The sequence below is a fragment of the Rhamphochromis longiceps genome, linkage group LG5, assembly GCF_057381845.1.
Source record: "Rhamphochromis longiceps isolate RC_006_pf linkage group LG5, R_longiceps_female_GT1.1, whole genome shotgun sequence".
NCBI classification, from domain to species: domain Eukaryota; kingdom Metazoa; phylum Chordata; class Actinopteri; order Cichliformes; family Cichlidae; genus Rhamphochromis; species Rhamphochromis longiceps.
In genome coordinates, this window is record NC_140561.1 from 23919761 (window position 1) to 23979642 (window position 59882).

At 39.4% G+C, this 59882-nt stretch overlaps 1 protein-coding gene across 3 annotated transcripts; it reads left to right on the forward strand.

The window, feature by feature from the left end:
* Positions 1–425: 425 nt before the first annotated feature.
* On the forward strand, positions 426–24864 carry slc6a11b (solute carrier family 6 member 11b). Of its 3 annotated transcripts, none has more exons than XM_085406758.1 (15): positions 426–740; positions 983–1481; positions 2068–2202; positions 2429–2569; positions 2737–2818; positions 5016–5148; positions 8844–8978; positions 14954–15057; positions 16204–16328; positions 17604–17716; positions 18506–18643; positions 20518–20620; positions 21292–21392; positions 21769–21939; positions 22511–24864. In XM_085406758.1, exons 2-15 carry the CDS (start codon positions 1271–1273, stop codon positions 22652–22654), a joined length of 1836 nt encoding a protein of 611 aa, XP_085262884.1. In that variant the 5' UTR covers positions 426–740; positions 983–1270; the 3' UTR covers positions 22655–24864. The 3 variants fall into 3 exon arrangements, with proteins under 3 accessions (XP_085262884.1, XP_085262883.1, XP_085262885.1); XM_085406757.1 differs by having other exon boundaries at positions 1254–1481; XM_085406759.1 differs by having other exon boundaries at positions 1257–1481.
* Positions 24865–59882: the final 35018 nt, after the last annotated feature.

The following is a 59882-nucleotide window of genomic DNA, read 5'->3' on the forward strand; positions in this document are numbered from 1 at the left end:
AACTGTTATTAACCGTTCCCTTAAAACCAAGTTTAAATAGAAACTTTCTGTCGTGCAGTGGCTCACAACCCAGAATATTAAAAATCTGCTGATATTTGGCAGAACGCGAACACTTGTTAATCTTTGAGGGAAGCTTTTTTTCACTTATTCATGAAGGTAGACCACCAATTATCCACACAGTTCGTGCCCCAGATCGTCCCTGATCCCATTTATGGATTTACATGCGTGTGTTATCAGTGTGTTAAAGTAGTCACACGACAAACAGTATTGGAAGTGCGGTTATTTTTCAACTATAAACCGCATAAACCTAAACTTACATCTCCCCAACTTTTTTCTCGTGCTTGTCCAGTCTCCCCTTATGGCCACCCTGCTCCCTGTGCCGTGGTAACGCTGATGTGAGAGCTAGACTGGTTACCAAATGGCTTTTATCCAAGTAGAGGCGCTTGAGAGTAGACCGCTCGGAGAGTGGGAGCGCAGTCGCAGGTTACCCATCGCCTGGTGCAAGATCAGCCGTTGCTCTGCCACGTCTGCGATCTTCCTTTATATAGACGCGAGACTTAACAAAATCACATCACTCAACGCGGACCCAGATTTGTTTTTCTTTTTCCTCTTTTGCCCCCTCTCGCCTCTTTTCACCCCCCTGATCAGGCTTAACCATCCCGCGCTCTGTAAAGGCAATTGTTAGTGCGCATCATCGCGGGAGCCAAAAAGGAGGTTAGACATTGTTCCATAGGAGACTGGTAAGTAGAGCCACTCCGACTTTATTTTCAGAAAGTTTCATACTTGAGCCAGAATGTTTTAACTACCACGTTTGTCGTCTTCTTGTTCGACTTTTTTTTTTTTAACTTACTGTGCTGCTATCCAGTAACTTCATTTTGAGTCATTGTGACGTTTATATGCGTTATTTTTTCTTTGCTGAAGAGGACGATAGCTTTAACACTCAGCATTTTTTTATGTTTATTTATTGGGTTTTTTTTCCTAGATTTGCAGGTGGTCAAAGTGCCTTTGACCGCAATAATTAACTGGACAGCTTTCACTTGGTTGGAACCTTCGCGTATTATTCAAGTCTGCGCTGGGAGATGGGCGTGGTTTTGCACAAACTGGACACTCATTCAGATGTTCCATTAAAGATGGAGGAAAAAAGAGCTGAATTCGTTTAAAGTTGTCGTTCTGTTGTCACCTTTCTTTTCTTGTCGTTTTTGTTTTGTTTTGTTTTTTTCATTTCTTTCTGCTTGTGTTTTTTTCTGTCTCAGCAGGCTGCTGGAGCGTCATGACAGCTGAGAAGAGCGGGCCTGTTATAAACGGAAAACCAGAGGATGGCAGAGACCCGGAAGGGTCAAGCTCCAGCCTAGACAGTGGGGGATACAATGAGAGGGGCCAGTGGAACAACAAGATTGAATTCGTCCTGTCTGTGGCTGGAGAAATCATTGGGTTGGGCAACGTCTGGAGGTTTCCTTACCTCTGCTACAAGAATGGAGGAGGCAAGAAAGTTTCCTTTATTTAGGGGTAGTGGGATGGAAATAGAGTTGCTCTTTAAAAATATAATATAAAATTTATATATTGAAAAATAGAGATAAAAGCAACTGCCTTACACGAAGGCAGACTAAAAGAAAAAAAGATTGAGACTATGTTTTAATTTTTTCAAGTTACATAACCAATTCCTGCATAAAAGACCTACAAGTTATTTTTTGAATTCTATTTATTCTGTTGCATCATAGGAAAAGTTAGAACTTTCACTTTATGAAAATTAAACAGGCAAGTGGTTTGAGTAATTTATTATATCATCTATTATGCAGAATATTGTCAATAACAGGCAGGTTACCTCATTAGGCACCATTAGACTGCACAGTATGGCTTTGCCTCATGATCTAAAAATGTCATCCTGCAGTGTGAGTGTGACACGGTAATGAGTGCTTTCATGTGAATTTGGTTGTTTTGCCCTTTACTCTTTTTTTTCATAGATGCATTTGATGCAGGAATTTTGATCTGCTTTTCTTCCAGACGTGTTACTCTCTTGTATAGATCGCATATATTGATGTACTGTGTGTGTTTTTATTTGTCTACAAGGTGCATTCTTTGTTCCATATGTCATCTTCTTCATCTGCTGTGGTATCCCCGTGTTTTTCTTGGAGACCGCTTTGGGTCAGTTTACCAGTGAGGGAGGCATCACCTGCTGGAGGAAAGTCTGCCCACTGTTTGAGGGTGAGAAAACACACACTTGATATGTTTCTTCTAGTATGCGCTTGACTTTAACAACTGATGAGAAAGCCGATGGAAGACACATTAGTTTGGCTGATAAATGTTGCCTGTTTTATGAGTGCCTTATAACCACTGGAGCAGTGAAGGTTGCAGTCATTTATAAATCTTGCTATTACCTGCATTTTCTTTCCAATTTCCTTCTTTTATCAGCCTCACGTTTCTTTTTCAGGCATTGGCTATGCAACACAGGTGATTGAAGCTCATCTAAACATATACTACGTAGTGATCCTCGCCTGGGCCATTTTCTACCTCTTCAACTGCTTCACCACTGAGCTGCCGTGGGCTGGCTGTGGGCACTACTGGAATACAGGTAGGAGGAAATAACAGTGGAGCAAATTCTTAGAAAAACAAATACGCCTGCGAACCTGTGCAGAGGAAAGAAAACAGAAATTACCTTCTAGGTTTGATGTGCAAAGCCAACTCTACACATACACCTGCATGGTGGTTTCAACATGATAACCTATTGTGTATTTACAGAATACTGTGTTGACTATTATGGAGAAAATGCCACCAACATCACAAACCCTAATGCATCTTCTCCAGTCATTGAGTTCTGGGAGTGAGTACACTTCTATTTCTATATTTTCACATCTGCTTGCAAGTGCAAAACCTCATTATTTTAACTGAATCACCATTTGCCTTCTAACACCATCCTTTGTCAGTTCAGGCAATCTTCAACGCAACACTCTTCCCCTCCATTCTTAATGTTGCCATATGCTTCAAGCTCCAGACTCTTTTGCTGCCCCCACTAACCTTACGCCCGAAAATTAGTCAGCCCTTTTCATATTTGTGTGTCAGCAGGCCCTGGTTGGCCAGCTGTCTCCCAGCTAGAGCCATGTGTGTGGCAACAGATCAGGCCTTGTCAGTGTGTAATGCTGACCACACTTCCTGTCTCACTGCCAGTAGCTGTGTTTACACTGCTGGGTCAAATCAAACGGGCAACCTACTTAAGAATATTTTTAAAACAGCATATTTTGATCAAAACTGTTAGATTTAGATTGTGGTTAGGTTCAAATTGAGAGAGACGACCAACTTAACTGTCATAGAAAATGTCAGATCTGAGCCAGGAACATAAACCGAACCCAGGAGTAAGACATGGCCAAATAGCCAACCACCATGTTGTTGGCAAAAATTGAATCTGACCAGGCTTTGTTCAGCGTATGCCAAGAGGGACTGCTTTGTACTGTATGTACAGAATAAACAAACCTCAGGCCTCTAAAAACTGTATTTTATTTTCTTTAAAAAATGTTCTGATAAAAAAATGCTGTTATTGGTCCCTATCGTTTAAAATGCAAAGCTGAGATTACAGAAGAAGAGTTTGAAAGGACTCCTAAACTGACACGTTTTTAGTGCTTCCTAATAATTTTGAATAGAAAAAAATGCATAGCGGTACAGAATTATTCAAGGATACCTGGAGTGCTTAGCTTTGGTTTGAACTATACCGAACCTTTCAAAACTACTAGCCTCCAAAAATACTGAGTGTCACACTAACAAGAGCACGTCAGCATGAATCACCCTTGACCGATTTAAACAATTTCAACAAATCTGAGACCCCACACAACTTTATTTACACACATTAGTGTCCACATCTTGCCCTTTTGGGTGACCAAGGAGGGACAGTGGGGCTGTGTTGGACCTAGCCTGTGGCCGGCCACCAAGAACATGTCACCATGATCAATGGCTGGTCAGAGCCCCAGGGTTGAACTCGGTGGCAAAGATTTGGCAGCACCATGTAGTTCTGTGGCTTCGGCTCCCGCTTCTCATCCTTTATCAATGCTGTTGCCTGGCTGTGTTTTAACAAACAGGAAACACACTGTTGATTCCCCACCACTGATGTCATTACTGCTGATAACATGCTCTGCATCTTGCACCCACACCGTTTAGCATATTGCAATAAGTTTTAACATAAACATTATAAGGGCCATGCAATATGTACTGCTAACACTGATCTACGAGAAAATGGTGATGCTTGTATAGAATTTACCAGTTAGAGTAGCTGTAGTGTACCTGTGGTGTCAAACTGAGTACCCACAATGGTTAGGCAGTTGAGGGCAGACTAGCAGCAAGGCTAGAATTATACTGACAGTTAAGTCAATATAATTCTAGCCTTGCTTTAAAATTTCTTCATGAAAACTTCTACTTCAGAGTTGGTGGTACATACAGTGTTAGGCCAACACAGTGCCACCCACTTTGCTGATGTATGATGTATTTCCCCCAATGCTCACAGCTTTTATACTGGTTTGCTATGTTAGTTTTCCAGCAGATCCATCAGAGGGGCATCTGTACATACAAGGCCTGTGATATTCAAAAAGAGAGGACAGCAGTTTGTAAAGCAGTATTTCCCGTGTTGTCCTAACATTTTCAAGAGTCCACTGTAAATATTTATTTAATTTTTTTTTTCTTAGCAGAAATGTAGATTAAGTAGAGAAAAATCCACTGCATTGTTGCAACTATTCAAAATTTACCCAAACAATCTGAAACTGAGCATGACAGTGAAGGTAAACTTGCTACATGTAGTTGAGTTTGGAGATGCATTAGCTGAAATTTGGCATAGCCACAGCAGCAATCACTGCTGTTTTTGCTCGCTTAGTTTTAAAGGCAGAATCGGTCTCGGGGAGGTTGCAGAGGCGTTGTTTTTTTCTCCGATGCTGCTCCGTCTTCCCTGCGAAGTTTTTAGACTCCTGCTCGTGTCACCCAAGAATTTGAACTCAGTCAAATTCCAAGTCTGTAACTGTGTGTTTTCTTGGTCAAATCAGACGCAGAGTACTCAAGATATCAGATGGTATCGAGCACATGGGAGGGATGCGCTGGGAGCTGGCCATGTGTCTGGCTCTGGCTTGGTTCATCTGCTACTTCTGCATCTGGAAGGGACCCAAGTCAACTGGCAAGGTGAGAACAAGGGATAAATGTTTAGTGTTCTATGTGTGCCTTAATGTGTTGGTGTGTGAATGTCTGTATTTGATAGTGCGTCTCACTATTTGAAACTGTAAATATGAAGGATTTATAGTAATACTGTGTGTAGTAATGTGTTTGGATGCTACTCTGCTTTTATACTACCTCTAGTGTTTGTAAGTTGGGGCAGTTTTAATTTTAAACAGCCCCACTGAAGCAGCCACAAGATAAAACACTTTCCCTTCTGGTCCTAAGAGAAAGCTCTCCCACAGGAAGCCAAATGAATTCCCTCCATTAAATGCGAGACAAAGAGGTGTCTACACCACCTACTTCTACCTTTCCTCCAATCACACTTGCCTTGAGTTTTCTCTGGCAGCCATGGGGAGGACAGTAAGGACTTGGCTATGGGTGCTCAGCAGCCCTTGAAAACCTTCTCATAGATTCAGTGAGCCAGAATGAGTAGAGAGATAAAGTGAGAAATAGAGAGGGAAAAAGAGAGTCAAGAGAAAAGAGGAGAGGTGTGTGAGGAAAAATTAATGGGTTCACATTCTACATGACTGGGGAAAAAACAACTAGGGGGACGATGCCTATATCTCCATGAAGTGTCTTTTGTTTGGCTGTGAAGTAAGAGGGGAGAATGCTTCTTCATGGCTGGGCTTTAGCAGCCCGTCCAAGATTGATTCCTGCATTCACTGGAGGAAAGGAGAGCATTCATGAGGAGCATGCAGAGTATATCCTCAGCCTCCGCCTCCGCTGCCTCTCTCTCTCTTCTGCTATGCAAAATTAACCACAGCTCACTCGTCGCAAGAGAGGGTCGCTTTTTTTTCCACAGACCATTGAGTTCCGACTCTGCTAAGCTGTTTGCTTTTGTTGGCCCTGTTTGCCGGCCATTCTCACATTTAAGCCCTCCTGTTAGATTTACGGCAAGGCAGGGGCAAGTTTGACCAGTAAATTTGTGGTGGCTTAAATGTTTGGTGAGCATCAAAAGTTCATGGAGAGATTGAATATTGTCCTTTTCATCTCCAGAGAGATGGAGAGAAAGAGGGAGAGAAGGTTCAGGATGTGTAATCGTTTTATTTTACAAATTAAAGGAGTGATCCGCTGGGAAGGAGGCACATTTTCCCACACTTTCCTTGTGGGCCACGCTAGGATTAGCAGAGCTTAAAGTGGTCAGCCTCATTAAGCTTCATGGATGCTGCTGCTGTTCGAACAGACACTTGGTTAGGATTTCATGTATTTAAGCTTTGATTCTGGTTTCAGTTTCACAGTGACTGAGTCACAGTTGCATTCGGCCACACAGAAATGAAATGAACTTCTTTGAAGTTTGATTCAGAACTTTGCTGTACCAGAACCACACACACACACAAGTTGGTTTTTAGGCCGGTATCTGTGAATTCTACATTTTGCCTCTGTAGTATGTGCGCACCCACTTATGGGCTATGAATAAAGTTGCGAGTGTGTGTCCGCTGGTGCACGTACTCATGCACTTCTGCGCGTGCGTCCAAGAGAAGCACATTTTCCCACACTGCCAGCATCACTCCCGTGGGCTTCTCCTGTTTAAGAGATGGGGCCAGAGGAGCCTTCTTTTCTTTTCACTCTCCTGGCCTGTCTCTCTTCTGTCCTGTTCTCTCCTCAATTGGACTTTGACTGAGTGCCAAAAAGCCAGGGGATGTATGTTGCCCGCCTCTGCCTTCCAAGAGACCAAAGTCTTTGTTCAGTGAGTTTCTAAGAGTCTTGAGATGTCTAGCACAGTTCTGCAAAACCCGAATAGTTCAATAATATAAGAGTGTAGGTTTGAACATTAGCAGAAGCTAGCTAGCTACTGTTTGCAAGATGCTACCACATGAATGTATTCTTGCACTAAATAAAACTGCAGTTTCTTGTAGAACCCCTCCCCCCCCAAAAAAAAACACCTTAGATAAGCTGTGAAGCTTTAACGTTCCCAAAAACCTTCAATTTATGTGTCACAATGATTTTTTTGTTTTGTTTTGTAAAGTTTGCCCAATTAATCACTATCTAAATGGCAAATTTGTATGACAGGTTGTTTCAAATGTGTAGACACTTTGTCACAGTTACGATGAACTTGTGTTGCCCCCACATAATTCAATAATATTGATTTACTGCATTACATAATTATTTTATATAATAAAAAGAACTGACCTGAAAGTTAGCACTCTTCAGGTGCTGACGTGCATACTACTTACAGTGTTGGGAATGTTACTTTTAAAATGTATTCCACTACAGATTACAGAATACATCCCCCAAAATGTAATTTGTAATGCATTCTGTTAAGTTACTCAATGTGAGTAACGTATTCTGAATACTTTGAATTACTTAATATATTGCCATGCTTTTCCCAACTACATGAATGTACTATTGCTGTGTGATTTATTACTATTACTGAAGACTACTCGCCACTGAGCTAATATTGTTAGCTGAGGTTAGTTCATAGACTGCTTTCAGAACTGCACGTGATTATTTGCCGCTAGCAAGTTGTTAATGCTATCCATCAAGTCTAACAGCCTGCAGTCTATGAACTAACCTCAGCTGACGCCAGCTAACAATGTTAGCTCGGTGGTGAGTAGCCTTTAGTAATGGTAATAAATCACACAGCAATAGTACATCGAAGATACTGAAGTGGCACATAACCCAGGTTGCTACCACAACTGAAACAAGGTGGTTGCAGTAGGCTAACGTTAGTTTTTTAAAAAGAAATTACTTTTGGAGTCTTTTGACACTGAGAGCAGCTTGGTTGCTGGCAAACAGAGTTTGCATTGCACGATCTGATTTCGCCCATCCCTTTCTTCTTTAAATATGAAGTGGTGTTGGAAAGAAAGAAAACAAAACGTGCATTTTATACAAAATACTATATTATAGAAGCATAGCAGCATGACGGCTCACTGGTTGTTCGGTTAAACGTGTACTTGTGGCCACAGATTCTCATTGACCTCACACTGAGTGCGCTATTATGTAATTAAACAGCGGTCTAATATTTTCCACACAAGTCCTTTGTGCTTAGGACACATTGTCCTATATTCTGTTGTCTTCACCTTGATATACAACCATGAATCCTTTAGAGGGAGAGATGGGAAATTTGCAGGTTAAATACAGTGCCAAATCTAGAGAGGGTGTTTGGCATATGACTTGAGGAAAGTGGGACGTGTTAGTGTGTATGACGCAGTGTCTGAACCAGCTCTGTGGCTTCACTCCATATATGTTCATTGAGCCTTATGAGATTTTATGGCTTTTTAAAGTCAAATTTGTGAGCGTTAAAAATTGGTTGTAGCACTCACATTGCAGCACATTGTTGCTTTATGTTTGCATGCACCAAGAAAAAACAAATTGCTCTTTTATCCCAAAGATTATTTTCCTCACTTACTTTGCCACAGTTTTTCCTGTCTAGGTATTGTTGTTTAGATTGCTGTCATGTCCTCTCACCTTTAGGTCTGAGCAGTGATGTGTTATTGTTGCATAGAATACTGTCTCCCAATCTCAGTTTCTGATGCACTTCTAAAACAATGAGTCATTGAGTAGTAGCCATGTTTGTCACAGGCCAGCATTATTCAGAATGTCATTTGCAGACTTTTTGTTTTAACTGTCCTCATTTCATGTTATGTAATAATCAAATTCATTATGTTTGGACAGTAACACTGTACTCATATGCTTGCATATGCCTATGTTTATACCCACAGGTTGTGTATGTGACAGCTACCTTTCCTTATTTCATGCTGTTGATCCTGCTGATCAGGGGAGTGACGCTGCCCGGAGCATTCGATGGTATCAAGTTCTACCTCTACCCAGACATTTCACGACTCTCTGACCCTCAGGTAGGCTGTCTTTCACTAGCGACTCTGCAAAAATCTAAATTTGGAAAGCAGAAGCTGTTGTTGTTTTTAATAACTGTGCCATCTAGAGGTGTTACTGCTTAAGTTTTATACTGGTTTTTTTGTAATCTTTGCTTGCTTTTCTGGATCCAATCCAGTGACAGAGTGACATCATTTTATCACTGTCCCAAGTTTATTCTATAATTGTGTCCTTGGCAAGGCAGTATGACATTCAGATCAATGGAATCAGTCTGATTGCACTGAGTTGTTTTAGGCAGGTTAGTTATAACAGCCTGAGGACACTAAATTAATGACGGCAAAAAGGGCTATGCAGACTAAGCATATAAAGTGTTTTTACTGCAAACATAAGGAGTGTTTGCAGTTTGTTTTACACCTATTACTAGTTGTTCTCAATATTACCTCAAAAACTCTGTTTACTCTGCACAAAACAACTGCAGCAAAAACTGTTTAGATTAAATATTGCAAAAATATGCATTTAAATCTAGTGGTTTAGTGACAGTGGCATAATTTGAACTGACACTTCCTCTGGTGACGGATTAACTGAAGGTCAGGTCAGAAAACCTGATCGAAAGACTTGGCTATGGTCAAAAGATCAGTATTTGGTGCTAATAGAGGGAGTTGCTTTAACATACAATGAATTCACAGAGATACAGACACAAACAAGCACACATAAATGGAGACTCCTTGACCTTGTCTGGAAAAGGCAGACGGTTCAAGTCGCTTGGCAACAGAGGGCTAGAAAATGTCACTGGATGGTGGTCATGACAACACAAATTGAGATAGAGTTTCTTAGATAGATAGATAGATAGATAGATAGATAGATAGATAGATAGATAGATAGATAGATAGATAGATAGATAGATAGATAGATAGATAGATAGATAGATAGATAGATAGATAGATAGATAGATAGATAGATAGATAGATAGATAGATAGTAAGTACACGGCTTCAGTGTGATTGTGATATGTAAACATAATGTCTTCATGCTTATAGGTAAACAGAGCTATTCCAACTTCCCAATTTGGAAACACATTACAGCATTTCAGGAAACAAAATGTGTCAATATGATGTTTTCCTTCTTGTCAGACTCCCATCCTGACAAAACACCTTTTTTACACTCTTTATAGCGACACCGGGTGTGATGTCTTGAATGTGATAACAAAGAAAGTTTGTTTCTTGGTAATTAAACTAAAGTTTCCCTCAATCTGTAACTATACACCAACAAACCAACCTGTTTCACACAACATGTTGGCGAGAAAAGGTGTTAAGAACATACAATATAATGCCATAATGATGGACTGGATGATGTAATGTAGTGTATAAACCCTATTTTTATTAATTAACAAGTTGTTTTTCCATATAATTATTATCTTGAGGGTACCGATGTATCCCATGATGAATTAAGCTCACTATATAGTACTAAAAGCAAACTATCTGATTTGATTCTTTTATTTATTTGATATACTCTCCAACTGCTGTACAGTAAGGTACAGTAAGATAGTTACATTTGTAAACTGATTAAAATAAGAGAAAGGAAAAAGTGAAACAGATAAATTGTGACAGATTAAGGGGATGAGGACAGATAAATAAAGACACATACAACAGCACAGGGAGAGCAAGAAGAGTAATAAAGAAAGCTTTTGGTTTTTTGCCAGAGGACATTACTTCTGACACCAATGTTAAACTGGCTTCCTCGGGAACAATGAGGGCTCTGTTCTGTTCAACCAGCTTTGTGAAGTGTGTGTGGCTGGGTGTTGCCCTCTCTTTTTACACCCCTGAACTTTGTTGTGCCTTCCACATTTCTCTTCTTTTCTTTCTTTTAGTGGTTGTCTCCCCCAATCACCCTCCACTCTGCACTATGTATCACCCCTCCTTTTTGCACTTTTGGGGCAGTACAGCTGTTGCCCTGTTTTTTCCTAGCTCCTCTCACAGGATTTAGGGTGAGGTTGCAAGTAGAGATTTATGACAGGATCTACTAGGTGTAGCTAGTGAACAGTCACCCAACTTGTTGACTCAATGATGACCTTCAGTAGCAAAAACAAAATGATGACGTAAAAGTAAAAAACCTTTAGCCAAAATATGACAGATAATTTTCACATTGCACATTCTTGGATCCTGAGCTATCCAAGAGATGAATGGTTGTTAGAAACAGGTAAAGAATACACTAAGACTGCTATTCACTAGTCAGGCATATAGTTGTGAAAATGAAAGTTTTCACAAAACTAAGCAGTCTTGTGAAAAACGAACTACACCCGATGATTCAGTAGCTTGCGAAAGTGTTGCTTCAATTCAGTTTGTGGCCATTTGTACAGGTTCTCGCTTAAGGTCCAACCGCAGCATTGCAGTCAAGCTGAAGTCTGGGCTTTGGCTGAGCTACCTTGATTCTTTACTTTCAAAGCTGCTCTAAGGTAGATTTTGCTGGAATTCTTAGGATCATTTTCCTGTTGCTGTTGAACAGTTGAACACATATTTGACTGTAGAATACTTTGGTATAGAGAGGAATACATGAATTCATAGTCAACCTAATGACTGATGACCTCAGCTGTGTTGCCATGATTTTTTTAAAGAGAAAATGCTTTCTCCTGGCGAACCTTCCAAATAAGTCATACCTATTTTAATTTTTTTTGTAATTGCACTGTCATGACCTTACACAATTAGCACACTAGTTCCTCCAGAGTCTCAGATTTAGATTTTACAGTTTCTCTGAGCACTGCACGGTTTGATCTCAGGGTGTCCACTCCTGGGAAAATTGTGGCTTTGTGTTAATAGGACTGACCACATTTTTGCTTTTATAATGGTGGTTACACTTCCTGATGATCAGTTAATCAAGTGGAATTGACTAGGAGCATCTGGCTGCTACACATACTCTTAATTCCTGTGGAAGTTATCAGGGTGTACTTTGTTTGCACTCCAAAGTCCACAGGCTTTTGTTTTGTTTTTGTTTTTTTTTGTTTTTGTTTTTTTTACTATATATCAGCTTTGGAGAAACATTTTTTAATCATTTAATAGTTCAAATTAGTTCATATTAAAAGGTAAAAAGGTTATTGCACAACAGCAGCAATATGCATGTTGGTAAAATAAAGGACTGAAATAAGTGATAACTAATAACTAATAATAACTAATTGTTATAGGTCTGTATTCTTTATGCAGTTGTGATAGATTGTGATAATACTCTGGAACGAAATTCCATTTAATAATGCCTGGCTCAGATGTAGAGGGGCACATAAAAGCTAATTTCATGTCTTAATGCCTCAGTTCAAATCTATAGATCATTCATAAGCAGAGGGAGATGTAAAGCACACCAAGAGTGGTACATTTACATTACAAGAGCACTATCTAACAGCCTATGTCATCCAGCTTTCACACAGTAGACAAGTTTCCTGGAGCCACAGTCTCAACATAACCAAACACGAGCCGGCCAAATTAGGCACAACATCAACAAGTGATTCTCTCTGAGCCTGGGCTTTCAAGGTTTCCCTGCACTGTGCGGCCATCAGCCGAGGTTGAACTAAAGGGAACATTAATGAACATTAGGAGAGAAAGGCCTGTTCTTCCACAGGAACAGTCCTGTGTTTGTGAGGTCACAGAAGTTACCGTGGTTACTCCCAGGAGGGAGCGAAGACCTTGCGTTTGTTAATTGTTTCTCAGTGGGGAAATGAGATTAGTGGCTGAATGGTGATGTGAGAGAGTTTTCAAAGAGCCATGCTGCATTAAGTTTGAATTTGCTAGCACCCCATGCTATCCTTGGGTTTCTGGGGTCCTGTGTTCCACTACAAACTAGTTTCATAATGCACATACTAAAGCTTTCTCACTGATGAATTGTACATATGTAAATATCCCCTTTAGTCAATGACCAAATACTATTTTGGATGTATTTCCCATCAGATATATATTAACATTGTCAAACTTTATTGTTTTGCATTAAAATTGCCACAAGAAAGTTGCCTTTCAGCCCAAAGATGGAAAGACTTAAACTTATTAAAATAACTGAGAGTAGGGAAACTTTCTTTCTTCACAGAATACAAAGTCAATAATAGAGTAAGCTCTCCACATTGGAATTTACTCAGATTTTTACTTGATTAAAGACCAAAACTCCCTCCTACCTAAATGACAAAAAACTTTGGTGACAGAAAACGTGAGATTATTGTTTTACGTTTATCATTACAGTAAGTTTGGGAAACTAAAACTGTAGTTAAGAGAAATACTGGCTACTTTGCAAGAAACATACTTTGGGTACTGTATGCAAATTTCCTAGACTTTCTGAGGTGATGATGGTCAATGATCAAGCTCTCAGTTTCTACTAAGCTTGCCAGGTAACATAAATGAGCCTTTGTATTGGTGCTTATAAAAACAACAGAGTTGGACAACATGGAGGTTTAATTAAGAGTGGGTTCATCCAGAATCAAGTAAGAGAGGCTGTCAACTTTGAACTAAGGGATCATTTCAGCCTGTGCACAAAAAAACAAAATTGTCAATGATGTTTTCACCCTATTTTCATCCTATCATGCTGATATTTGATAAATAAGAACTTTTGCCCGAGGCACATTAAAGGGCAAGCCAAAAGTTCAAAGTTCATTTGCATTCATATATATATATATATATATATATATATATATATATATATATATATATATATATATATATATATATATATATATATATATATATATATATATATATATATATACAGAATAGGCTCTGTGTCTTCAGACAAGTCCCAAAGTACTCTTTTAAACATATTGGCAACCATTGTTGACAGCCTTTTGTTGCATCCAGATGTAGCATGACAGCTTGTTTTTTTAAGAGTCTGACCTCTTCACTAGGACATACCTCAGCTGAACAAATGGCCTTGCATCCTCTGGTTCAGATCCAATAATTGTTTGAGGTATTAAGTTATGTTTCTTCCAAGGACCCTTTTGTCCATGTGTCATTAGCCAATTTCTTGCACAACATGTACAGATACAGACAAAAAGACACATGATTGCCCCATTGCACAGCATTGTGCCACAGCACATTATTTGGAAATTAATCATCTAGGCATTTCATTAAAATCCTCAACATGCACAAGCTACTGAATCCATTGTCCTCTATGAGATTTTTTTAGGCTGGTTATTGCTTCAGGTGCTGGAGGAAATCTAAGCAGATCACAAAGGTTAATTGAGTTCACTCTTTTGGGACGTCTGCAAAATTGTCCCGATTGTTTTGTGTTAGATAGTTGCTGACATGTTGCCTACTTGAACCAAAGTGACTGACTAACCACCTCACCACCATACAACTGGTACTTACCAGTAGTTATCTGGCTCTAATGCCAAATGAGTGGTCTGGTGGGGGGTTTTTTAGCCACTTTGTCTTTTTTAGGTTTTAAATTCTGTCAAGATCTGTTTCAATTAGAGAGATTAAATAATATTCATTGCTTAATTTAAGCTTCTATTACCCTCCCTACCTCAAATCCCTCCAAACTGTATAAAGTAGTGAACTTAATTTAAATAATGAGCCTCTGAAAAAAGTTTAGAGCTACTTTTAGGATTTTAATTCATAATTCATGCTGCTTCCCTGTCTGTCTGAAGGGAAAGACTCCATTTGAGCTGAGCCATAATTTCATTACAAAGGATTAAAAAAAGGTGAATGAAGGGCAACAAAAGAGATGTAAAGTTTCATTAGAGAAGATAAATGACCCCTAGGTATATCATGGTGATCTCATTTAAATGGGAAAGCATACACAATTCAATTTAATTTGTTTTTTTAAATTAATTTTTACAAATCACAAAGATTGGAAAGGATCACAAAGAATGATGATGATGTTTGGTTTGTGGATATTTAGTGGCAAATGAGTGTCCTTAGAAAAGCCGAGTTTATTGACTTGGATAATTTTTGTCAACACCTTAGAAACACTTTATGTTGTTTTGTTCTTTGATCTTGTCTGTTTCTACACATACTGTATATTTTGGTACTTAGGTATGGGTGGATGCAGGAACACAAATCTTCTTCTCCTATGCCATCTGTTTGGGCTGTCTTACTGCGCTGGGAAGTTATAATGCCTACAACAATAACTGCTACAGGTAAGAATGTAAATTCCAGTTGATGGATGTCTGTCTATAAATAAAACTAACAGTAGAAAACAATTAGCCACTATCATGCAGTAGGATTATAAACACATTACAAATTAAGAAGGATGTGAGACACAGGGATAAAGTGGACAATATCCCTTTGGCCTTTGCTACTGCACACGTGTTAAGTTACATCACTTTGTCTCAACTGTGCTCCGTGCAAACTGGTCTGAAAATCAGTGGCAGCTCTATTACATGACCAAACTCTGTTCAAAGACACTCAGAAATGCTAGAGTGCTTAATTTTCTTTGAGATATTTCCTAGTACAGCTGAAGCCAACAGGTCAGTGTGGTAGATAAATCCCACCTCTCATTTCTTTATAGTTTGCTTCCATGGAGCCAGACTTTCTTGTCATTTTTTAAATGGTTTTGAGCCATCATTTTGCAGTCTGTCTGAGGGTCTGGTAGTTGTTTTCTTTTGACATTGGCTGCTTTTTCAGTCGTGCCCGTCAGAAATAGGAGATAATCCAGCAGAGACCTGACACAGAACTGATGGCATGAATGGAGCAAACTAGCTCAGATGTTAATCAATTATGCAATACCATCTGGAAAATACAACACAGGAAAAGCATACATAGATAGAATTACATCACCAGTCATGGATTGGCCTCCCCTGAGCCCAGACCTCAACATTACTGAAGGCAGCTGACACCAAATGTCCTTCAAGAAGCCTGAGGAACTGTTTCCTGAAGCCTACTTAAAGAAATTACAAGAAGGCTTGACTAACAGAGGTATCTGTGTTGAAGAGTAAAGGTGGTCATCCCAAATATTGGGAGTTTCATGCAGTCTTTAGCTATTCTACACTTTTCTAGCAAGTCTCTTGATTTCATATTGGAGATGCTGACAGAAAAAACACACACAAACAGCACTGAAATGTACCTCCATCTTGATTTTCCAAAATGGTTAATATATAAGAAGAAAGCCCCATGGGTAAGCGGCAAATGGTAAGAATTTATGCATTAGTAAATTATGTATCATTTTAGTATGTCTTTATTACGCAACATGTTTCTGTTCTGTCTGTGCTGCTTCTAGTGTCAGCTGCAATAACAACTCTTCCAATAAGTGTGATCTCTAACTCTCTTTCTGTCTTGGTACTCAGGGATTGCATCATGCTGTGTTGTCTGAACAGCGGCACCAGCTTTGTGGCAGGTTTTGCCATCTTCTCTGTGCTGGGATTTATGGCCTACGAACAAAATGTTCCCATCGAAGCTGTTGCAGAATCTGGTGAGAGAACAACACACAATATAATGACATGTTTCTGAAAATCATGTGCTCGATCTACAGCAGCTACTGCAGATTAAAAAAACAGAAACAAAACCTGAGCATTTGTGCTCTCATCCATCATATTGTGCTAAAATGAGTAAACACTCGCAGTTATATAACCGCACACTCTTTACCTAGGCTCTTAGATCACCGCATTATGATTTATTCAAGTCAGTATGAAAGATTTAGTGAAAGAGACAGAGCGAGAAATTTTAAATGTTTGTTAGAGCACAGTAAGGACAGGGCATAATGCTTCAGATAATGTATTTCTCTGGGACAGTCACCAAATGTGGGTGCTAAATAAAGCAATAGCATGCCAGCTCTTCTGTTCAAGCAGTTAGCCTCACAGTGGATCAGATAATCCCAAGATTAGTCACCTGCAAACTTTGTGTTGTAGATTGAATTTAAAAAAGATAATGTGACATTTTACACAAAGCGCTTCAAATAATCCATTGGGAGAAAATATGAAACACATTTTAAATTTCATTTATTTATGCATATTCAAAAATGTCATGTCAACTTTGGCAACATTTGGCACTGTTGGGTTCTCCTCATCTGATTGGAAAGGAAGTCTCTAACAAATTTCCCACGTGTGGGACTAATAAAGGTTATCTTATCTTATCTTATGAACTTGTGCAGTGGCATCTGCAGGAGACCTCTTGAGGCCACTTAAGGAAAGTCGGATGCTCGTCCTAAATTCACTTTAATTTTGACTAGACTGTCTGGCATCCTGAAATGTTCTCTGCAGAAGGCTTCTGATGGCTGAGTTTAAGTCACTTCCTTGAACCCAAACAAGACTTGGCCAGTTCCAAACTTACATGTGGTTTGCTGAGTGATCTCTGTGACCTCTATAATATTTTCCCAATGACAAAAAATACTGGCTGAGGATAAGAAAAAGACCAAAGCTTTAAATAACCGCTACAAGCAGGATCACCTTTCTACAATGGCTGCTCTGCGTCAGCTAGATGCAAGACTAAAATCAAAGCAGTGTCTGATTTGTAACAACAATAACAACAAGAATCAGCCCAGTTCACATAATGCATGCTACCATTAGGTCTCATTTTTGAGGATTTTTGAGAACTATATAATTTTGCAGAATCCTAAAAAGTCAAGTTTAATTTATTCTTTGTAGACCAAGCAGTCTTTGTTTTGCTGTTAGAATTTTGTACTTGTTCTATCAGATACACTGCCAGCAGTCCTGTAATTGAGAATCTGTATTCTTATATTTTCATTCAGGTCCTGGTCTTGCATTCATTGCATATCCCAAAGCTGTTACTATGATGCCTCTGTCTCCACTCTGGGCTTGTCTGTTCTTTATGATGCTAATCTTCCTTGGCCTGGACAGTCAGGTGAGTACTGCTGTTGTGAATATATCCTGGGAATGCTGACTCTTAAGCTTGTGACAAAGTTGAAGGTTTGCTGAGACCTACGGCTTGGCAGACAACACATGAAGCTTATTTCCTCTAGTGTGATAGCATGATAATCTAGACATAGTAAGAGGGTGAACAACCCTGCTAATCCTGTGAGAATGCCAATATGTGGTCATGAAACACTGTATCTAATGAGTACAAGCTGACATAGTGAAAATCGAGAAAATGAGGGAACGCGTTCAGTTCAACAGTCACAATTTGTATCCTTGCCACATACAATTAGAGTTCTATGTGCCTCTACAAATTTTTAATATTTGTGAAGAAATCATATATGCATGACATGGATTACATGCTCTATTGATTTCAGTTTTATATTGTTGTTTAAATTTTTTGTTTTAAAGTTTTTGGTTACATTTGGGTCGCAGAAGGTTTCTGGCAGGAAACATGTATTTCCAAAGTTGAATAAACGAAGGTAAAATGTTAGCACTTGCACAATATGTCAATGAAACGTTGGCAAATCTTAATTGTGAGCAAAAACGAGATCTGGCGATTTTTTCCCCCTCTGTGCAACTTTTTGGTTCCAGTGTTACTTCCAGGTATAAACATTTCTGGTTTCACCACAGATGCATATACTGAGAGGAACATCCTGCTCAAAGAGTTTTCAGTTTATGTTGATGTATAATATAATGATGATATAATGACCTTATGGTCTTTTTTCTCATCAAAGTGTCTATCCTGTAAATTTCAGTTTTATTTTTTGTATCTAAGTTTGTATGTGTGGAGAGCTTGGTGACAGCTGTGGTGGACATGTACCCAGACACCTTCCGGAGAGGCTATCGCAGAGAACTACTGATCCTAGGCATGTCTATAGTTTCGTTTTTCATAGGACTCATCATGTGTATGGAGGTAAGATAGCTATAGCTTGTCAGTTAAATGTCCCATAAGTTAAATGCCTGTATAATATTTACCCCCACCTGCCCATCCATCCATCCATCCATCCATCCATCCATCCATCCATCCATCCCTTACATGAAATCCAATCAGATACACTGTAGATAATAGAAACCTTTTCCTGTTATTTTAATTGTTTTTAATTGTGCCCTGATCTCTTTTATTGATAACCCTTACACACCATTAGATAACCATTACAAACCTATACATATGGACATTTGACAGCAGTAATTTAGACCTGAAGATCTGTTTCAAAAACCTCTTTCAGCCACTAAAAGCATTTCACATTTCTGTCTGCACTGAACTCCATCCATCTCCACTATGAATGTACAGTACCATTCTTTAGTGTTCCATAATGGAGATGGCACAGGGGATGAAACTTGATAAAATATGGAAGTATAGCACTTTCTCTCTCAGTCTTTTGTCTTAGAGCTTTCAGTTGATTGACCTCTGTTTTTACTGCCTATTCCTTCCTATTACCACTATGTATAAGTTTGATCACTTTTTAATCAACTTCCACCTATAATGGGACTCAAGAAGCTTTATTCAAAAGCTGACAAAAAAGTATGTTGAATAAAATGTCTCAGAGTAGGATTAAACACAGTTTAAATGCTCTTCTGGGAGTGTGGTGCAATACTAAGATATTTTGAGACGATTCTTAGCTTAGCTTTACTAGCACAGTAAAGCTGTGATGTAACCTTCTGTAAGATTCATGTGAGATTTTATTTATGACGCTTTTAGTGGAAGAGCTGATAACTTGTCTTGAGTGCAGGGGAAGGTAAAATGCAAGACTACCTTTTGAGATGAAATGTGAAGATGTGAGAGAAATACAAACTAAGAAGAGCTGTAAGGCAGGATGAAAAGAAAAAGATTAATGGATGTAGTGAAGAATTGTTGATATATATAAAATGTTCAAGGTGAAAGTCTAGACCTCAATCACATCTAAATCATTTAATTTAAATCCACTGTGCTAGTCTACAGAGGCATAATTACAAAAAACGTGTCACTGTTCAAAAACATAAATATCAAATTTATGTCCTTATTTTTATTGACCAAAAACTTAATGTATCAGTGGCAAAAAATATATAAAAGATTTTGTTTAGTAAAAGAAATAACATAAAACCAGGCAGGAAATAATAATTCATTAGTTTTAATGTTTTATTTTTAGTGTTACATAATGGTCGGTGGTGTATTACCTTATATCTTACCCCTGACAAATACTCCAATGCATTGTAATGTAAAAATAAACCCAACCTAAAACAAAAAGAACAAAACAATGAAACTAATATGATCTTAACAGCAATTAAACATGTTTAAGCAGTTATGGCTAAATTGAAACCAACAAACACATTTTGGCAACTAAAATGAACCTGAACACAACTATGGTGACCAATGAAGCCCAGTGGTCATCTTTAAAGCTTTTTAGCACAAATTCACAAACAATTGACTCAGTGCAAGTTTGGCCATCAGAGCATGAACGGGAGGCTCCATGCAGTCATCCCTGACACACTATACTACAATGCACCAAATATACTGTAAATGCATCCTTCAGTCAGACTCAAACCAGATTTGAAAAAAAGCATTATAGCTGGTGTCTGTCAGTGGCTCTAATATAAAATATTTATTGTTGTGTAGAATTATTTAATTTTGGGACAAATCCTTATGAAAATACCAGTGTGGGATGTTTGCAAGTTTATTTTGTTTGCTACTGAGGTCTTGCCATTAACCATAATCATGCACTCATCGTTAACTTTATACTTGATTTTGTTCAACTGAGTCTGACATGTAGGGGCTTTGACAGGAAACTGACACTTGTCTTGTCTTGTCAGGGAGGGATGTACGTCTTCCAGCTGTTTGATGCGTATGCTGCCAGCGGGATGTGTCTGCTGTTCGTAGCCATATTTGAGTCCATATGCATCGGCTGGGTGTATGGTAAGTCAAGAGTTTTGACCTATACACCTTGAAATATCAAAGCAGTGTTTTCAGTTTTTCACTTCACTTCCCCCTCTTGTCGCTTGAGATTACAGTCATTTGTCTTTTGTCAGCTGGGCAATTGCCACAGATTGCAGCACTGCAAAAGCCATCATGTTTTTAACACTCTGAAATAATATTTCTTCTCTGCCCTCTGCTGGAGATTGGTCTCAAACACATGCAGCATTCTCTTAATTTTGCACCAATCGTTTTACTGATGCATAATAATAAAAGTAATCCTAAAGCAGTGGCTTTCTGTGCTTTTTTAAATAAAACATAAGGTTGTTTTCTGTCTACTTGACTCAAATATTATGCATACATGTATATTTGATAAAATATACATAAGCAATATACATGTTTTTCCCCCTGCGTTTAGATGTCAATACAATTATGTTACTGTAAGTCTAATTTAAACTGACAAACTGACAACAACTTACAAAGACAGATCTATTATAAGCACAATAAATCAGATATGAAGCAAAACAAATTGATCTCGGCTTTCTTGATAGAAAGTTTCAGACTAGATTTCGTCCACCTTGTTAAGAGAGTCACAAACTGTCTTTAAAGATTAACCACATCATTATTTTTATGAAACACACAGAAACTGTCACTGAATCATACTTTTTTTTCAGGTAGTGACAGATTCTACCTTAATATTGAAGACATGATTGGGTACAAACCAGTCTTCTTCATCAAATGGTGCTGGATGATCCTGACCCCGGGCATCTGTGCTGTGAGTGGCATAATTTCAAGAGCTGTAGTAGCACAAACAGCGTATCATGTTAAAAAAAATTATAAATTAAAAAAAAACGAAAAACAAAATTCTGAAGATACATATGGATGGCTCTGGAGTTTTATACTGAATCAACATGGATCATCATATATTTTTATCACATGTGCAAATAATGAGTTCGTATTGTGTAGCTGCCGTGCTGTGTCACCCGGAAATGTTGATTTTCATATTCTTAAACTCCTAACTTTGAATAATACATTTGCACAGCAATCCACAAAGATACAGTACTGCAACTTTAATTTATTTATTAAAGCCGTTTCTTTATGTCATATTCTAAATTGAAACATTTGCAAACTGAATTTTGTTTTTGCCACAGGGAATTTTCTTGTTTTTCTTGATTAAATACAAACCACTGAAGTACAACAATGTTTACGTCTACCCTGACTGGGGCTATGGTATTGGCTGGTTCATGGCCATGTCCTCAATGGTCTGCATCCCTCTGGGTATTATCTGGATGATTTGGAAGACTCCTGGCACCTTCTCTGAGGTAAAACATGCATATGGTACACATGCAAATGGAAATACTGAAATCAAATTTACCAGCCTCATATAGAGCTAATCTTGCAGCAGAGAGATATGAAAGTCATAAGATACCGTATATATAATACTTACTGATAATAATAATAATAATAATACTGATTTCTATATATAATTATTATAGAAATCATACAAATATGTGTATCAAAGATAAGAAAGCTATACACAGGTTAGAGCATGTATGATGATCCTGTTCAAAAGTTTATGCTTCTTCAACAAGTCATGATTCTTTACTTGAGGTCTCATGGAGGCAAAATAAAGAGAGACAAACATAAGACAGTTAGGTTGTTTCCTACTAGAATAGTGAAACTTCACCAAACTGAAGGATCATCTACCCAAATCTCTTACAAATAGCTTACAAATATTACACTCATTTGAATATATAAAATGATTTTAACAGTTTTAAACGTACAGTATTGCATTTAGGGCCAAGTGGTGCTGATGCTGTGTTACTGTGTCACCTTCCAGAGATTGAAATATATTCTCTTATCTTTCCTCTTTGTGTCTTTGGCTCTGTGCAGAGAATAAAGAAGCTAACCACCCCCAGCCCAGACCTGAAAATGAGAGGGAAACTTGCTGCCACGAGTCCTTACGCTGCCAACGATGCAAAACTTAAGGCCGATGGGAAAATATCCACCATCTCAGAGAAGGAAACGCATTTTTAACTGACCGCTTGACTGACCAACCAAGCTGCCTGTTGTCTATATAAAATGTCCATGAAACAAAAACAGCATTATCAGCCACTACTCAAAACAGGAAATGAAACAAATGACTCAGAGTGTTATTTTTGTTTTGTAAAAAAAAATGTAAGAAAAAAGGAAAAGCTATCGTGTTATTATGTAGTCGGTTTTGCACAAACTTTAAATAACACGTTTGATGTTCTTAATTAACATTGTGATGAAAGCAGCTTTTTTCTTAACCAATAATATTTTAAAATCAGTTTAATGACATTATATGGATACAACCTGTCCTGGTACCTTGTCAATAATGATCACGATAGTGTCTGTGCCTTTAGAACGATACCCGTGTGTTGTGTTGTACAAGGCTTTCACTGTACATTTATTGGCAAAGTGCTGTGCCACCCTATTAGGTACTAGGTACCCAAATGTGACTTTTTAAGATGTAGCAGTTTGGGGACCATATTAAGTAGTTTTGCTTGTTAAGAAAGAATATTTCAGTGGTGTCTATGTACTGAGGCCGTAGGGGGGCATCAGTTACCCTTCCTTGTAAAACTACACATCAAGAGTTTTGCCACAGAAATCTCACATGTTATCAGTGACAGCTGTGACTTTGAGGCCTGCACACCATTTCTGATCGTCGAGCTGTTCTTATTTACTTGAATTTATTGTTGTTGCAAAAAAAGACTAGCGAAAACTCTGCTTATTGGAATAATGTGAAGGAATTATTAGGTTATTGATTATCATGTTAGCACAAATCAAGTCATTTAGGGTTTTGCAGATTTCTGTGGTAAAACTAAATATCCCTGATTAGATTCAAAAACAATAAACCAATATAAAATATGCCTGGGTTTAAACATTAAAATCACCATTGGTTATAGTTTCATTTTCTAGCGTGAGCTACAGATCTGCACCAGGCCACAAATAGATGTGTGTTTATGTGACTCGCAGGCTGAGTCTAAAAACACACCTCTCTCTCTCTCCTCTAGCCGCCCTCCTATAAGTCACGGATATCTGTCATTTCACAGTAATTATACTGAGCATAACACAGAGTGACAGATAGATGTGCTTCCAACCCTGCATTTTTATTTCCCGCTCTGCCTGTAGAGGCCCATCAGATGAGCATTTCAAACCTCATCTGTCTTCTATTCTGATTCTTTTTATTCTTCCCTCTTGTCAGTTTTCTTGTGTTTTGTTGCTTTCACCTCTTCTGACTCTTTTTCTGCTTGTCCACTTCTTTCCCATTTTTTTTTACTTCTTTAGCTCTTCATCGCATGACGTTCTTGAAACTGTGATGCTTTTTATGTCATCTCACTTTCATGCTTTGGCAATGCTCTTCCTATCGCTGTATTTTTTTGGAAACACTTCTTCTGACACAAACCTCATTAAGAAATATACAGCTTTTTAATTTTGCTGTCTGAGCCACTGCAGGTGTGAAAGCACAATCTGACCCCTGTCATCGATGCAAATGCGTTCGGGGTCAATGAGCTGGTCTCATTATTCAGACCAATTTCTGTCCAGTACAAGATCATCCTGTCAGCACTCAAATGACTACAAGTAATCTTTCTACCCTTCCTTACTTTGTCCAACTCTTTCACTTCCCTTTTTTTCTTTCCTGTGTCCTTGTTTCCTGATGAAAATGCAATGAGAGGAGAGCATCTGAGGGAATGAAAAATTCTCTTATAGTTTTTTCAGGAGGAGGCAAAGAAAGCAGGGGAAGAAATAAGAATTTGATGAGCTGAGGAAGTGTGAGACAGAGTACGTTACGAGGGAAATTGGGGAAGTGTGTAGTGACTGAAGCTCCTCCTGTCTAAGCTGTGAAGTCCTTTTAAAGATGTGATTGGTCCCTCCGGTGTGGTTGCGTTCTAAAATGTCCACCTCCTCACTGATATTGTGCAAATTAATAGTTATGTGCATCAGAAAAGATAGCCTGCTGTTTAACACTGATCACTTTAATTGTATATTTTTTACATCTATTTCTAAAAAAAATTGTGGTCTATTTCCTGAGATGAAAGAATTGATGTAATATTAAAGAATGTGTCCTTTGTTTTGACTTTTGAAATGTTCAAAAGGTCTTGTTATAGAAATATAATGAAAGGTGTTTTACTGTTCTGTACTGTTCTACAAACATTTTGGTATTCACAGGACACACAAACTGTCTGCTTACTCATTTTTAAGAATAAATATTATGACGGAAAGCGAAACACAGAGTTTGGTCTTTATCTAATATCATCTCACTAAACAAAGAACTTCCTTCTGACATTTTCTTAAAGTCATGCAAATGGATTTCACTGCCTCTGTCTGTGATGAATAGTTTATAAATGAAATGATAGGATCTGATAAGATGACATTTTCCAAAATCGAAAAAAGTGACAGGATCACTGCGTGCCCCTCACTCTCCAGTAGCTTTGTTCCACTTGGTACTGTGATTACTTCTATGTGTCATTTCATAAAATCCCCAGTATAGCTTCGTCTTCCTGAGATCTAATCATATAATCGTTAATTCCTTCCCTTTTAACAAGAAAAAACTCAGAACGTGGCTCAAAGTGAATCGTTTTCTGACCAGTGTTTGAAGAGAGGAAAGATGAGTACTGTGGATGAACCCAGAGAGACCGACTACTGATGAGATCACACCAGCCATAATTCCAGTGTGTTATCAAAACACACACATTTGTGGAAAACAATTGTGAATTCAATACTTGCCCTATCATGCTACTCCACAGCATGACTGCTTTTGTTAACAAAAAGTACCTCATCACTATACCTTGTATAAAGCTTATATGTTTAGCATGTTTAATATAGTACTTTTTAATATTTATGTGTAAATGAGCGTATGCTGCTTTTTCATTTGCATCTGAATGCGTAACGGCTTTGCAATTCTGTTATTCATTGTATAATGCAATTGCAGATGCTGGGATTATTCTCCGTCTGCATGACACAACTGGGGCTAAACTTTAGCTGTTAGACAGACGGTCTCACAATAGACTCTCGAATACCATAGTACTGAGAGCAGTGCATGGTCAGGTCAATGACTGCAAGGTCATAATGACTGTAGCACATGTATGTCTAAATGTTTGTTCCTGAATTTCTCCTAGATGGCTGGTTCAATCTTGATGAAAATGAAGCCTATAAACTATTTAGGGGATCTAGATTCATAACATCTACTGTGATTTAGGCAAATATTTACTTTAAATAAAAAAGTGCCTTTTCTTTTCTACTTTATTTGCTTTTAGAAACTGTGGAATTATGGCTGGTTTACCCTGTAAAGTTGGATTTTTAACACCGTTCAAAATAATATTCAGTATTCATTTAGAAGTCATTAAGCTATTTAAGTGTATTTAAAGTGTATATATGTGTTTATAGGAAGATAATTTTTAAAGATCTATATAACAGTAGACATAAATATGAGCCATACCATGTACAGGATGGACATTTTGTCTTTTTTTATAAGTTATATGTTACTATTGCATTTGCAATAGTTCAGAATTGTTAGTAAATCAATATGTTTTCTTTAAAAGTCACAGCTGTAACTTTACTAAGTTTGCCAGGCGTGTCTATGTGTCTGCCTTTGACAATGGACAATAACATCCACAAGCTCATTCACTGTTATTATAAAAATAATAGCCACAGATTTAACATATAATTGTGTATAAAGAGCCATACACTGATGGCCATAGCTACTTAGTCTGTAACAGTAATCGTTAAGAGCAATGTGGCTGTGAGTACATTATAAAAAAAAACATGCAAAGGTAAAGGACATGAGCGACAAGCAAATGCATCCCATTAAACAAAACTGAGATACATATTTATAGAAATATTTATAGAAATAGGATGATGAGAAATGAGGAAGCATAAGCCAGTGCATGGGAGAGTCAGTAGGAGAAAGGAGAGTAAAGCATTCTTCATTCTCGTGGTGAAGGAATAGCAGATTAGTTGACTCACACAGTTTTCTGGGGCAGTGCTTCGGGACAAAGCCGAGATAGAAACACAACACACGGAGGCCAAAAGTCAGCCGTGCACAAAGATCACAGCAACCTACATTTCTATCCAGATCTTTTGATAGTGAGCAGGATGGGAAAATAAGTGGGCAAGAGCATTTTGTGTAAACACACACACAAGTAACCAATTATCCTTTCATTCATTGCTCTCCTAGTAGTCATATTATTTATAAGACCTGATCATTGTCTGTTGGGAAACAATGATCCTTTTATGTACATTTACTAAAATATGTCATGCTTATTTGCAGTATTGAAACTACTGAATGTCACATAAGTCTATCATACGGTGCCATTTCCACCAAGTCTGACAACATTCTGAATTAATGTTTTCAGTGTTTATCTGCGTTTTGTTTGTGGCTTTGATGTAAATTATATCTTTCTCTGCTGATAAGCACCTCGAGGCAAGACGCAGAAGCATCCAAATGACTGTGATGTGGATGATGACAAAGGCAGGGAAAAATGGAGATAGGCAGAAGCATACGGACAGGCAAATAATGGATAAAAAGCAATAATAGGGCAGGCAAAAGGCCAAAAAGAGCCCAAAACCAGATACCATAAGTCAGTAATGAAAGCCCACGTGCAGTGGTTGATAGCTCAGCCACCTGGAAGGAAGAGATTTTTTTTCCTACAAAAACATCATTAAAGAATAGCCTAAGCCATATGACAGTTTATAAAACACCCACTTTACTTTTTGCAACCTTAGGTCACCCACAGGTCATGCGGTCGCCTTAGATTTTACACTAAATTTAATCTGTTTTTGTTCGCTCTTGAGTCCATCCTGTTGTGACATGAGGCTGGAGTCATTCCTTTACTTTCAGCAGGGGGCAGCAAATTCCAAAATACCATGACTGAAGAAGGTTGTGCCCCATGAAAATGAAAGTGAAAATGTGTGTTTTTGTGCTAATGCTTCTGCAGCCGACTACATGTTATGATTGACTTTGTGTGCATGCTTCTAAACATGCGCAATATACTCTCTTCTCAGAAATACATGCATGTGTGCATCTCTTTGCCATTATAGCCAATGTTGCACTTTATAACCTCACCATGCCTTATATGGCATCATGTAATAACAGGCATATTTCATTCTTGCACCTTCTCTCTCTCAGAAAAGCAGATAAAATACTTTTCAGCTCAACAACACTGAGGACATGCCTCTGCACATCTGTATTTTAAATGTGTGCATGCATGTGAGACATTTTCTGCATGCACCTGAGAGTTTGAATCATGACTTCTTGGGGTTTCACATACACAAAGCAAGCGAGCGTGAGTGTGCTAGATGGAAAGTGGGTAACCAGCAGAGGGATGAGCATGCTGAAAAAGTCAAGAAGCAAGAGATGGAGAGATGGATCACGTAGGGAAATAGAGATGGGAGGATCACGAAAGAGAGTAATCTACTGCGTAATAAAAAAATATGACACGGTAAATATGGTTTCTGTACTTGGTGAGGTGTGAGGGTAGAGAGGCTGGACAGAAAACTCTGAGGTCAGAAAAGGTTACATTGTTCATCTTGCTCTGTATTATAGAGCCACACACTGCTCCATATACCAACTGATGACAATATTTGTTTCCATTGTTGTGGGTTTCACACACAAAGCAAAGGAGCTGACCATTTCTGAAGAATGTATTCTGTAAATAAGCTAATAAACATCGACTTATGTCATTTATTCTGTATTAAAACAAACACACAAACGACATACTGAAAATAATAATGGATTGCATTTATAAAGCGCTTTTCGAGACCCTCAAAGCACTTTACAATTCCACTATTCATTCCCTCTCATATTCACACACTGGTGGAGTCAAGCTACAGTTGTAACCACAGCTGCCCTGGGGCAGACTGACAGAAGCGAGGCTGCCATATCGCGCCATCGGCCCCTCTGGCCATCACCAGTAGGCGGTAGGTGAAGTGTCTTGCCCAAGGACACAACGACCGAGCCGGGCTCGAACCGGCAACCTTCCGATTACAAGACGAACTGCAAACTCTTGAGCCGCGAACGCCCGATAATAAGTTATTAATGAATCAAAGAAAGCATTTCTTTATATGTATTTGTTTGTTTTATCTCATTGTGTGTCAGGTTTCCTTCACTTGCTAGACAGTCGATGTCATCGATTTCATGGGTGATGATCAAATCATTCAAATAGTCAGTCAGTCAATATATCACTATACATTTGGACCAGGTCACTAAAGAATTAGAACTATGTCAATTTCTGTGCCAGAAAACCATAAACACTACTACATGTTCAAATACACAGAAATACACTCAACCTACTTGTGAACTTTGAAATGCTCTGAAATAATGAAATGAATTTAAGTTAAATTGTGCGTTGATTTCTACTGTAGTGCATTTATTCCTTCTCTGGGTGATCTATTAATTTCTACTCAGAGTCAGGGAAAGGCTATTGCACCGGAATTGGGAGTTTGACCCATATGCCAACATTTATTCCGTATACCATTATTTGTGTCAGGAGTTAAGTGTGTACTGTGTAGTTAAGAGGATGAGGGGACTGAGAAAGAGAGAGACATGGAGAAATAAATTGCATGGGTAAGGAATTCAATGAGATCTGCCTTGGCACCTTCTTTGAGTTGTCATGGGTCAAAGGAGAAGATGTCTGAAGATGCTCCAAGCATCTTTCTTTCTCGGTCCCACCATCCCTTTCCTCTTCAGTAAGCAGCAAACAGAGTGTAGCCTAAAATTCTCAGCATTATCATCTTTGATGCAATAGTGTTTATTATCCAAGGGGGTGATCCATTTGCAAGGATTGGCAGTACCCCATTTTTAGCTATTATTTATTTTAGATAGATTTTCATGCTATTAGCTAAACTGTGGAAAACACCCAGCAATAATCTCTAATCAGCTGTTTTGTCACAATCATTATTTTACAGTCTGATATGAATGACTTTTACAACAGCTGAGCTGTGATCCTACCTGTGTGCAGCTAACAAGGATGAACAACCGTGAAATGAGCAAGTGGCTGCTGTAAAAGGTCAAACTCTGTGATGTGTGAATAAAAGGAAGGATCAGAGACTGGTCTAAAGCTTGGGGAAAAGTGTTGTTTTTCACGCCTGCTTGACATCTACATACAGTAAATTAAATTTTATTTGCCACTGAAAGCTTTTCATAGTCCATCTACAAATTTGTTTCATGTGAGGGGGATCTCCTTGCTATATTTTGTTTTTGTTTTTCATGTTTTACTTTGTAAGCCACTAAAAATACTATATAAAAGCAGTATTATGTGGCAAAAGTGCAAATGCACATGTGAATGTGAACTAAATCATTTGTGTCTGCTTAGTAGACTCAATGAGTGGTGTATGCCCATTGGGTAAGCACTGGTTTATGCAGTAATAGCTTTTGGCAGCTGTGTAATTTGTGTTTATTTGTCTCTGACCTTGGAAAATTCTTTTTTGCAGTGCAGGTGTCATTGGTAAAATCCACACATACGCACAGAGAAAACAATGAGAAATAAGCGCTGTTTGTACACAGCTACACCATTTCACACACCAAACATATAATCCACACATGCATATTCCCCAGTACACAGGTTACACATACATGTACAATGTGATGATAACTCATCATTCAGGGACCATTCTTTGACATTGTTTCCAATTTCACTTCAAGTAGTTGTCTGGTTGTCTCACTAGTTAGGTGGGGGCACCAGCTCTGTGTTATATTGAAATATTAGATAATGATGACTTCCTAATGAAAGTGAGTGAAATAGAGTCGTCGTGACATGTGATGTCACATGTCCGAGAGTAGTTTCTGAGTAATCATGAACCAAAATTAATAATACTTTAATTGGCATTTGTTACTTAGTCAGTGGTTAAATTATGTGCCCAAAATTAAGTGAAATTGCCTTTCAATGATCTTTATTGTATTACTTTTAAAGAAGCTGGCCTTTTAATGCTGGTGTTGTCAATTTCAAAATATAGGCTGACATTTCAGCATTTTGATAATCCATGCAGATGTATTTAATGATGTCCATGTATCACTTTGTCTTTTTAGATTCCATTATTAAGCATTATGCAAATAATAAAATGTAGATGTATCTGCAGCATTTAAGTAGCATACACATAATGGATGAAATATTATAACTAGCAATATATATAACACATGAAACAATATGCAAATGATGTAACAAGAACATAACATCACATTCACAGGGAAATTATTAAATAAATGTAATATATATGATGAAGAAATGGGAGTGAGACAAAACATTTTTTTATAAATCCAATTTATTGAAAACAGCGCTTAAACTGAAACAGGCTGTTTTATAGCTTTTTTTTTTTTTGTTGCTTTTTTGCCTGTCCCGTTTGGCTCTTTTGCCATCAGAATTGTTGTCTAAAGGCAAAGAAAGATGCCCAACGGATTTACTTTACCAAATTGACCATCCCAGCCTTGTCATAATGGTCCATTTGATTCACCTTTTATTGTTTATTTTATTTTCACTTACTGAACATGGGACAGACTTGACTGGGGGAAAGAAGGGGAGAAAGAAAGAGGGAAAGAGAAACAGCTGAGAAGAGGGACGGGGGAGAAGGGCAAAAACCAAAAACCAACAGAACGGGCTCACTCAGCAGCCGCGGAGCAGAAGCCAGGGGGAGTTGCAGTGACGCGCCCGTGAGCGCCGCCGGCAGCCAGCCGTGCCTGAGTGACCGAGCCCCAGGCCGAGAGGCCGGGGGCACCCCACCTCCGAAGTGGCCCGAGCGAGCCCCAGGCTCCAGGCCCCGATAAGCGGCCGCCAAGGAGTGAGCCGGTGTGTACCTGGACGCCCATCCCCGGACACAAAGAACCACCAACGCACCGACGTCTGAGGGAGTCCGCCACTGGCAGGGGAAGTGGTGGTAGGGGGAGATAGGCCTCCAAACCTTGGAGGGCCTGAGATGTCCCCAGAGAGGTGGCGCCTGACACCCAACCTGACATATAGACACAGAAATACAGGCACACACAGATACAAACATCCATTCCCACCCTCATGCTCTCATATACACTTACTCCACACTCAACCAGCGTGGAGACAGACATAAAGAGACGCTGTACACACGATCACACTCCCCAAGCGTACTCTAAGCCCCGGGTCTAGGTACCCTTGCCCCTGGAGGGGGGGGAACTGCACCCAGACCCAGGTGGTGTTACCCTTTTCCCTGCGGTGGGGGGAGGCAGACCGCCCCGACTCCGCAGCAGCAGGGAGGCCCCACACTCCAGACCGCAGTCGGACGGCCAACTCCTCCTCCTAGCCCCCCCGCTCCAGCAGGTCGCAGAGAATGGGGGTGAGAGAAGACTCCAAACCTCCCTCCACCCGCTCATTGTAGTGTTGATGCATGTGTGTTCTAAGGTGCATTTAAAACCCAGGAGGGCATGGAGCTACCTGCCAGAGAGCAGCAGGTAAGCGCATGGTCCCTCCTGCTGGCCCTCAATGTCTACGTGTATTTAACATTGAGAGGTGGGCAACGACGCCAGGGGTGGGGTGTACACCCTGATGGTACTTTGGATTCCGTGTATCGTGCCCACCCCCAAGATCCTATATGTATGTGTAATGAGAGTGTGAGTAATGTGAATGTCTAAGTTGTGGGATAAAATTGAGGCAGGGGCAGCCAGAAGGGGACAGGGGGGGGTGGCCTCCTCTGCACCCTGGTGACATACCCCTACTCCAAGGTCCTGCATGTGTGGGTGGTTGTGATGGAGCGGGAAGAGGGAGGCAGCTGGAGATGGGGAGGGAAGGAAGGGAGGGGCAAGTGACCCCTCCCTGGGGCCAGCTCCCCCGCTGACCCCAGTAGGCACCCCCATACTCCGCGACCCACCAGGGAAAGGGGGCCCAGGCCCATCCAGACCGGGGCCCAGCGCAGCAGCGCCTCCCGGCCCCACAGAGCCCAGGACAGTCCACCCAACCCCACCACAGAGAAAACTGCACCCACCCCACCATCCACTCTTCTTCCAGACTACATAAGACAATAAACACCCAGGCTGAGATCTTCCTCCACCTCTCCTGTATCTCCCCCTCCTGTAGAGAGAGCCCCTGAGGAGAGGAAAGCTCCTGCAAGATTGACAATCTCCCCCACCAGTTGAAGAGCCCCCCAGGTGGCTCGATGCACCGGCGGCACCCTGCTCCAGGGCTGGGCCCCCATGCACCCACCCGCCCACAACCCCGGCAACACACCAACCAGGACCCAAGCCCCCGAGGCCCGGCCCGGGCCCCAGCCCAGAGACGGAGCACCCCCAGAACCTCACGCCCATCCCGGACCCACCCAGGGGCAGCCAGGCTACCAGGTCAGTAACCCACGTCCGTCAGCACAGACCCTCCCCTAGTCCCGCTGCACGCAGCCGCGAGGAAACAGTCACCTGAGAGCCAACAGAGCCCCTAACCGGACATGACCGCTACCCCGGGTTGAGCCCCCCAAGGAAGATGCCTCCGGGGAACCCCCCGACGCCCTAAGCCTGTCCCTACCCCCACACCAATCACAACAGTGAAGGCGGGACCAAACTATGACCCCCCCACCCCCACTAGGTGATGGAGCTGATCAAAGGAGCCCAGAGCAATTGATCTGATGTGGTGGCAGAGGCTGTATCAAGACTAATGTAATCTAATAGATAATTTCTATATTGGTTAGAATTAAGATTATTTTTATTTTTCCAGTTCATGAGGACTGTTTTCTTGGCTATGCATAGGGCAGTGAAAACCATATGGGCGATATTCTTTTCTGAAGTGACATTATCTAAGCTGCCCAACAAACACACTAAGGGGGAAGTTGGAATGTTACATTTCAGACACATGTTGAAGATTTACTTGGAACCTTGTTAAGATCCAACCATGCAAAATATGATTGTTTGCCATTTTTCAAGTGGTCTTAAACATTTGATTAGGACTGTATATATACATTCATATGTTACAATCATTCTAGTAATGATTCACTGTGTGACATACTTTGATTCTAATAACTGTGTGTAACTACAGTGGTGTATAATTCTTACACCACTGTAGAGAACTGTCTAGTTTTGCTGCTCCTTCATTTCCCTCATGACACTTTTTTGTCACAGATCAAAACAATCAATTCTGTCTTGCTTGTTTTACCACCTGTCAGTGTTTAAATGACATCTATGTGGGTGTCACATGTGATCAATGGTGACAAAAGAAAGCTATTACGTTCCCAAAAGTAAAAAAGGTACATCTGTGTTGATGTACCGTAAACACAATTGCACTTATACATTCACAGTGTCACACCTGTATGTGTATCAAATGTATATGCAATGTTTTACTTGGTGCACACAACATGCATATCTACACAATCCATGCACCACATTCACTATTCTGACTAACTTCTACTATAAGCTGAGGTGAGTGAGTCCTAGGCTTTCCCTGCACTGATTTTCTGTATGCAATGATGTCTTAACAGGAAAAGGATTAAAATCAGAAGTTTTGTATTCTATGATCATTTGTTATTTTTCCATCAAGGTGCATATGGTAACAATTAGAAATCAAGCATAGCACATAATTATTATTACATCATTAGTTAATATTTAAACAACAATTATTACACAGATCATGCATTTATACTAATAAAAAACAGATAAAGATATAGTTGGGTCTTTTATGATGTTTGTGTTGACTGCTGCATATTTGTTTTATTATTTTTATGTTTATTGTTTCCTACCTATCTGAACAAATGAATGTTACAAAAGCCATTTTAAGAAAATGCAGTCTAATAAAGCTGAACTGCATTCTGCACAAACATTGCTCTTTAATGAGTCTAAAAAGATTTACAGCTGCAACATATCACAATAATATACATTTTAAAAGACAAGTTTGCAGATGAAGGACGTGGACTGAATTTAAGGCAGGCATATAACATTTATATCACGAGCCTGATAGAAGTACGACCCAGCCGATGGCCTCTTATCGTCTGTCTCTTATCTTCTTAGGAGCTCTGAAACCTCTTAGATGGTTGAAAAACATCAAGCTTGTGATTTAATCCTGAATAATATTTGAATAATATCAGTAATATCGGGCACACTAAGAGACTGTTTGAATTTGCTATTCTGAATTGCATTGAGATAAAATAATAACTTTATATATGCGTACATGCATACCTTTCTTTACAACTGTAACATTTCCCAATGACATTTTAAATATGGTGAAACCTCTTCAGTCAACTCCTTACTCCTGAATTGCTTTTTTATTGTGATGCTCCTCCCTCCAGTCCCCACGAGGAACACAAAGAAGCTTAAAGCATAAAGTCTTCACTCCCAAATGTTAATGCTTTCTACTTGGTTATGTTAGTCTATACCACCAAGTGAAATGTTTAAACATACCAAGCAAGCAGTAAATCACATGTAAAAACACTACCAGCACAATCAGTTATCTATATCTGTCATTTATCATAATAATATTATTATTACAGCGGCATAACATTAATTTGTACATCATCTTCATGACAGTGAAGTTGTGATTTTCTTTTCAGGCGCAGCATATGCAAAGAAGTAGTGCAACTTGACCAGTTTCTTCACCTGAGAACCAGAACGTTCCTATTTTGAACCTTGTGGTCAGATAACCCGAAGCTTAGATCTATGGAGGCCAGCATCAGCGGGATTAGAGCAGCGTAAAGCTCAGCCCCGAGGTGAATTCTTAACTTTTTGAAATTGTATGAGCCACTGACCAATAGCCACCTCTCAAGCTTATTTTGTGTTTTATCTAACTGCACCTTGACAGCTATAATAGAAAAACACATCCACAGCTTTTACATCAAACACCAACAGACAGCAAATGCGCAGTTTCATTATTTGCATCTGCACTATATTTGTTTGACCGCGGCAGTGCGTGGTATGTTTGAGACCAAGAGCTGTTACTCTCCTTTTTCACACTTTTCTCTTACTATAACTCTGGTACAAGTTAATCTTGGTTTCATCTGTCCAAATATTTTTTTCCAGATATCGTTTAGATGCTTTTTGACCTTCTTGTTCGTGTGCTTGAGTATAACCAGTGGTTTGCACCTTGTCTTCTGTGGACTTTCAGGCCTTTAGTTGTTGCTGAGCTGTTTATTTAGATTTATCAACCTAATGAAAAAGCTGTAACTCATAAATTCTGTACTTTATATCTATTTCAGATATTATGTCTGCTTCATATGTCACGAATAATAAAGGAATTTAGCACAAAGCTTTTGTAAAACACATCTAATTACATCTAAAAGTCTGCACTCCAATCGCATCTTAATTGTTTGAATATGCTGAGTACTGAAGAGGATATTCACCAACACATGTCCAGTGCCCTAAACACTTTTTGTTGTTCTGTTTAATAAACTTTAATTAAGTCACACTGATGCTGGTAGCAACACACACACACATATACACGCACACACACAAAGAAAACGTGTTGGGTTTGTCATTTCTTGTCTCTTAGAATCATTTAAGCTCTGGGGCCTTTGTAGAGGACACAGCTGTCATCAAAAGGATTGACTCTGTATTTGGCCAGGTGATGATGATGGTTGAGGAGGAGGAGGAGGAGGAGGAGGAGGAGGAGGAGGAGAAGAAGAGAACTAGAGAGCTAGACAGATGATGAGAAAGATGGAGCGAGAGATATGTCATAAAGATGTCTGTCCAAAAACACTGCTGGCGATACTAAAATGAGACTCCCCATCATGGTTGTGACCTCTTGTCCCTGCTGTACCAGAAGCCATAAAATTAGATTGTTAAGGCTTCTTTTGGAACTCTTATGGCCAATTCTAATTCTTACTCTTATCTGTTGCTACAGATAGATTTTAATGAGACGTTGAGTATTAAGTTCATACCACAGAGAGAGAGTGAACATCACAGGGAGGATAGACAAAATGTTACAGGAAAAACATAATAAACCATAAAATGTGATATAGTACCACTAAGTGTTTTGACCATGTTCTCACATAAAATGGTGCTTAATGTTTATTTTGAATGTCCATTTTTGATTTGTATGTTAGTGTTAATACCCACAGGAAACCTCCAAAATCAGAATTCTTAATAATGACTAACCTAATGACTATAGGCCTTACTCAACCCAGTCAAGATGGGTTGGTAACCATAATTCCCACATTTGACTTTTGTCCTTTTGGATAATAAATGTCGTCATGTTTTCCTATAATACATGTGTGAGACATATTTTGATTTCCCAAGTTATTGCCAATAATGTGCTTAGATTCTAGTAACCTTGATGGTTAATGGGCAAATTGCAAAGGAGTAAATCATTAATCTTAAGTTGCAGTTAGGATTCATGTGGCAGGCACCTTCTGTAATTTTAAGATTAGACTTACAACTTTCCATTTTGATAAGTTTACAGTTAGGGCTCGATCAGGTGACCTTGAAGCATCTCTTAGTCATACCACACTTGGTTCAGGCTGCTGAAGCTCTTCCAATGATGAACTGAACATTTTTCTCCCACTCCCCATGGGCTTATACAACACCTGTCCTCCCATAGTTGTGTTTTGCCCTGTCTTCCTATGCTTTCCTCTATTTTTATATTGCTCTTTCCCCTCATTGCCCAAACAGTCTGGACACATGGCTGCACCTTCATGAGCCTGTTTCTGCAAAAGGTTGTTAAAAAGGAGTCTTTTCTTCCCACTATCACCTAATTGTTGGGGTTTTCCATCTTATATCACAGGGGTTTTACCCTGCAATATAAATTGCCTTGAGGTGACTGTTGTGATTTGAAACTATATGAATACATTTGAATTGAAATGAACTGAACTAAATATTTGCTCCAAATGTAATGAAATTCCCTCCAGCCATTTAAGAGATGCAAGTGCGATCACGGAAATGAGATGAACGTGAGGTCAGGGTGACTTTTGATCACCATCACACAGGAAGGTCATTCTTACATTTTGTGCCAAATTTTAATAAATCTCTTTAAGGTGTTCACCAAGGGTATGTGTTGATCGGCTGGCTGGATGATGCAAACTTAAACATAAAAAGTGTCTCTGCTTTGCTCAGATTCATAAGGACCTACTGTATACTAGTGAATAAACTGTTTTCTGCCCTGTGCTTCTGACTTCTACCCCAGCAGTCTCTCTTCTATTATCCATCTCTCCTATTTTCCTCTACCTTTTCTCCCCTCAATATATCTTTCTTTCGCTCTCTCTTTCTCTCTGTCATCCTATTTCGCTCTCTTTTCTCGCCCTCTATTTATATCCCTCTGTCCCTCTCTCTGAATGAAGTGTGAAATAAAATTAATATCAAGGAGAAGAGGTCCCTGAAGCATTTGGTAATCTGATAAGAAACTGGTCTAATTTTAGGGTTTGGGGAAAAATATTGTCTGATATGTTATAATATGTTAATGTGCTCTTATACAGTATAGACCATTTTTAATTTCTCTGATACGTTTGGCTGAAATACTTGTTGGAAGAACGATTTCTGAATTTGAATGAAAACAGACGTAGTGAATGAACTTTCATGGCAATTATATATAAAAAAATCAATCAGAGACTCCACATATATATTCACATATGAAAAACGTGTATTAAGCCTCCCCTATATGGGTTTAACATGAGGCAACATTAAAAAAGAATCCTTCCAGTGCACAGACTCCAAATATTATCAGCAGAAGGAGAGCAAAATAGAGTTTGCGTGAGAGAGTAAAAAGAGATCCAATAGCCTGAAGATGGAGCAGCATACATTTATATTCATCATCCATTACTATAGAGAGTACAGGAAAACTACACTAGAGCACTGCTGTATTTATCACTCCAAAGAGCAGTCAACTGTTGGGAAATTCACCTGATTTTTTTATCTACCAGCAAAAAAGTTAATTTTGGTGACTGGCTGCATCAAAAAGACAGGGCGCACGTCAAGGGAAGGCACGCTAAATTGAAATGCCGTTTAAAACCATCTCAGTTTTCTCATCAAACTTTTTACTGGAGTCAAATTTCAATTTGGAATTATTTTTCCACCTATGTGAAAATCAGTTTAACTTCAGCTATGCAACTCAGAAAGAAGCGAGCCAAAGGTGCCTCCGGTGTTGGCAGAGTGAGCTGAAGTGTGTGTGAAATGTCTGTCTGCCAGGTCGGATGAAGAAGACATGGATGGGCGCTTCAAAGCTTCTTCTCTCATTTTCTTCTTCTTCTCTCTCTCCATTGACTTCATCATCCACTTTCCTTTCCTTTTTCCAGAATTCTGTGTTTTATTTCTTTCTTCTCATTCACTTTGTGTGTGTTTGTGTGTGCGAGAGAGAAGGTGAATTACATAGTGCAGTTGTGCTCCATTAGTGGAGTATTGTCATATCAGAACTCATCCATCATCATCAAATCGGAATAATGAATGTTACCACTTATTTTAACATTGCATCCACGATATAGTTTTAGCATAAATGATACAAACAAAACAAAGAAAAAAAAAAGAGTTAGATGTATACCTCACTTCTGTAGCTCTCACTGGATTTTACGTGCATCCCCAGAGACGGTAAAGACTTCTATGAATCTACAAACAGCAGTATAGCACATTAACCAAATTTCCCATGCCTAATGGTGTGTCAACAGGGATAGGCTATTAACATATAATGATGTGCTTTGCGATAACGAGTGGATTACTTGGTTTACTATTACATGAGTGGCTGCACGGAAATAACATAGTTGGAGAGGAGGCTAATTTGGTCCTAACTCAGTGCCTGAAGCGATTTTATCTGTTTTTCCTGTATGTATGAAGTGCCTCTCCTCTGCTGAGAGTGCAATATGGTGAGAAGCTAAAGACCTTGTGGATGTGGTGTGAGCGTATATTTTCATTAGCTTGCTGAAAGAATAGTCATTATGTTTAATTTTTGTTTGCACTGTCAGCAAGTCGCCTTCTTTTATCCTTTTGTGCTGTTGTGAGTTGATGAATGTTTCTTTATTGTAACAATAGGCATACGGTAACATATTAGGTTTTTTCTCAATTTTAGTAAATACAAAATATTAAAATTTGTAATTTGCACCTCTAAGCTTGACGTTGAGCTGAAAAATATTATCCCACATCACAGCAAAAGGCAGGATATGTGGGATCTTTCAGGCCTGTATGTCTAGTATGAACAGTGCTTAAAAAAAGGTGTTTGTGTGGGGGGGCAGAATTCTGAACCCAACTGCTCACCCGTGGTGGAGAGTAAGCTTTTTTTCAATATCCATTAGCAAACTATGTCTCTTCATCAATATTCATTTCCAGTCACAATGCACATCATGCAACTTACTGACGCATGAAAATTGATTTTCATTGATTTACATTTTCTAATTAGAATAAAATCCATTTATGGTTAAAGAGACAAGAAATTATTAACAAGTTTGAGCAACAATTTACTTTCAGTCAACATAAACAAAGTATTGAAAAACCTGAACTTCAAACTGAAGACAGTATGAAATGATTGTAGCACGATGGGTGCTCAACCAGATGCAGCCAAGCAAAGGAATAGCTTCATGGAGGCTAACAGTGACCCTGCTCCAGGTTTGCTTTTTAGTGATGCGTATTAATGAATGTTTAATTTCATTTATCAAAGCAATTTGGAAAACAAATGTACTGTAAGTAAAAAAGCTTTAAAAAAGTGGAAAGATAAACACCATTTAATTCCTTGGCTAATAAAATGCATTCTGATTCTGAATTTTGTGGTTTTTAAGTTTGAAATATTGACTTTTTTCTGTTTGCCTATTGTTCTTTTAGAGAAGTATAGCTTTTCTAAAAGAAGCCCATTTATATTCCAAAATTTTCTCCCTTTGTCACTTTCATTTGATTTCCCTGCTGACAGACAAAGACCCAAACAAACAGCCACAAAAACATGCCCTTCTTGGCAGAGGTAAGAATGGCAAGAGTAGTGGGCTTGAAGCAAGCTTTGTCCCACACAGCATCTGTGCCATCTTGGCTATTTATATGGTTGAGTGTCAGGAAAATGGGGACACTTTCTTGCAGGTGCTCTCATCTGCACACAGCTTTTTTCATAGCATTCACACAATTACATGCTAAAAAAAACAAACCCTCTTGTGTTTTTAGTGGACGGTCAATGAGAAAACAGAATTTGATGCTAAAGAATGTAACGTGAACATTGCTTGACAAACAGTAAATAGATGTTGTGATGTGCATGTTCTGTGATGGACTGTAGAGCCTGTTGGCATGATACAGCAGGTGGCAGTGGCAGACAATTCAGCAACGAATGATGTCCCTAAAAAGTGAAAGCTCATTTAAAAAAGGCTAATAAATTAACATTAACCTGTTCATGTTTGGGATTGTAAACTTGGTTAAAGGCTCTTTTAACAGGGAACATAACATAGCATATTGAAGTCTGTTGGAACTGTACTTTTAGCTTTGCAAACTTACACTCTGCTGCACAACTTTCACATTGTAACTTGTATAGCCGATGTACATTTACTCACACTCCTCCAAAAGTTAATTAGTCTGTTGCAGATTTGGGGACAATCGTGCTTGCGAAGGGAAGCATCTCATTCCAGTTGCATGCAATGAGATACTTTTAGGGCACTGCAGAGAAATGAAAATCAGGCTGTAGATAATTAAGCTAATATAGAGTTGATTAGATAGTCCTAACAGACTGTATTTATCCTCAGGTGACATCCGTGATGGGTAAATTCCACACCTGGTTTAATGTATGACAACAAAAACTTTTCCATCCCTGTCTACAGCGTCATCTGGACCAACTGTCGTCCTCTGATCATCACTACAAGCATTGTGATAGTCCAGAAACCACTGATTCAGCTTCATGTAAACATCTGTATTCATTTAAGGTCTCTATGTTGTCATTCTTTCATTTATTTTACGTTTACAATACTGTAGCTTTGCTAACCCTTTGCTTTCATCTTAAAAATAATAGAGGAGGTGGGAAAACATGAAGGGAGACTTCATGTTTTCCCACCTCCTCTATTATTTTTTGTTCCATTATTTTACCTTGTTTAGTCTCTTCTCCCTTTCTCGTTTCCCTGTCTCATTCTTTATTCCCTCTGCCCCCACCCTACACTATGAGTAAAGTACGTCAGTCGGAGCCTGGCAGCCAGAACTGTCAGCACTGTTCACGATAAACTTTCAGTGATGTAGACATACAATAGTTAGGCCAGCAGCAGTGCCTAGCTGTTGATGATTTTAAAATGGCTTGCCCCCTTCCAGCCCTTCCAGCCCTTCCTTGTGTTCTCTGTTTTCCTTTGTTTATCGTTCTTCCTGCATCAATTTAAAATCTGCTTTGTAAGTTGTCCTTTTTTCTATTTCTACACTGTTCAGTTTTACGGCAAACCTATTTCTCTATACTGCTTCTTTTATCTCTGATTCATTTTAAGCTACTACATTTACCTGTCTTCTTTTTTTCTTTTAAATTCTAGTCTGTAAATACCCTCCCTTTATTTTAATTTCTTCTGAATATCTTAAGTTATCTATCTGTCTATAAAACCTGAAGGTCACTAACTGAGTATAAGATACCTCTCTTTGGATACAGTCAGTGGTTTCCCCAAAGATTCACATTTTCACTGTTAGATAAATCAGAAAAATTGTAGGGGGGAGAAATACTTTTGAGAACACACCGCTGAGCAAAAAACCTCCACTAAAGAAGAAAATGACGGATGGTGACTGTTATCCTCAATCATATCTATTTTCTCACTTGGGCAGTAAGAAAGGTGTTGTATTTATGTTCAAACATGTGCAATACAATCTCATTTTCATGCAACAGGTATTAGCCCATCAGCATTTTCTCTAGGCATTAACTGCCCTCTCATCTGTGTAGAATGAGCTTATGCTGTTGCTCTCCCCTGCAGGTGCCACAGCTTTTCTCCTGTGGAGCTAGATCGCAACTGATTCCACTCAGCAATCAGCACTGGGTATGAAAGCTGGGGGAATTAGTTGGCCAGCCCCAGTGGGCCAGCTTCAATTGTGTGCTGCAGCTGCATTCTCTTCATTCATTTCATCAGCATTTGGAGTTTTACCTCATATGTATGTGACTAGATGCATTTATAGTTCTACTAATTTGTTTGCAGAAAAGTTGCAGATGGAGTGGAAAATGAGCCAGGCAAGGACAGGCTTGTAATTGTCTTTACTGCACAATGTCAAACAGTTATCATCTCAGTGATGTTTAGGCTCAAGACTGCTGTTTTGGATGGTGACCTTGAGTCAGAAGCCGGGTTAATATACACTCAACAAAAATATAAACACAACACCTTTGTTACTGCTCCCATTCCCCATGGGATGGACGTAGAGACCTAAAATTCATTCCAGATACACAATATAACCATCCCTCCCAAACAGTGGTCACAAATCAGTCCAAATGTGTGGTAGTGGGCACATCTGCTATATTGAGATAATCCATCCCACCTCACAGGTGTGCCACATCAGGATGCTGATCTGACATCATGAGTAGTGCACAGGTGTACCTCAGACTGCCTACAACAAGGCCACCCTGGAATGTGCAGTTTTGTCTCACAGCAAAATGCCACAGATGCCACAAGCAATGAGGGAGCGTGCAATTGGCATGCTGACAGCAGGAATGTCAACCAGATCTGTCGCCCGTGCATTGAATGTTCATTTCTCAACCATAAGCCGTCTCCACAGGCGTTTCAGAGAATATGGCAGCACATCCAACCGGCCTCACAACCGCAGACCTCGTGTAACCACACCAGCCCAGGACCTCCACATCCAGCAGGTTCACCTCCAAGGTCGTCTGAGACCAGCCACCCAGACAGCTGCTGGAACAATTGGTTTGCACAACCAAACAATTTCTGCACGAACTGTCAGAAACCGTCTCAGGGACGCTCAACTGCATGCCCGTCGTCCTCATCGGGGTCTTGACCTGACTCCAGCTCGTCGCCGTAACAGACTTGTGTGGGCAAATGCTCACATTCGATGGCGTCTGGCACGTTGGAGAGGTGTGCGCTTCACGGATGAATCATGGTTCACATTGTTCAGGGCAGATGGCAGCTGAGAATGTCCCAGTTCTTGCATGGCCAGCATACTCACCGGACATGTCACCCATTGAGCATGTTCGGGATGTGCTTGACCGGCGTATACGACAGCGTGTACCAGTTCCCACGAATATCCAACAACCTCGCACAGCCATTGAAGTGGAGTGGACCAACATTCCACAGGCCACAATTGACAATCTGATAGACTCCATGCGACGATGTGTTGCACTGCATGAGGCAAATGGTGGTCACACCAGATACTGACCGGTTCTGGGTCCCCAGACCCCCAATAGCGCAAAAAACTGCACATTCCAGGGTGGCCTTTTGTTGTGGGCAGTCTGAGGTACACCTGTGCACTACTCATGATGTCAGATCAGCATCCTGATGTGGCACACCTGTGAGGTGGGATGGATTATCTCAATATAGCAGATGTGCCCACTACCACACATTTGGACTGATTTGTGACCACTGTTTGGGAGGGATGGTTATATTGTGTATCTGGAATGAATTTTAGGTCTCTACGTCCATCCCATGGGGAATGGGAGCAGTAACAAAGGTGTTGCGTTTATATTTTTGTTGAGTGTAGTTTGAAGGACTGGGGCTTTTAAAAGGCAGCGGATACGTAATAAAGGAGACCACGAGTTCCATCAGTGCAATCATTTAAAAAGTTTGACCTTTAAATACAAAGTCTGAATAAATATATCTCAGTCTTTGACTTTGAGTCTTTGCTTTGATTCTGGCCATTCATTTTTTTAAATTCTTCTAAGTGACTCTTGGACTCTAGAGTTGTTGGATTCTTGTTTATCTTTCACTATTAATTTATGTTTAGTTTTTCTGCTGTTTTTTAAATTCTTCTTTGATTTCATTATCGTTTTATTAATTTTAAGCATTAGTTTCTACTTCTCTGTTTGAGTTTCAATGTTACCATGTTTCTTGTTTTTCATATTTTTGTGCTGGTTGAATTTCTTTTTAATCCCTCTGTTATTCTAATAAATAACAATGAATTTTATTTTTGTGATCTCCTATCTCCTGTTGCAGCAGCTGTGTTGTCTGACCTCTCTGTATGTTTTTAATTATTGTTTTATATTTTTGTGTAAGATCACTTTCTCTGCTGGCAGTAGATTTATCCATGTTTGTGATTGGTCAGATGCTGCAACCACCACCCCTTTCACATTAATGTGCTTGTAGCTTGACTGGAAAACCCTGTGCCACCTTATACAGTTGATAATCACCTTCATGCAACAGCTTAGCTTATTTGCTGATACTAGGGATACGCCAGGAATGGTGAACTCACTTCATAGTGCAATCAGCTGAGTTAGCTGATGCAGTTTTCAAGGTCTTCTTGCCTTATTATGAGTAGTTTGTTCATTTCCTGTTTTATTTTGATAGTATGTTTTGTTTTGGATTTTGCATCTTGGTTGGCTGTCTAATGGTCATCACCTGTGTTGTTTACATGCATCTGTCTTAGTCCTCTCGTGTGCCTAATCCCCTATCCCTCTGTGTGTGTGTATAGTTTCATCTTTTGTCCTGGTGAAGTTGTCTCCTGTTGTTTCCTCCCTCAGGCTTCCCAGGTTTATCTTCTGGTTCTTCCTGTTATTTTGACTTTTTGGACTTCTTCAAATCATGGTTGTTATTTTTCTTAACTTTCTTTGTTTCAACTTTCTGTTAATTCAAGGAGTTGTGTTATAATATGTCACAATATATTACACTTTATGTAACTGCACCCATTCAAAAGCCTGTAGATTCTTCAGGCAAGGTTAGATCGGTCCCCCTTTGTGTTCTGCTTCAACGGGTGGCTCATCCACAAAAACACCCGTTGGAACCTTTTCACTTGTCATTGTCACTCTACATCACAAGCTAGCCAAACAGACAACCATCCTGAGAGCGATGTCATAACACATCTGCTCCTCAAACTACATCTCTAGTTAGAAGCTTTGATATGAAGAAATGCCTGCCTTTTCTTGAAGACAGTCAAAAGATACTATGGCAAAAGGAAGCAGATTACACAGGCACTGAGGGAGGTCTTGTGATTGTCTCTTGGAACTGATGGTAAGAAAGAGGCATACAGCAACGATGAGTCTTAATGCAAACTGTCATCCCAGAAGAGCCTTGTTTTTTTTCCCCAATTCTAGATGATATGGGTATTATTGCGTCTTTATTTGTTTTAAGCTCTTACATTTGGTAATTTGAAGCCTAACAGTTAGTGAAACTGATCATAGTATTCATTAAACATTAGTGCTAAGCTTATGAAAGCTCATCCATCATGAAGATTCTTTGACTTTTTAAAAAATGCATTAGTTTGTAATTTAAATTTCTCTGTAAAATCAATAGCATGCTGCATAAGAATGTGTAGTGACTGCCCCAGTTTGGCAGGGCATAAAATTGTTTAATGTATCGATATCTTAAACACTGAATTATAAAATAGGGCAGAAAGATGAAGTTCAAAGAAACAAGTGTCATGCCAATTATCTTTTATCTGTGTGTGATTTCTATCACCACATACAATAGCCATCAGGCATCAGATAAGATTAAAACCTACCTAACATCCCAGTGATAGCCTCAGTTTCATCATTCACTTTTCTAACGTAGTTATTTCATTTTATTAATTGGAAAAAACTAGATTAAATTATTTTTTCCCTTTAATACGGATGTAAATGGAAACCAAACTCTTACAATAAATATTTCATATTTGTTAGTATAACCATAAGGGAACTTGGGTATGTGTGATACCAAATACGTGTGTCACCCTTGTTCCCTTAGATATAATGTTAATGCAGTGAATATATACTCATAAACATAAATATATGTATACATTTGTATAAATATAATAATAGTGTGGTGGACAGTGGGCGCAGTGTTAGAACCGGTGTCTGGCAATCGCTCGCCGCTTTCAGTCACACAGTGAGCGCAAATATAGTGTTTTGACAGGGAGTTGCTGGCCCTGCACCTCGCGACGCGGCATTTTCGTTTTTTTCTCGAGGGTCGTAGCTTTATCGCATACGTCAATCATAAACCTTTGACGTTTGCGATGTCCAAGGTCTCTGAACCGTGGAGCACGTGCCAGCAGCAACAGTTGGCAGCCATTTCCGAGTTTACAACAAACATTCAGCACGTGACTGGTAAGTCCAACTGCGTGGCTGACTGTCTGTCCCGCGCGCTTGTTTCTCCCGTTTATGTTGGCATAGACTTTTACGCTATGGCCGCTGACCAGCGTGCTGACCTGGACGTCCTTGCCCTTCGGTCTGCGCAAACGGGCCTTGTACTGGAGGACAGACCCGTGTGGAATGGCGGGCCTAGCCTGCTTTGCTGTGTTTCCACCGGCCGTCCGCGTCCTGTAGTTCCCCTTTCATGGCGTCGTGTTTTCGACTCAGTACACTCCCTCTCTCATCCAGGCATCCGGGCCTCGGTCGAGCTGGTCAGCTCTAAGTTCGTTTGGCCAGGCCTTCGTAAATCAGTGAAAGACTGGGCAGCGGCGTGCATCCCATGCCATAGGCACACGCAGGCGCACCTCGAACCCTTCCGCGTCCCAGGGAGGCGTTTTGATCATGTGCACGTGGACCTGGTTGGTCCTCTGCCGCAGTCACAAGGTTTCACACACCTTTTGACTGTAGTGGACCGCACAACCCGCTGGCCCGAGGCAGTGCTTCTGGAGTCCACTACAGCAGAAGTGGTGGCATTTTTGTCAACGTGGGTTTCGCGTTTCGGCCCCTCGCCGAAATAAACGAGGAGTGTAAATCGAGAGCTCTCGTGTTGTCTCTGTTTACCTCCACGATAGTCCAGATTTATCATTGTCACTTTCAAATTAAACTTCATATGTTTTTTATACATATCTTTCATATGTTTACATACAAATGTTATCATTACATTTGCAGATAATACAAAGGTAAACCCCAATTTTCCACAACTTGTAATATTAGATGCATGTTTTAAAAAATATTTTAAGTCTGATATCACTATATATTAATAGTCATAAACATTACTTTTTAAAATCTCAAGAGCAACATTGGTTTTCCATAAACAGTATTCTGGTTACTGGTTCACAGCTGACATATTTTCTTTTGTAATCATGAAATTCTCCCTGTTAAAACTATTTGTTATCTTCCTTTTTTCACAGCAAATTTTTTTCTTGTTACAACTCACTGACAGAACCCTGGTCTGAACTCAAACACAACTCTGCAGTCGTTACAAAAGACAGATCCTAGCTCTAATTGCCAGGATCAATAGCTGTTTAGATGTATAAACATGGCAAATGACCTCTGATGCAAATTCCTAATATGCAACAGGTATATATCTCTTCATATATTGTCTTTGGTCAATGCTGTCCTTTCTTTCTTGATCATTTTCTTTAGATTTTAGGGTGGTTTAGCTCCTGGTAGATGGTGATGATTGCATGTTCTGTTTTAATAGACATCCTTACACAGTCATCAGTCACGGATCTGTCTTGAGACTACACTGTCTAATTGTCTCACAAGTTGACAGATTCCAGCTGTCACACTAAGAACAGTCATTTTGTACCGCAAAAAGCTGTGTGGACCACTACAATTCCCTGTCCTAAATACAAAGCAGGCAATCTGAGATATCTGTCATCACATGCATATCAGTGTAGGGCAAAAGATCATGTCTTTAGTGACAGCACAACAGGCTATATTGTTACTTTAACAGAAGGCCATTTTAGTTATTCTGTTATGTTTTATGCAAAACACATCCTTTAATATTTTAGTAGTTTAAAGTCGTCACACTGTCAAAATCTGAGCCATTTTTAAACAAAACTTTTATATTAAAATTCACACTGGTTTGGCTAGAATCACTGTTTGGTGATGCATTATAGTACTTAGTAGGGGTGCAACATCGATATTGAACCGTTCGATACAGTGCTTTCGGTTCGGTACGCATATGTATCGAACAATACAAAATTTTTAATTTATTTTATCAACTTTCCTTCTGACGATGCTGTCTGTGTTGAGCGCTCAGTGGATCTGCGCTCGACAGTGCAGCCTAGGCGGAGTAGTCGAACGCAGATTCACTGAGTGCAGGGCAAGCTAGCGAGACAGAAGTTAAGCTCTCCTTGCAACATGGCAAATTGAACCTCCCCCACCCTCATTCAGATCTGGTGTTTGGAATTATTTTGGTTTTCATGTGAAGTATGACCCTGAAGGTAAGCGCGTCATGGACTAAAGTAAAACAGTATGTTGGATGTGCCACGCAATGCTCAATTACATGGGTGGGAGCTAGTGTGTTAGCGCAGTTAGCTCGTTGACGGAGATTTGCCGTGTTGTGGCGTTAACGTCATTTCAACGAGATTAACGCTGACAGCACTAGTGGGAACACAACGAATATGACTGCACATTTACGCCGACATCATCCTAGTGCAAAGACAAGTGGAAGCAGACAAAAACAACAAGCTACAAACTTTACCCAAGTCATTTAGACAGCCATTAGCACATGATTCTCCTTATGGGGACCTGATGTGTTTAATATGCTGCTGAGAATATAGCCCAGAAGAAGCGTATAGTATAGCTTTTATTTTGGAAAGAGACATTTCTCTGTAATAAACTCTCTTTTCCAAAGATGAGTGATTCCTCAATCAGATACAGGGCTCGCAAAATCGCTAGCCCGACGTCCCGGGGCTAGCGATTTTTCCAGTCGGGCTACCAAAATCTATCTCTGCCCTGTCCGTCGGCCTATCGTAGGGAGGAAAAATATATGTCAATGCTTTTGCATTCTTTCGGAAATGTAGCTGGGTAATTATGTCACTGGCATCGGTGAGCCACTGTCAATATGTGACATATTGAAATCGCGTTTGAATTTGCGCTTGTTTTTTGCTTTCACTTTGCAATCGCGCGAACTGTGTATAGAGAGCGACAGTACTGATTGGTGAGTGATGATAATTTGTGCACCAATTCCTCTGACATCGTCTTATCAATCGTTAGCTTACTATGCAAACATGACAAGTGAAATCTCCCGCAGCAAGCTTAAACATATGAGAGGTTGATCGCGCAGAGAATCGCTGAGCTTATGTGTGTGTGTGTGTGTGTGTGTGTGTGTGTGTGTGTGTGTGTGTGTGTGTGTGTGTGTGTGTGTGTATGTGTGTGTGTGTGTGTGTGTGTGTGTGTGTGTGTGTGTGTGTGTGTGTAAAAGCAGCAGGATATATATTTTAGTTCTGCTGAGCCAAATAAGACAGGTCAGGGTGAAGAAGTGACAGCCAAAGAAAAGCTTACCACAAAACGGAAAAGTTATGACAAATCAGACTATAAGGCAAAAATAAAGTGCAGCTTTATGGTTTCATGGACAAAAGAATTTCCATGGCTGCAATATGACAAGCTAAATAACCAGGGCTGCACATAAGTGGTCTGCAGGTGCGCATTCGCTGTCAAAATAAAAAACGCGCACAAGATAAGAAGTTGCAACACGTGTTTGCATACATAAGATTTTCAGGAGGAGGACAGACATTTGTTTAGAACTCTTAAAGATGTCGAAGAAGCTCCTTTAAGCAATTACTTTGGTTTTCCTCCACCTCCAAAGAAATGTCAGGAGTCCGAACCACAAAAGAAGCGCGTATTCTCGAAAAAGTAGTTGCAGGAGGTGAGCTGGCTTCAAACAAATGATGAACGCACAGAGATGTGGTGCGGAATGTGCCGTGAAAATTTAATAAATGACAAATTAAAAAGGCATGAACATTTTTTTTTGTATCGAAAAAATATCGAACCGTGACACCAAAGTATCGAACCGAACCGAACCGTGAATTTTGTGTATCGTTGCACCCCTAGTACTTAGATCCCAAAATTTCTGTATAGTCAGAATTGCTTTTTATTAACAGCGCTAGAAGTAAATGAAAGTGACTTATGCACCACAATGTGTTGAGATCTGATGATACAGGTATCTCCAAGATACTGAGATGCTGGGGACACTCAGCCCAAATAGACCATGCTGTGCATCTCCATTGCTGAGGCAACTATAATGTTGTTTATATATATGACACAGCTGTTCACCTATCTCTGGTGCTTAAAGATATTCAGAAGCAGACTCTTTCATTTGCATCCAATATAAGCCTATATATGGTAAAAAAATAAAAATAAAAATAAAAAAAGTGGCTATAGCATTGCTATCAATAATTAAGATTTTCACTTTCAGAACAGTGTATCTTCACATTAAAAACAACAGATTGTAAACTATTAACTACTGTCTAAAATGTGTCTTGAGTTATAAAATTTTGGGGGATTAACAAATTTAAGTTTATAAAATGTTGAAACCTAAAACAAGAGTTTCAATTCCTCCCTGATGTATTTCATAGGCATCGCTCTGTGTTAATTTAGTATTATTTTCCTGAGTGGGTGTCCATTATGAGGCCAATGACTGGTGGATTGGCACCAATCATCCATGTGGCAATCCATTCATTCGTTGCCATAGAAACGGCCTGGGTGAATAGGGGATAAGAGGGGGAGCATGGAGAGATTGCTGACACCTGCTCTCCTTCATTTCCTATCATTGCGTTCACATATACTGTATAATCCCTCACAAACATTTGTGTATTATATAACGACACACACTCACACACAGTCAGGAAGTATATTGAAAGCCTTATCAATAGCACTTTATACTTCAAAGCAACATGAAACAGCAGATTTTTCTCGGATTCTGCAAATCTTATTCTTATTAATTCTTTGCAGTTTATCAACCAAAAAAACCCATCTTCTCTGTGCATTGCAGAGTCATTTGTTCAGGTACGTTTTAACAAGATAAGATAAAATATCTCATCTAATGTGAGAGATAACGTGTTACAGGTAATTAATAGACTGATTGTTTTTTAGTTTTGTTTTTTGCATCTTTATACAATGTTTGTATTAACATCAAATCTACATTTCTTTAAAATATAATGAATTACATTTACCATTTATTAGAGCTAAGAACATGCACTGAATGTTATAATCCGTGCCTTTAACTTGGGTGCCTTGGTGGTTTTATCACCTCTGCTCCCTCTAATTCCATATTTCCCTTTTTGTTGTTTCTATTCTAACACAAGTTGATATCCACTATTTATTTTAAATAGAAGTTAAAACCTAAAATAATTTGGTCAAAGTTCAAGAAACATTTCTTTGGTGAATACATGATAATTAGCAGTGCACACAATTTGATTATAACCAGGTTTCTTCTGTATTGGTTATATTCATAAATGCTACTATCACTGGTGAAGGCCTTTCCAGGCTTTGCCGAACCTGCTTTAGAGACAGAATGTCACCTCTGGTGGGAAAGGAGCTTAAACTTGTGCTGGAGGTTTACATGTACTGGCTAAACATACCTTTACCCAAAACATATGCTCTGGAAAAAATTCTCCTGGAAGGTCGCTAGGCTTTTTTCTATATCTTTGGAGTTGAATGGGTTAGAAGTAGATTTGCTGACAGTATGTTAAGGGTTATTTAAAGTTAAGAAGAGAGTGGTTTTCCCATGTCTTCTGGTCAGGAAGTAACTCTGACATATGTTTCCACAAACTGTGAAACATCAGTACAAATAGCCTAACCTCCTCACAGAGCTTTCCTGGGGAACTGAAAGGGTGTGATGGGGAGGAATGACCTAATGTGATTTTTTTTTTCTGGACATTTGTTCTTATTACAGTTTGTCCGTTTAAAAAAAAGCACACCATGTTTGAGCATGTTTAAGGCTGTGGGTAGATGACTGATTTTATTGATGTATCATTATATCTGTGGATAAAATATCTTGAAAAGAGGAGTAAAGAGCACTGATCATTTTGTGGTGATGTGGTGATGCATTGGGCCAACTTAGTGTATGTTGCTGACAAGCTGTGACTTGTTCACAGACGTTTGCAACATTACCTGGAGGCTGGGAGTATTTAGGTGTTGAACTGAGATTCAAGAAGTGGGTGTAATAATTTCTTTCCATTGTACTAATCATGAATGCATAACTTTGCTCTATAGAAATCTAGCATCAGTAAACTGTACAACAATACTGCAGTTTAAGCTGGACTTAATGTTAACTTGCACTTACTTCGCTCTGTTCACGTACTCCTCGGCAACCTTTGCACACCAGTAAATTGTTTTTTAAATAGTTTTTTTTAAGAAATTCCACAACATCAAAGAACTATTTAACTTCAGCAACACATGGGGCACAAATTCTCTGTCTGATTAAAAAAAAATCTAACAAGAATTATAACATCACATGTAAATTTTAAGTTTAAAGTTTGTCATTCACTGATATTCTCTAATCTTTCTCTAATGTCCTCTTTCTTACATTTGTCTCCATCTTTGAGAGTAAAATGAGTACAAATATAATAATAATATTTCTTTGGTTTGTGTGTTTGGTCATATCTTAGGACCTGGACGTTACTGAAAGACAGCATTTGCATATAGAAGAAGTAGAAATTAGTCTTCGCTGATTGTGCCAGGACTTACTGTTAGTTATAGTGACATAGTATTCATTAAATGATTTCCTGTGCTATTACTGTAGTAGAGGTAACTGAAGAGGTAGAACTGAGAGTCAATAAGTAGAGTCGAGGAGTAGTGCAGTGCAGTCTCCTGGGACACGATCATGCTACTGTTTAGCTCCATGTCCAGCACACTGCTTGAAAAGCAATCTCATTATTCTAGACAGTAGATCTAAGCATATTCTTAGCTGGAGTAACTACGATGAAGTGAAGAACAACAGCCACACAGCTGAACCCTAAGGTAGCGATTGAGATTGTTATTTGACCAATACATGAATATATTCAGCAGGCAGCAACGTGTGCATAACATCAAAACAACAACAAAAATGTTTTAACTCAACATGACCTTAACATGCATGTAAGCCTTTTACCATGTTTAATGAAGCAAAGTCTAAGAAAACTCAGGCCTCCCTGGAGGAGTAAGTGAGTGTATGAGGTGTGTGATCGGATCATTAAATAGCCAATTATGCTGAACTAACCTCGAGCAAACATCTCAGCGGTAAACCCAATGGGTTTACCGCTGAGATGGAATTAAGAGGGTAAGTAGTAACCAGGTGTTCCTAAACAAATGCACTTGATTAACTGATCATCAGCAAGTGTGACCATCTCTATAAAAGAAAACATTTGGCAGTTGATCTCTATCAGTCCGAGAAAGGCTATGAGTCATGCTTGACATACCAAAAGTAAAGAAGAGGGTGGAGGGGTGATGATTTCGATTTGTTTTGCAGCTTCTGAGATTCTGCAAGGTGTTCCGATTCTGAACGCTTTGCAGAATTCCTTATAGTTAGAGCTTGGCCAAAATTAGTGTGATCCTGATTAGTGTGATTAGAGTTTTCCTAAGCACAGCGACAAGTCTACAACAGAATGACTAAAATAAATGAATAAATAAATAAATAAGGTGTTGTAATGTCCTGCTCAAAGTACAGACCTCAACCTGACTGAGATGCTGTGAAGAACCCCTGAGAGAGTTGTGCATAAACTAATGTCCACAAACCACAATAAACTAAAGTAACACTGTAAAGAAGTGTGCACTAAAATTTGTCCACAACAATGAGACTGAAATCATACAGAAAACACTACTTACAGGTATTTCAACTGATAACCACCTGGTGGTGAGGTGGATCAGGTGGCAAGGGAGGATGCAGACCTGGCATGGCTAAATGTACAGTGAGGGTGCACTGGAACGCCTAGCAGAACACCCATATACGGTAGAGCTTCGACAGCATCCAAAAGGAGACTGGGGATATTGAGTTTGAATGGACCATGTTCAGCACCTCCATTGCTGAAGCTGCCGCACTCAGTTGTGGCCGCAAGGTGGTTGGTATCTGTCATGGTGGTAACCCCTGAACCAGATAGTTAATACCGGAGGTGGGGGGGCTTCAGAGGCAGCTGATAGATACCGACAGAACAAAGGGAATGTGGCTCTGGCTTTCACTTGAACGGTCTCAGAATCTCGTCTCTGCTTTTTTACGGATGATGTGATGCTGTTGGCTTCAACAGGTGGTGGCATCCAGCTCACACTAGAGCGGTTTGCAGCCAAGTGTGAAGCAGCAGGAATGAGAATCAGCACCTCCATGCTACTCAGCCCGAAAAGGGTGAAGTGATCAGTCCAGGTCAAGGATGAGTTACTGTCCCAAGTGGAGGAGTTTAAGTATTGCAAGTTATTGCTGCTAAAAGCAGTCCTGCAAGCTGTTCTATCATATGATATGTTCAATTTTTCACACTCTGCTTCTACAAAATACCTAAAGCTATCATCATGTTAAATTAAATATACATGCAGTATGCACAGTAAGTGCATAAACACTATCTTCTCTGAATAATGTCTTCAAACGAAATTTTACTGTATCAAATGTTGATGTGCTTGAATGACTGTTAGGACTGTTTAAATTGTACATAATGCTACTGGTCAGACAATCATGGCATCCTACAGCCTTTGCAAAACACTATAAAATATCTGATGGAGCAAACCAAATTTAAATTAACCCCCAAGAACCTCATCTGATGTGCCATAACAGGGATTCTATAAAACCTAATGAGGCTTTAACAGCAGCCCACAGGAGCTGGAATAGAAAAGCAGCTACAAAGTCTGGCTGTAACCTCACCCTCCAGCCTCTGTTTCAGTTCTCTCCTTCACATCAGAAATCCTGCACAGTGACTGTGTATTTCACTGCTAGGCTCGCTACTCTGCACAGAAAAGATTTTGCCTTCAATCCAAACATCAACTTGCTCTTTGTCCCTCACTGTATTACTCTCTGTTTCCCTGTGATGTCAGCTTTTTTGTAGCCAATCTGGATGTTTCTGGCTGCAACCTTATACAGTATGACACTTTACGTCACAGAGCCAAGCAGCAGTTAGAAGAGCCACATCAGCCAACCTCATCAAAACCCCTTACTGCTTCAATAAACGGTTTCCTAAGCATTGTCTGTCTGCAGTTTTATTTCGAAGTAACACCTAGATCCAGGTCACGTGCTACAGCACTGAAAGTATGCACATCAATAGTTGATCCCAGTGATGTAATGACAGAGAACTAGAAAAGTATTTCTACTACATTTCAATGTGTGTGTGTGTGTGTGTGTGTGTGTGTGTGTGTGTGTGTGTGTGTGTGTGTGTGTGTGTGTGTGTGTGTGTGTAAAAGCCATGGCCACAGTTTTATCCCCACTTTGCATCTTTAGTGACCCTTGCATAAGACCCTTGCCCTCAGAATGGTCCAGACTGACGTGACCAATCAAGCAAACAGCCCACTCCTCTGTTACCTAGCAACACTTCAGTGCATATTTCATTTATGACAGCAAGTTTTGCATTTTAACTCTTGTATGACTTGAACTCATTTAGCCTCCATTTCTTCTCAAGTATTTTTGGCTGTTAGGCCATAAACCAATCAAATTTTTACCTCTTGGTTGACTGCTGCCATTCAGTGATTATCTCAAGCTACATGACAGTTTGTGTAATCATCGTGCATTATGTTCCCATCCAATCAAATCTGTGTATTTCACTGAATTAGTTAGTTAACCTGCACAAGACAGAAGATGACAAAGAGTGGAGGGACTACCACAAGCATTTTATTACCATGTGTGTGCTGAGGGTTCAGGTGGCAGCAGATGCAGATTCTCTGAAAGCCATTAGGTTTACATATCAGTCCAGACTCCTTGATAATATTCTGCCTGCCTCAATTACTTTTGCAGCAACGCATAAAGCCAGTCTAGGGAACACAGCTGAAACCATCAATAAGAGTACTATTCTATTGAATGGCAGTGTAAGTTGGAATCACAAAGATGTATGCAATAGAATTTTATCTGTGAATAAGTATGTGATAGACTATAACTGGTGCTTTGCTCTTGGTGCATATTTAAAACCATCTGCATGACAGCCTGTGATTTCATTTCTTAAGCATCTCCATTACAAATACACATAATAAAAGCTAGCTGAGTTGAACATAATTGAAACTATTGACTACTGAGTCCAGCAAGCTTGTACCTCCCACAATGCACATTTCTGTTGCTTGAGTGATGTAGAACATTGCAAAATAAAAATTAGCTTTTTATTCCAGACAAAACTATCCAGAGGAGGAGGATGACAATGACAATAGTGGGCTTTACAGAAGAGAATCAATGTGAGAGTCAATGACAGTCAGGTGTGTGTAAACAGTGCCACTGGCAGTCAGACTGTGCAACACTAATAATGCCAAAATCACCTTAAAAATGTTGTGCAAAGGACCACCTCTATTAATCCCAACCCCCTAAAGCCGTTATAGGTCAGAGTTTCTATCCATACTCTTTGGAGGTGCAACACTAACAAAAAAAAAACAAACAAAAAAAACCCCCACACACCTACAAATACGAGTTCTCTGAAATACAATCCAGAAAGTGGTGTGTATTTTCAAGGTGAATGTTTTTTTAATTCATATGATTTGCAAGCAGAGAGGGTTTTTTTTAATCTAATCTGTAGATCTCTGCTTTTATTAACCAAATCACAATGTATTCAAAATGTAAACTTCCTCTTTATCTTTTTTGAAAAGTACTTTATAAGTTTTGTTTATTATTATGTTATGCTGTTGTTATAAAACTGCAATGATAAAGAACCAGAAAGAAAGTGAAAATAAAGGATTGGCACAAAAGTCTATACTATGAATGACTGAATGCAACCAAAACGTATTACAGATTCGTGATCATACTGGCAGAAGGTTTTACTGATTGGAATTTTGAATTCTTGTCAGAAAGGAGAGGTTCCCCAAACCCTGCCAGTGTACCACCTTAAATCCTAATTAATAGACTCCACACAGCCATGACTGTGACACAACACAGGTTACACATATGTCATGGAGTGAGAGGATGGAGTTGATGGATTGGATCTCGGCCAAGCAGGCTATCGGGTAATGCAAGCCACAGTGAGTTAAAATGATATCTATAGAACAAAAAAGGAAAAGGTGCTTCAGTTTGCAGGCAGGAATTTACAAAGAAAGAAGAAAAAACTCAGGAACAAAGGATACTGGAAAGCAAATGAAATGACTGCCATCAAAGGGAATGGTTGGGCTATAAATATATAAGGAACTTAACAGGGAAACAACACAGGAAAAAAATAATATTAAGATAAAAGTCACAGTATATACATGCTTTTAACTTCTGGGATATTAATTTTGTCAGTTAACTAGCAAAAGGGTTTAAACGGGTACACTAGAGGGGCAACAATGAAACAACCCACAAAACAGGAAGGGTTTTAAAAGTTGACGTGAGTGGCACTTTTCTAACACATTACCCAGTCTATATCAGTTTAGACATCCAGGATGATTTTTTCCCATTGAGCTCTGATGTGTAACATTTTTGAAATAGTGTATGTACACAGACATGGAAAGTCACTAACAGGAAGTAACTGTCATTTAAAAACAAAAGAGACAAAAAACTGAGGGAGATAACAAAAGGGAAGCAGAGGTGACACAGTGAAAAGGTAAGCTGTAAAACAAATAAGAAAGAGAAACTACAAGAAAAATAAGTGTTTTTCTTCTTCTTCCTACACATATTTCACCTTCTTTTTTTAGAATTTGTGCCAGCACTCCCTCTACATGCTGCCTTCCTCCTGCGTCTTTCTCATCGTGCCTTTCCACAAGGCTCAGTTTGGATCAGTTCCCCAGTTCAATCAGACTTCAGCAATAATCTCTGCACCTGGTTTAAAATTGCAGCTAATCTTTCACTCAGAGTGTCTGTGAGGGTAATGTGAGTGTCTTTCATGGCCCTGCGTATTTTGTAACATTTGCTTTTATCCTTGTGTTATTTTGTGTCTGCTAGTCAATGGTTTCTCAGCACCTGTATGCTCTGTAGCACTGTTTGATTGCCTGAAGACTAGGCCAGGCTTAGCTTTAGTCATTTACTATTAGATGCACAAAGAAAAGGGACACAGCTATGTGTATTTTGATTGTAGTAGGAAGCTAGGTTCTTTTCATTTGTAACTTAGTAACTTTAATATTGGAGCACTGTTTGCTTTTTTGTTATTTTTATTCATTTCTTTGATTTTGCAACACAAGGCCTTTTTTTCTCTGCAGTATTGTCCCCTTTGTTAATTGTAAACTGCTCCAATGCCAGTTGCCTTTGATTCTAAAAGTCTCTGGTTCTCTAGTGGAGGAGAGGAGACATGGGTGGGGACATTGTAATCCTGGCAGAATAGTTAGGACAGAGATGTTTCATTATAGGGTAAAGTTAATCAGTCTGAACAACTTTGCATTGATTTGCAGTTACGATTCCCTCTAAAAGAAAATAAACCAAGCCAGCAAAATATTCCCAGAGCCACCAGAGTCCAACTCTGTAGGGATCCCAGGGTTTGGGATGTCACCTGTCTGCGTATTAAAGCACACGTTAACCAGAGAAGACAGAATGAATAAGAGAGCAGATATTTAATCAGTTAAATATGCAGATGTTTAATAGCACTCATTAGTATAAAGATGTGGCTCGGTACCACACAAGCAATTGAAATTGGCACTGCAACATGTTACCATCCCAGAGAATCAACCACCCACAGTCTGTCCAAAGACTGTGATTGCTGACTTTATCAGCAATCACTTGTATTTAGAATCTGTGATAATCCCTGCCCCAGTGGCTGTGTACAACTCTGAACTTTAGCTCAAGCACAGTTGCCAGGTCTGTCTCAAAATCTTTGATGGTGTTTAGATATAAATATATTAATACACTTTTTAAAAATATAGGTTTGCAGTTATCTGTCATATCATTTTAAGGCAAAGCAACAAAAAAGAAAGAAAAGAAACTTTTTGAAAGTATGTAGCAATCTACAAGTTAAAGGTGCAGTTAGTTATTTTTATTTTGAGGTTTTTTAATAGGAAAGAAAATGTGCTCATAAATATACATCCAATTAGTGTCTTAATTATGTCTTCCAATTCATTGATGCATTGTCATAAACTTAGAACGGAATCATTTTTTAAAGTGGTAAAAAATGATTGCAGTTTTTGTTAATTTAGTTTCTGTCAACCAATATCAGCAAATGCAAAAACTGTTTGTGTGCAGTTTGTCACACAGTGTGTCTGCTAGCTAGCTAAAGGTACACATGCTGTATTTCCCGGGGAAACGAGAGAACGAGTTCTAACTTCACCCCGAGACGGAGAAAAATGAGAAAGACAGGACTGGAGAGAAAGAAGTGAGGTTACATTTAAAGGTTATATCAGTGCAACAGTCAGAGTTAGGTTATGTTAGGTATAGCAGAGATGAATCTGAACTTAAGTTGATGATGCTTAGAATCACTAACTGAATTCTACCTTCATAAACTTCATGCTGTCTATTATAAAGACAGTATACATCAGGGCTGGGGGAACTCCAGGCCTCCAGGGCCAGTGTCCTGCAGGTTTAATATATCACCTGGGTCAGCACACCTGAATCAAATGATTAGTTCATTACCAGGTCTGTGGAGAACTTCAAGACA

Excerpts from the sequence above, each read along its gene's own strand:
- slc6a11b (XM_085406758.1), top strand. The coding sequence starts at position 1,271 with ATGACAGCTGAGAAGAGCGGGCCTGTTATAAACGGAAAACCAGAGGAT. Across the intron at positions 2,570-2,736 it reads TGGGCACTACTGGAATACAG|AATACTGTGTTGACTATTAT; the intron begins GTAGGAGGAAAT and ends GTGTATTTACAG. Across the intron at positions 21,393-21,768 it reads TGACCCCGGGCATCTGTGCT|GGAATTTTCTTGTTTTTCTT; the intron begins GTGAGTGGCATA and ends TTTTTGCCACAG.